The following is a 72,089-nucleotide window of genomic DNA, read 5'->3' on the forward strand; positions in this document are numbered from 1 at the left end:
GAGGGCTTAATTGGCTCATTTTTACAAGTTTATGAACCCGATTGAGACCGGAAAAAAAAAATGATGACCCACTTGAGATTGACACACAAATACAAGGACCAAATGAGGGTTTAAACCAAATATGAACTAAGTCCAAAATACAAATAAGAAATAATAACAAAATAAATAAAAATAAAAGATATAAAAAGGATAAGATAATATATCTAACATAAATAATTCAAAAGTTTAATCAATTCTTTATTTAAATTATAAATTTAGATAAATTATTTAAAAAAATTATTCAAATGATTTTATCTCATAACAAATCATATTCTAAATATAAAATGCAGGTTAAGAAAAGAAATACGAAAGGTTTGTTAAAAAAAGATATTTTCTATGATTACAATTTTTTTAATTATTTTTAAATATATTGAGAGAAATAAATTCTTTAGTTAACAGTTTGCTATTTATAAGTTCATATTTAAATTTATTTTCCTTTTTGCGAATAATAAAAACAATTGAAATAAAAAAACTAGAATTGAAACCTAATGAAAGTTAAATAAAAGAGTAGAATGATAGTGATAGGAGATCTCTGATAAAAGAATTCAAAAAAAAAATGAAATTTGAGCGGAATTTTATAAAGAGAAGGAAATTTTGAAGCAACAACAGAAGACTAAAATGGGAAGAGATTTTGGCTTCTCACCGGAAGTGAGAAAAAGTTTTTTACTTTTACTTTTAAAAAACTAATTTGAAGTTGACGCCTCAAAATAGGTTTATTTTCTCTTTTAGATATTTGAAACAATGTCTTTTCTAAACTTCTTTTTGAGAAAACATAAGAGAACGTCATATGTTAAAAAAAAAGGGTGTTATTTGTGTTTTCTAATTTGTTACATTTATGTGTGTTTCAAAAAGTTGTTATTTATGCTTGCTATAATTTGTTATATTCATAGATGTAAAAGATTTGATAACAGACCAAAGTGATCAACACAACTCATATAAACTTAGTTATTTTTTGGTTTTTGTTTTAATGGTATCTTCTATGTTTTTTTATTTGCTCATTTTACTACAACTTTGTTACGTGTTAATAATTAATATTTTGTTAGGTTTTACTTAGAGGAAAACGAAACACATTAGGTTTTTTAAAAATAATGTTTTAAAAACGAAAAAAAAAAACTATTAGATCTATCATTCAATTTTTTATGGTAATGTAATATTTTTTTATTTAAATAAAGAATATTTTTAAATGTAAAAACAAATTTTTAATTATATTAATTTTGTTGGTATTTTATATGTGATACAATTAGATGCAACATTGGATTTCTTCTTTAAAATTTTTGTTTATTTAGTTTTTTTAAGCAAGATTTACTTGGATCTATGAACTTTTGAATGCAAATATATATATATATATTTGTACAGACACTCTTGATTATTAGTGCTCCAATTTGCATTGCTTTCCCATCCTTCCTTCTTTCTCCAAGTTTTCTTCTTCAATTTTATCACACTATTTGGTATTTTCCAATCTTACATTCATATTCATGTTTGTTGCTATTTCAATAGCAAACTCATTCTATGATAATGTCATGGTGTAACCAATTTTGTACTATATTGTCATCAAAATATATTTTTGAACCTAAACTATTTGTACTTTGTATTAGGTTATGCAGATGTTAGTGGCGAAGAAGGAAGAGTCAATAGACAAAATCAGTGACTTACCTTTAAGCATTTTGTTCCACATAATGGAATCCATGGACGCAAGGTATGCAGTGCAGACTTGTGTCTTGTCAAAACAATGGAAAGAACTTTGGAAGCGTATGGCTAGTTTTTCTATTAAGTCCAACTTTAGAAGAGTCATTGATTTTAACAACTTTGTGTCTCAATTTCTTTCTAGTCGAGATGGTTCAATTTCTTTCTCCAGAGTTGATATTGTTCTACACCGTTCCTCTCAGGTCAAGAAGCTGAACAGGATCATCACATATGCTGCATTGCATCATGTTCAGCAGATGGCACTGCATTTTTGTTTCTACATGTTAGATTCTAAATTTCCTTCCTTCAACCTCCCATGTTCATCTTTGGTTTATCTTCATCTTACCCATAAGCACTTTTGTCATCCTGTGTTGAAATTTCCAAACTCTCTCCTTTTGCCAGCTTTAAAAGTGTTGCACCTTGAAAATCTTTGTTTCAGTGCAAGTTATGGTGATTATGCTGAACCCTTTTCATGTTATAACTTGCTGCATACTTTGATCCTGAAAGATTGTTCTTTATTTGATACCGAAGAACTGTTGATATCTAATTCTAATCTTTCCACTCTGAGTCTTCACCATATGAACAGAAAACCTTACAAATTTTTTCTTTCCACTCCAATTCTTAGTTTTCTAACTATGACTGGTCAAAGCTATTTCTGCAATCTTTCAGCAGAAAATATTAAAGTTGGATCTTGGTTGAAGCAGTTTTCTAATGTAAAAGAACTAACTCTCCCTGATGCTGCAGTTACATTTATTTTAGAGGTGTTACATTTGTTTATGTTTTTTTGGTTCTAATAATGCTTCTAGATATCCATTGTAATATGAATTCAATGTATGATTTGTAGGTTCTGTCAAAGCATAATTTAGTGGAAACTCAAATTGCTTTTTTTCCAAAGTTAGAGTCATTAAAAGTGATAAAGGATAGTGTAACGTCTGATGAAGCTGTAAACACGATGGTACAGTATTTACATAAGAACTCTCCATTAGTTAGAGTTGATGTTATAAACAGATGAATTAGATGTTATATATATGCTTTTAGTTAGTTTTGTGTTTCTTTTTTAATCTAATTTTTTCTCATTAAAATTGATGTTGTATTTTGGAGAATTTGCCTTTCAAGTATTATTTGAACATCTTTTTCAGTTTTTAATTTCATTTTAAAGGATTCTTGTTAGTAAATACGATTTATTAAGTTATATTTTTTTAATATTTTCTTATGAATAAGAGTAAGTGGAAATATTAATTTTTTTATAACCGATAATAACTTGCTGGAGGAGATAATCTATAAGTTTATGTATATATCTAAGGTTGAATGACCTAAAAATTTAGTTTGCAAATGCTTTTTACTTTTTTTTTCTTATAAACTAGTTAATTTTATCAATAAATTTATTTTCAATTTTAATCTATTAAAAGTGAAATACTCATATTATAGAAAATATATTTTTTTGCCACTTACCATCGTTCCAAGATTAACATATACTCGTTCAAAACAAATTTGACAAATTTTAATATAATTTTTTTTAATGTCTTCAAATATGTCTTCTAAGTACTAGGAAAACACATGCAATTTTTTATTGGTGAGTTTTCACAAGAAATTATGTCTTATTTCATATCCAACTTTCTCTAACTCTTTTCATCTCATTTATACCTCTCCTTATAGAACTCAAAATATTTTATGATTATTTAATTTAAATACGTAAAATTTTAAAATTTCAAAATAAAAATAAAAATAAAAATATTAATTATTTTGAATATTCAAAATATTTACACATTTTTTAATTATTATTTTAATAAGAAGTGATAGGCAAACTAACCTCTTCAACAAAATTTGATTAATTTGATATTTACTTATTCTGTTTTTTTTAATTTCACCTTTCAATATTAAACTATAAATTTTGTAAGACCCTTGATTTTTAGCAAAAGATAATTTCTGACATCCTCACCATTAATGCACGCCACATCATTTCTCAGCCAGTAAAACCCACTACCTAATCTGATCCCCTCCCTCTCTGTCGTACACGAAAAAGCCGCGCCCATCATTTTTTCTGAAACATTAAAAACGTACCAAACCCTGCATGCACACACGCAACCTGTCGCGGGAGAAGCTTCCCATTTCAGAGTTGGTGTGCAGGTGTCAACTTGGGAGACGTTCGAACGAACGTGAGTTTAACACAACTAGAATTTTTGAAAACTCTCTCTCTCACCTGCATCATTCATCTTCTTCCTCAGAACCCAACCTTTCGTTCTCTCCAACTTCTCTCTAGAAACCCTCACCTTCTCTTTACTGTAACTCATCACCTTCTTCTCCGATCACGTTTCAGAACCGTAGGAACGTTCCTGGCACCGTGAGCTTCAATCCGACCCGAACAGATTCTAGTTCTGTAACCGGTAAGTCACTCGACTCTGGACGTCGATCTGAACGTTTGTTCTGTAGTACATGCAAACTAAGATTCAGTTGCATGCATGGGTTATAGGTCTGAGTTGTTTCTGATTTCTGGTGTTTTAGATTAAGTGAAAGTTGTCGAGCGAAACCTGAGGGTAGGACGCTGTTAGAGGTCGGACAAAACCTTACTTTTCGGGAGTACACTGCTATCCAGGTAAGGGAAGCTTATTAAATTTAATTCGTGTGTTTGTCTTGTACTGTATGAACATTATGTGTGTCGCATGAAGTATGAACTGTGTTATCTGATTGTTGGTATATGATCATAAGTATGAAGTGTATATTGGTTGAGTATGCATGGTCGAACGTTGTTGTACTGCATGAACATGGTATAGGTTGGTTGAAATGTATGATATGAGTGATACGTGTGAATATGAAATATACCTGCTTAGAAGTAGTGAACGTAAGTGAAACTTGAATATCAAATTCCCTATGATATCGTGTGTCCGACATTAAACGGTTCTCGACCGTTTGGTGTTCCAGTAAACTTCTTTGAAATGGAATACTTTCCTTTGGGAAGGATTCTGGTCGAGCATGAGTTATGTAAGTCTTTTACTTAGAGCTCAAAATGAGCAGTGTCGATCTTACACATAGTAATCGTATTGGGTAGTGCTCGGTCTTACACCAAGCACTCTTACTCTTTTCTTGAAAAATCCTTGAAATACAGATCCTTCATCTGTGTCGACCGTCAATGTCGAGCATCCTCGTAATACAGATCATTCATCTGTGTCGACCGTCAATGTCGAGCATCCTCGTAATACAGATCATTCATCTGTGTCGACCGTCAATGTCGAGCATCCTCGTAATACAGATCATTCATCTGTGTCGACCGTCAATGTCGAGCATCCTCGTAATACAGATCATTCATCTGTGTCGACCGTCAATGTCGAGCATCCTCGTAATACAGATCCTTCATCTGTGTCGACCGACAGTGTCGAGCCCCTTGATAATACCGATCATCCATCTGTATCGACGACAGTGTCGAGCACCCTTCGTAATACGGATCATTCATCTGTGTCGACCGACAGTGTCGAGCACCCTCCTTAATACAGATCATTCATCTGTGTCGACCGACAGTGTCGAGCACCCGTTCTCGGTCGTCCTCGTTATAAAAAGGGTTGAAAGTTCAATATTTACGTACTCGGACTGAAAGACAAAAAAATGAGAATAAAAGTGAAAGGTTTTGAATGACGAACATAATATGAGATGATTAAATGGTTATGATTGTTGTACGAGCGTTCCAGGGAGGAACGACTCACACATGTTGAATGTGGAATTTGGTAAAGTATGACTGTGGGCATGCTAATGCTGGCTTGGTCCATCCTGATATTCCGTGACACTCATCTTCACGTAGAGGAGAGTGGTTCATGTGTGGGAATGGCAGGAGGTCCTTAGTCCATAAGTTAACATGGGCGACGTAAGAAACGGACTAACCTCGAGTGGCAGCTATCGAGTGTAATACAGTTACTACACCACTCGGGTGCAAGGACGCCTGTAGCTACACAGATCATACAGTCCGGACGGTCCGTCTAGAAATAGTTGTTGGATATTTGTTTATTTATTTATGTTGAATCATTCTGGTATGTTTGACTGGATTGAATTGATACTTTAATGTATGAATTAAATTACATAAGCTTACCCTGTGTTCTCTTCTTTGTGTTGTCGATTGTCTTTGTACGTCCGTCTTGTCCTTGCGATGATCATCCATGTGGATGGGAGCAGATGGAAGTGAGCTGCTAGAAGAGGCGCTGGCAGAAGAAATTTCGGAAGATGTTGAACCGGTTGAAGTAGGGATTAAGGTCGAGCCCTAGAGTGCTCGACATGTGGTAGCTGTTAGTATTTTTGTTTAGTCTTAGAATTTGTATACCGTCGGCTACATTACATTTTGTATCTTAAGCCGTTCGACGTTTTGGACCTCGTATCTTTTTGTAAAGACTGCACTGTTTTAATGATTAATGTAATTAATTCTGATTATGGTTATCACTATATTTTGGGATGTTACATTAGTGGTATCAGAGCAGTTTTGTTCTTTTAAAGGACACTGTAGGGTTATGAGTGCACTGTGTTTTGCTGTGTGCTTTTATATGTTTAATGAGTTATTATCATTTTAACTCTTGGACAGAACTAACGCTCGTTTTTCTCTGTGTCCAGAGAACAAATGGCGCCTAGACTTCCTCCTCCTCCACCACCCAATGGATCGGATACGACCGACAGTGCCAGATTGTTGGAAACCGTGATCGAACGGTTGCAACAACAAAATGCTACACTAATGGAGCAGAACGCAGCTGCTTTAAGAAGTCTTGAGGCCGCACGCGATAACTCCGAAGCTACTCAGCGACAATTAATGGAACTCATTGCCGCCACCAGAGGCACGCCGGGAGCGTCCTCTTCCAACGCTGCCCAACCTGCTGCTGAGTGGAGCTTGGAGAGTTTTCTCCAACATCATCCGGCTAAATTCAGTGGGAAGTGCCTCCCTGACGAGGCAGATCAGTGGCTGAGGGATATAGAGAGGATTTTTAACGCCAAGAGATGTCCAGATGAGAACAGGTTGGCGTACGCGGAGTATTTATTTACTGGAGAAGCGAGCCACTGGTGGGCAAGCGCGAGAGCCATTCTGACGGACACTCAACAACCAATCACTTGGGAAGTGTTTAGAAGTAAATTTTATGAAGAATACTTCCCTGACAGCGTTCGGTTTGCAAAAGAGGTGGAATTTCTACAGCTGGTCCAAGGGGGTATGTTAGTTTCAGAATATACAAATAAGTTCAAGCACTTGGTGAGGTTCAATACTATGGCGACAAGTGAGGAGTGGCAGTGCCGAAAGTTTGAAAACGGGCTAAGAAGTGATCTTAAGGTGTTGATATCCAGTTTGTGCATTCGGTCGTTCCCAGCCATGGTTGAGAGAGCCAAGGTGTTAGAGAAAAATATGGCTGAGGTGGAACGACATAAGAAACAACAAGCGTCAAGGGGGCCAGTTCTGTCGAGGCCCAATCTGAACCGGAACAGGACTCCGTACGCTCGTCCTAGTCAACCATCTCATGCAAGTGGATCACAGGCAATCGTTCCTGTCGGACAGTCTGGGCAAGTGAACGTTACTTGTTTCCAGTGTGGAGGACCACACTACCGTTCTTCCTGCCCACAGCTGATGGGAGGTAAATTCTGCACCCGATGTAGAAGAAATGGGCATCTGGAGAGTGAATGCAATATGGGCGGACGCGCTATAATGAGGCCGTCGAACGCTGGAAGGAACCAGCAAGGGAGAGGTGGTCGAGCCCAAGCTGTTGGGCGTGTGTATGCCATTACCGGAGCGGAAGCAGCGAGTTCAGGTACGCTCATCACCAGTACCTGCTTGATTTATGGAAAGCAATGTTGTGTGTTGTTTGATTTGGGGGCGACACACTCCTTCATCTCGAAGGCGTGCGTTGATAATTTGGGAATAGCTGAGAGCGAGATGCAGTTTGATCTGGTGGTGTCGACCCCAGCAGCTGGTGAGATCAGGACATCTACTGTGTGTATTAGATGTCCTATTGAGGTAGAAGGGCATAGATACAAGGTGAACCTCATATGTTTGCCTCTAAAAGACTTAGAGGTAATTTTGGGAATGGATTGGCTGAATACCAATCGCATTCTCATAGATTGTGGAGCTAAGGAGTTAATTTTTCCTGAAGAAGACGAAGAAGATTTGGGTGTGACGCTCGGTCAGCTGAAGGAGGATATAGTAGAGGGCGCCTACTGTTTCCTGATAATGACGCACTCAGATGAGGAAATGGAAGGAGTGAAGTGGGGACGATCGTCACAAGATGAGCCGTATGGAGTACGATCGGTCATAGAAGAGTTTCCTGAAGTTTTTCCAGACGAGATACCGGGACTGCCTCCGGTTCGTGAAATTGAATTCACTATTGACTTGGTGACGACAGCAGCACCCATCTCTGTTCAACCATACCGAATGGCGCCTGCAGAGCTGGTTGAACTCAAAAAGCAGATTGAAGAGCTGATGGAGAAGAATTTTATCAGGCCGAGCGTATCACCATGGGGAGCGCCTATGCTCTTGGTGAAGAAGAAGGATGGCAGCTCTCGGTTATGTATAGACTACAGGCAATTGAACAAGCTGACCATCAAGAATAAGTACCCGCTGCCTAGGATAGATGATTTATTGGATCAACTGCATGGGGCGACGGTGTTTTCTAAGATTGATTTGCGTTCGGGATATCATCAGATCAGGGTGAAGGAGAGCGACATCCAGAAGACTGCTTTCAGGTCTCGTTACGGACACTACGAGTATGTAGTGATGCCGTTTGGTGTGACGAACGCGCCAGCAATCTTCATGGACTACATGAACAGGATATTCCGACCATATCTGGACAAGTTCGTAGTGATCTTCATTGATGATATCCTGATTTACTCCAAGAGCCATGAAGAGCATGAAGAACACTTGCGGGTTGTACTTGGCGTATTGAGGGAGAAGGAACTGTACGCCAAGTTATCAAAGTGTGAATTTTGGATGAAGAGCGTGCAGTTCTTGGGGCACGTTGTGTCAGCTGAAGGGATCTCTGTGGACCCGACAAAGGTACGAGCAGTTACGGAATGGGAAAGTCCGCGTTCGGTCATGAAAGTAAGGAGTTTTGTTGGTCTCGCGGGCTACTATCGACGCTTCATTGAAGGATTTTCTAAGATAGTAGCGCCACTGACACAGCTTACCAGGAAGGACCAACCGTTCGCGTGGACTGATTTGTGTGAAGAGCGTTTTCAAGAGTTGAAGAATAAGTTGACGAGCGCTCCAGTACTAATCATTCCGGACACGTCCAAGCCCTTTGAAGTATACTGTGACGCGTCCCATCAAGGGTTGGGCTGTGTGCTTATGCAAGAAAGGCGAGCGGTGGCGTACGCCTCTCGACAACTGAAAATTCACGAGAAGAATTACCCCACCCACGACTTAGAGTTGGCAGCAGTCGTGTTTGCACTGAAGATTTGGAGGCATTTCTTGTATGGATCCACGTTCCAAGTTTTCAGTGATCACAAGAGTCTCAAGTACCTCTTTGATCAGAAGGAGTTGAATATGAGGCAGAGGAGGTGGCTTGAGTTCTTAAAGGATTATGATTTCGAGCTACTCTACCATCCAGGAAAGGCGAACGTGGTAGCAGACGCTCTAAGCAGAAAAGTGGTGCATGTGTCGTCCATGATGGTGCGCGAGCTGAGTTTGGTGGAAAGCTTTAGAGATCTAAGGTTACAATTTGAGTTGGAGTCGAACAGTATCAAGTGTTGTAACCTTAGAATATCCAGCGACGTGTTTGAGCGGATTAGAACGAAGCAACGAGAGGATGAAGAGTTAGTGAAGATATTTAATGCCCTCGGTACGGATCAGGCCAAAGAGTTTAACACTGGAACGGACGGTTTCTTACGTTATAAGGGTCGGACGTGCATTCCGAATGATGGAGATCTGAAGAGAATTATTCTGGAGGAAGGTCATCACAGCCGTCTTAGCATGCATCCTAGCATGACCAAGATGTATCAAGACCTCCGGAAATCATTTTGGTGGCCTGGAATGAAGAGTGATGTCGCTCGTTTTGTGGCATCATGTTTAACTTGCCAGCGTGCAAAGGCTGAACACCAACGACCAGGCGGCTTACTTCAGCAGCTGGAGATTCCCGAATGGAAGTGGGATAGCATATCCATGGACTTCGTGACTCACCTACCACGTACGATCAGAAATCATGACTCAATTTGGGTGATCGTGGATCGACTGACGAAGAGCGCCCATTTCCTGGCAGTAAATTTGAAGATGTCGATGACCAATCTGGCCAAGCTCTACATTCAGGAAATTGTTCGTCTGCATGGAGTGTCGTCGAACATAATTTCTGACCGAGACACGAGATTCACATCTCGGTTTTGGCAATCGTTACAAGGCGAGTTGGGAAGCAAACTGCAGATGAGTTCAGCTTATCACCCTCAGACGGACGGCCAGTCTGAACGGACCATCCAGACACTTGAAGACTTACTGAGGACGTGTGTTCTAGATCACTTAGGCGCCTGGGATGAGGTCCTGCCGCTAGTGGAGTTCACGTACAACAAGAGTTTTCAGGCGAGCATTGGAATGGCACCGTTTGAAGCTCTTTATGGGAGAAAATGTCGAACGCCACTTTGTTGGTTCAAGGAAGGAGAGAACGTGCTAACTGGACCCGAACTTATCCAGCAGACGACAGAAAAAGTGAAGTTAATCCAAGAGAGGTTGAAAACGTCGAGGAGCAGGCAGAAGTCCTATGCCGACAAGAGAAGAAGACCGTTAGAGTTCCAAGCTGGCGATCACGTATTCCTTAGACTGAATCCAACCACGGGAGTCGGCAGAGCTATGCGACCAAAGAAATTATCCCCGAAGTTCGTCGGACCCTATCAAATACTAAGGAAGATTGGACCAGTAGCCTACGAACTTGCCTTGCCTCCTCGGTTGTCAAACCTTCATCCTGTCTTCCACGTTTCCCAACTCCGGAAGTATATAGCTAATCCTTCTCATGTGTTGGAGTTGGAAGACGTCCAATTGCGTCCAGATCGAACGTTGGAGTTGCAGCCTGTGCGAATTGAAGAAAGCAATACTAGATATTACAAGAAGAAAGCTGTTCGAATGGTGAAAGTGTTATGGGACGCAAGTACTGGTGACTCAACGTGGGAAGTGGAGAGCGCCATGAAGGGCTTGTACCCACACTTGTTTACGGGTAAGTTTTTAATTTTCGAGGACGAAAATTTTTGTAGTTAGGGAGAATGTAAGACCCTTGATTTTTAGCAAAAGATAATTTCTGACATCCTCACCATTAATGCACGCCACATCATTTCTCAGCCAGTAAAACCCACTACCTAATCTGATCCCCTCCCTCTCTGTCGTACACGGAAAAGCCGCACCCATCACTTTTTCTGAAACATTAAAAACGTACCAAACCCTGCATGCACACACGCAACCTGTCGCGGGAGAAGCTTCCCATTTCAGAGTTGGTGTGCAGGTGTCAACTTGGGAGACGTTCGTTCGAACGAACGTGAGTTTAACACAACTAGAATTTTTGAAAACTCTCTCTCTCACCTGCATCATTCATCTTCTTCCTCAGAACCCAACCTTTCGTTCTCTCCAACTTCTCTCTAGAAACCCTCACCTTCTCTTTACTGTAACTCATCACCTTCTTCTCCGATCACGTTTCAGAACCGTAGGAACGTTCCTGGCACCGTGAGCTTCAATCCGACCCGAACAGATTCTAGTTCTGTAACCGGTAAGTCACTCGACTCTGGACGTCGATCTGAACGTTTGTTCTGTAGTACATGCAAACTAAGATTCAGTTGCATGCATGGGTTATAGGTCTGAGTTGTTTCTGATTTCTGGTGTTTTAGATTAAGTGAAAGTTGTCGAGCGAAACCTGAGGGTAGGACGCTGTTAGAGGTCGGACAAAACCTTACTTTTCGGGAGTACACTGCTATCCAGGTAAGGGAAGCTTATTAAATTTAATTCGTGTGTTTGTCTTGTACTGTATGAACATTATGTGTGTCGCATGAAGTATGAACTGTGTTATCTGATTGTTGGTATATGATCATAAGTATGAAGTGTATATTGGTTGAGTATGCATGGTCGAACGTTGTTGTACTGCATGAACATGGTATAGGTTGGTTGAAATGTATGATATGAGTGATACGTGTGAATATGAAATATACCTGCTTAGAAGTAGTGAACGTAAGTGAAACTTGAATATCAAATTCCCTATGATATCGTGTGTCCGACATTAAACGGTTCTCGACCGTTTGGTGTTCCAGTAAACTTCTTTGAAATGGAATACTTTCCTTTGGGAAGGATTCTGGTCGAGCATGAGTTATGTAAGTCTTTTACTTAGAGCTCAAAATGAGCAGTGTCGATCTTACACATAGTAATCGTATTGGGTAGTGCTCGGTCTTACACCAAGCACTCTTACTCTTTTCTTGAAAAATCCTTGAAATACAGATCCTTCATCTGTGTCGACCGTCAATGTCGAGCATCCTCGTAATACAGATCATTCATCTGTGTCGACCGTCAATGTCGAGCATCCTCGTAATACAGATCATTCATCTGTGTCGACCGTCAATGTCGAGCATCCTCGTAATACAGATCATTCATCTGTGTCGACCGTCAATGTCGAGCATCCTCGTAATACAGATCATTCATCTGTGTCGACCGTCAATGTCGAGCATCCTCGTAATACAGATCCTTCATCTGTGTCGACCGACAGTGTCGAGCCCCTTGATAATACCGATCATCCATCTGTATCGACGACAGTGTCGAGCACCCTTCGTAATACGGATCATTCATCTGTGTCGACCGACAGTGTCGAGCACCCTCCTTAATACAGATCATTCATCTGTGTCGACCGACAGTGTCGAGCACCCGTTCTCGGTCGTCCTCGTTATAAAAAGGGCTGAAAGTTCAATATTTACGTACTCGGACTGAAAGACAAAAAAATGAGAATAAAAGTGAAAGGTTTTGAATGACGAACATAATATGAGATGATTAAATGGTTATGATTGTTGTACGAGCGTTCCAGGGAGGAACGACTCACACATGTTGAATGTGGAATTTGGTAAAGTATGACTGTGGGCATGCTAATGCTGGCTTGGTCCATCCTGATATTCCGTGACACTCGTCTTCACGTAGAGGAGAGTGGTTCATGTGTGGGAATGGCAGGAGGTCCTTAGTCCATAAGTTAACATGGGCGACGTAAGAAACGGACTAACCTCGAGTGGCAGCTGTCGAGTGTAATACAGTTACTACACCACTCGGGTGCAAGGACGCCTGTAGCTACACAGATCATACAGTCCGGACGGTCCGTCTAGAAATAGTTGTTGGATATTTGTTTATTTATTTATGTTGAATCATTCTGGTATGTTTGACTGGATTGAATTGATACTTTAATGTATGAATTAAATTACATAAGCTTACCCTGTGTTCTCTTCTTTGTGTTGTCGATTGTCTTTGTACGTCCGTCTTGTCCTTGCGATGATCATCCATGTGGATGGGAGCAGATGGAAGTGAGCTGCTGGAAGAGGCGCTGGCAGAAGAAATTTCGGAAGATGTTGAACCGGTTGAAGTAGGGATTAAGGTCGAGCCCTAGAGTGCTCGACATGTGGTAGCTGTTAGTATTTTTGTTTAGTCTTAGAATTTGTATACCGTCGGCTACATTACATTTTGTATCTTACGCCGTTCGACGTTTTGGACCTCGTATCTTTTTGTAAAGACTGCATTGTTTTAATGATTAATGTAATTAATTCTGATTATGGTTATCACTATATTTTGGGATGTTACAAATTTATTTTTAATTTTTTTTTTTGTTTTGAAATAGTAAAAAATATACTTTTTATTAGTTTATTTAAAACTCTTTTTTATTTTATTTAATAGGAAATAAAACCGCTATTATAAGCCTTTATAATAAATGAAAAGAGTTATATGTAATCTCAAGGTTATCAGTACGGTGGGATGGATGTGAATAAAAAAAAATTGAAAGATGGGTACAGCTACAATTTCTTTGCCTAATGATGTATTTCAAAGCGGAATAATGCTTTCATCTCTTTCTTTTTTATATGTTGAATTCCAAATTCCCTATATTCCACATGGTTTATCTTAGCTTTTTTGCATATTGAAATTTGTTTTTCATATTTGCAAAATTGATTTTATAAATGTTAGATATATTACTTTTATATTTTATTTTTAGTTCATTATTAATTTTTGTTTTTATTTTGATTCTAGTCCATATTTTTTTTATTATAAATAGAGTATCATATGTGTATATTTACAGATAAATCCTACACATAGTTTTCGCTATATTCAACATGGTATCTAGAGACTAAGATTTTTTTTAGAAAAATATTTTGTTGTCTCTACCACTACACCCGCCAATGGCGTTGTTTATTGTTTTCGGTGACATCGTCGTCTACCGTTACCATTATCGGAGTTTTAGTTTTGATTGACGATCACATGGTTTTGATCGTCTCGGTCAGCCCGTGTCGTCCGATGCCTTGATCGAAGTTCCTATGCATTCTTAGCACCTTTCAAAGTTATGGATTTACTCCTTTTTTTGTCATGCATGTGACACGTCTCGTCTCCTCTTAGACAACGATTCAGAGCGTCAAGGTCGCTCTTTTTCCTCTTTCAAGTTCGTTATGCATTTCCAGTCTCCTCTCAAACAGCTATTCAAAAAGTCGATGTCACTCTTTTTCCTATTTCCAATGTCTTAGATTGGAGAATCTTGGATTTTTATGGTTTCTCTATCATATTCATTAGTAGTTTCTTCTGTTGCTGTCTTTTCTTACCTTCCTTCTGTCACCATTGAATTTGACCTGTCAAAATATGTTTTTTTCCCTCGTGACAAAGATGGTTTTTTTTAGTTTATTTATAGTCGTTATGACTCTCACTACAAGAAGAATCGTAGTTACATACTGTCAAAATTTGTATGTAAACTCCAAAATCCATATCTAAAGTAGTGTTACATACGGATTATATACGAACAAAAATCCATATGTAAAATGGTCGTAAGTAATGTTATTTCAATATATTTGTATGTAATTCCTAAGATTGTCACAATTTATGAGATTAACTTTTTTCAATTTCTTTAATTTCAAAAAAGCAAAAATCCACGTCACAGTTTGCCACATCATTTAAAACACCAACATATGTATCTCACGTCAACGTTTGTCTAACGTCGTTAGCCTAATTTAACGAGAATGATCTAATTTGAGCAATTTTGCAAAAATAAGGACCATTTAGACGGAAAAAAAAAACTAAGGAACTTATATGAGATTCTTAACCCAAATAAAGATATCCAGAATGATTAAACTTTATTTTAATTATCAACTATATTTTTAATTTTAAATTCTTAATTTAAATAAGTAATTTAAAATTTTATTATTATTTTTATTTAAATTAGAAATTTATATAAATGATTTAAAAAATTATTAAAATATTTTATCTCTTAACAAATCATATTATAAATATAAAATGCAAGTTAAGAAAATAATTTTTTTAACTAAAAAATATTCTTTCTTGGTTAAAGGAAAACATTGGAACCGTAGCAAAAACGAATCTTCATATGACAATTGTCACTTTTTATGGACCTAGATAATTTATCCATAACCAAGATGAAGTTTAGGTGAAACTAAGTAAAGATTCAAATTGACTGATATTTAAGAATCAATGAATGAGTTGTGGTTAGGGATGGAATGTCACTCTTAAACCCACAACTAGTTAATTTTCCCCGAAATGCGTTGAGATGCAGCAACTCACTATATATTTAAGAATAAAACACTCTTTTGATTGGAGTTACAAAAACAATATTAAATCGAGGCAAACTCATATTAGATATGATCACATGTTGTAACAACCCAAAATATAGTATAATATTATATCATAAATTAATCACATATAATAATAAGATAGATCAGTTCATACAGAGTTAGTAAAGTATTTAACCTTACAGTTATCCAAAATAACCATAAAACTTAAAAACTTTACAAAGTAACATAAGTCTGATACCAAAATATAACCATAAACTGAACGGTGATACAACAGCCTGTATAAACCGATCGATTTACAAAAGGAAGACTAAACCTATCGATCGAATGGCCCAATCTAAAACTATCCACAACTAATGATCGAGCGGTCTTAACCTAAGCAACAGGATCCTCACCTTCCAAAGCTTGCTCCACCGAACACTTATCGTCTTCTGCTCATATCCACAGGATGATCATTGCAAAAGAAAAGATAGCCGGACGAACAAAACAAAACAAACAAGAAAGTAGGGTAATCTAATGTAATTTAGTTAGAAACACATATACACAATTCCTGCAAGATCAATACGTATGAAACTGAACGGTACATCATGCAATCACTGAATACAATTAGTCACATACAGATCGAACACCACCACTCATATGTGTGTGTGTGTGTGTGTGTGTGTGTATATATATATATATATATATATATATATATATATATATATATATATCGAACACTATGACTTGACCATCTAGATTGTATGAATATGTATCTAAAGTCGTCATTGCACTTGTGGTAGTGTAGCAGCTGACACCAATCAAGCTACTACCCAAGGTTAATCCCATAATACCTACCTCGACACCCTGAGGTGGTAGGACCTCCTGTTATTCTCACAAATGAAATATCTCTCTCTATGTGAAAATGATACTCATAGAATTTCAGGATGAACGCCAACTTAGCATATCCATATTCATACTTTACAATTTCATAACCATACACGAGACATTACGTCTTGGAATTCTCTTCCACACTATACATAAGTCCAAAATTCTCATATTAAACATAATTTGTCATTCATCAATTATATTTTCATTCACAGAATAAAGAGAACATGTGAATGTTGGAGACTGAACACCTTCACACTACCCAACTGAGAGTACTGAACTATTCTGTTTGGCATGGATCGAGAATCTCTTTCTTGTTTCTTGATCCATTTAAGGTTCTAAGGTTGGTTTATAATCATTAATTTGTGTTTTATAAATTCCTTGCATCACAAACAATCAGCGGAGCGTTTTTGAGTTTTGGGCAGTCAAATTAGAGGTAAGGGAAGCTGGTGTTTTAGTTTAATTTGAGTTATAAAGTATTTGTTAGTATGAAAATTGAATGTATGTTAACTTTCATGCTTGATTGGTGTGTTGTTGTGGTATGTATGATTGATTAAAGAAAAATGATAATATGAATTGTGGTTATATGACATTGTTGACTTGTCTGTGTTGTTGAATTGGTGAAGGATGGTGGTATAAAAGTATTATAGTAGAGAGAAATCTGTTTGGAAATGTGAGAGTTGTAGTTTGGTGGTTATTTAAAAGAATTTTAGGTGAAAAATTGTGAACTTGAGTAGTGATATTTTGATGGGAGTGTGTTGAGACTAATCTCAGTGGTTGGGGTCTATAATGAGGTCATTTGTGACTTGTCTTGATCTCTAAATTGCTTACTTTTGAGCTGAAAATGGTTCAATTCATTTTGGGTCCATAAGTTGAAATTTATAAAATTGTTAGAGTGAAATCTTGAACACAATCACTTTAGAATGGGATTATGAGTGTTTAAACATAGTTTCTTAAGTGTAATTAGGTATGTAACACAATCTAGGAGGATTAGAAGTTGAAGAAAATATTTCAAATTGGTAAGTTTTGGTGTAGGTTCATAATTCTACAGTTTTGTGCTACAGAATTATGCAGACTCGTTGAGCGAGTAGAGTCGCTCAGCGAGTGGTTGTAGAGTCTGGCACACTGTTCTGGTATTCGCACAGCAAACAGAGTCGTTGAGTGAGAGGTTAAGGTTTGGGATCATTGAGAGTTTTATTCGCTCGGCGAGCAGGGTCGCTAAGCGAGTTCTATCGCTGAGCGAGAGGTTGGGGTCTGGTATTATTGTGAGTTTTATTCAATCAAAGAACTAGGTCATTGAGCGAGTGGTTTAGAGTCTGGCAGTATTGTTTGTGGATTCGCACAACGAGTATAAGTAGGGTCGCTAAGCTAGGAGGCTCGTTGAGCGACTGGTTCTAGTTGTGATGTATTCTTTTCTTCTTTGTTCTTGATGGGTTTGAGTTATGTATTGATTCAATTTCGGATGATGTGTGAATGTGTATGAGTATCAATGTGAAAGTATGTGTTTCAAGGTTGTGAAAAGAATTCCAAAGAGGAATTTCTTGTTATGATTTCAAGAGAGACTAGTATAAGTTGTAAGAAGCCGATACGATGGTTATCCTGAACCTCTAATGATCATTTGGGCTCAAATAGAGAGTGATGAGTCATGTCGTGAGAGGAGGAGGAGATCCTAGCTTAGAGGCCTTTCTTCACGGTGGCAAAGGGAGTTTTAAGGACTAACCCTGTGTGGTAGCTTTGAGTGGGTCAGTTGTTCCACCACACAGGTGCAGAACTATTCGTGGCTCGACAATTATACTATATGTTAAAAGGTTTGGCCAAGCTTGAGTCAATATGTGGGAAGAGAAAGAATGAGAAATCTATGGTGTGTTTGAACTTGTATATTATGTTTGTATTATTATGAATTATTCTTTTTCAACTAGTTTACCCTTCTTGCATGTTTCTTTGTTGTTTGTTCTTTGTGTATTGTTTTTATTTTTGAATATAAAATTGCAAAAGATATGTTTCGTAACTGCGGAAGATTTTTATGGGTTTTGACCAAACCGTGATATGCATAGTAGCCTTCCGCAAGTCTTGAGCTTCCACATCTTCTGGAAGCCTAGTGTGCTTCCAACGTTTGGTTAAAGATTTTCCCGCAAGGCACGCTGCCAACATTTATATTTTAGTTTAACCGTTCTCTTTATTTTACAGGACATTTTCCTGGTTTAGTGGGCACGTTGGCTCTCTTCCAGCTCTATAAATATAGTCTCTCATCCATTCTGAAAATCATGATCAGAAACTCTTCTCTAATTCTCTCTTCTATTAATCTCATTCTTTCTCTTTTCTTCTTTCCCTACAAATATTCTGGGTTTATTTTATTCTCTTTATAGAGATTCTTTCTAGTTCTGAGATCCTCAGAAATTCTAAGAAGTTCCTGTTGTATCCTAGGGGCTTGCGCAATACATCGCGGATAAATCCTTAAGGACAGTGATTTACACGCCTCAGGAAATCCTTTGTTCGTGATCTTTGTTCTTTATTGTCAGCTTTTACAACAATCTTAAGGACTTATGGCTGACATCAACAACTGAATCCCAGAGGATCAAATCTTTGTTTCCAGAACTCATACGGTATTTGCGAAACCATTTCTGGACGTATCAAAAGTCGAGGTCTTCTCTAGATAGAACTTCCGGAGGCTAGTAAGGTGCTCGTAGCAATGGTGGCTTCTGATCACATTTGTAGATGTCGCGGATGAGGATGAAGAAGAGGGAGATGAGGCGACAACTTAGAGTTCGTTGAAGTTAGGATGATGAACTCTAACGTTTATGTGTCATGGCCTTTGTAATGTTTGAGGAAAGGTGGAAACGATTTTCTCTCCAGATAAAGGAAAAGAAACAAGAAGATGAGGTACTTGAGTAAATTTTCATATACTTTACCTACAAAGAGAAAAGTACAATCACGTATTTTCTCATTTACCAATCTTAAATATTTTAAAATTGTGGGGGTGTAGGTAATTTTACTTAATTACTTGAAGAAATAAATTTGATTTTTCACCTAATGATTTTGATAAATGTATGTACTCTAAATTTGAAAATGGTGATTGTGTCATTATATGTTTGTACGTGGATGACATGTTAATTTTTGGTACATGCAATGAGATTGTTGCTAGAACTAAATTGTTTCTAGGATCAAACATTGAAATGAAAGACATGGGTGAAGCCAATGTAAGTGTAGGTGTTAGAATCATAAGGAAGGGATATAGTATATTACTATCCCAAGAAAAATACATTGAGAAACTTCTTAAGAAGTTTGGGTATTATGATTTCAAACCCGTGAGTACCCCTTATGATGCTAACTCTAAATTAATGAAAAATATAGGAGAACTGTTATCTCAGCCTCAGTATGCCCAGATAATTGGGAGCTTACTACACTTGATGAACTTTTCTAGACCTGATATTGCTTATGTAGTAGGTAGATTGAGTAGGTACACTCAATGTCCAAATCAAGAACATTGGGATGCACTTTCCAGGCTTATGAGATACTTATGAGGTTCAATGGATTATGCCATTGAATATAGTGGATTTCCCACTGTACTAGAAGGATACAGTGATGCTAACTAGATCTCTGATTCAGATGAGACAAAATCCACTAGTGGTTATGTATTCACACTTGGGGGTGGTGTGATTACATGGAGATCAGCTAGACAAACAATTATTACAAGATCAACAATGGAATCTGAGTTTGTGCTCTTGAGATGGCTGATAGTGAGGCTGAGTGGTTGAAAAACTTCTTAGCAAACATTCCACTACGGATGAAACCAACCCCATCGGTGTCAACACACTGTGATTGCCAATCGGCAATATCTATAGCTAAAAACAAGAATTACAATGAAAAGAATACACATATCCAATTGAGACACAATTTGGTGAAGCAACTGCTAAAGAGTGGGACTATTTCCATCGACTATGTGAAGTCAGAACAGAATCTAGCATATCCTCTAACAAAACCCTTGGGAAGAAATATAATTTTAGAAACATCGAGGGGAATGAGACTTAAGCCACTAGCAAACAAACAAGTGATGGTAACCCAACCTTTGTGATTGGAGCTCCCATGAATAAGATTCATATGGGTAAAAACAAGTCACTTGTTAGTTCTGATAGCACTAATTTGATTTTAAATAAAATATGTTCATTCCTATGGTGTGTGTGAAAGTGTTAAAGACTGCATTATTGAGAGGTTAAACTTTGTAATTAAACAAAGTTTTTAATGATCTTCATATCCCTTATGGGTGGTGTATGATTTGCAGCATACACTTGATGAAATCACCTATATGAGTGTCAAGTGGGGCCACTTGCATGAGATCTTGGCATGATATCTAGAGCACTCATGAATATCGGGCACGTGCATGGCCTAGTAAGCGCATCACAGCGATAACAGCAAGAATTGTGGGGTGTATTGTGATTGATAAACCTCTAACACACTCAAGTATTTTTGGTTCATATAGCTTGTTATACCAACTATACTGTGTGTTAAGTTTCTCAATCTAGGACTGGTTCATATAGCTTGCTATACCAGCTCTGATGCATTCATCTTATAAAACCCAAGATTTTTCTTCTTTGTTTCTTTTAATCATTGTTTCTTATCTTTTACAATATGTGGGGGATTGTTATTATTTTTAATATAAAATTGCAAAAGATATGTTTAGTAAAATGCGGAAGATTTTTATGGGCTTTGACCAAACTGTGATATGCACAATAGCCTTCCGAAAGTCTCGAGCTTCCACGTCTTCCGCAAGCCTAGTGTGCTTCTAACGTTTGCTTAATGATTTCCCCACAAGGCACGTTGCATACATTTATATTTTAGTTTCAACGTTCTCTTTATTTTACGGGATATTTTCCTTCTTTAGTGGGCACGTTGGCTCTCTCCCAGCTCTATAAATATAGCCTCCCATCCATTCTGAAAATCATGATCAGAAACTCTTCTCTATTTCTTTCTCTTTTCTTCTTTCCCTACAAATATTATGGGTTTATTTTATTCTTTTTATAGAGATCCTTGCTAGTTCTAAGATCCTCAGAAATTCTAAGAAGTTCATATTGTATCATGGGGAGCTTACGCAATACAATGTGGATAAGTCCTTAAGGACAATGATCTACACGCCTTAGGAAATCTTTTGTTCATGATCTTTGTTCTTTATTGTTAGCTTTTACAACATGTATTTCTTTGGCGATGATCATCTAGTGGGTGTGAGCAGAGCTAGAGGATGTATCCGTTGAGCAAGCTTTAGGCGGAAAGACTTCAGATATGTAGTGTTCTTAGACTGTTTTTGTTTCTTGATGGACTTTAGATACCCTAGTGTTGTATATAGTTTTGATATTATTACTCTTTATGTATAAGGTTATTATTATAGTTTTCTTTGGAAGATGATTTTATACTTCTTATCCATCGTGTCAACTGATCTATCATATTAAATATGTGCTGACTATTATATAGTTACATGCTATATTTTGGAATGTTACACATATTTTCTTATAACTTTATTTTAAAATTTTGATAATCGTTTTTATGTATTAGAATGAATAATAAGTTTATAATATACAAATGAATATCTTTCATTTTAGTTTTTAGTAAAACAACCAAAAATGATTAGATTATATCATTAGAAGATCACCGTAGCTTTTCTAAATGAAAAAAATTGAAGAAGAAAAGTAAAGTAACTAGGAAAAAATTGAATATGATTAATTAGTTCAAGAAGTTTATAAATACAACATACTATTTGCATTAGAAAGAAGTGTTGTGAAATAAGGAAAATGATACATAGGGTGTGTGAGGTTTAGAAATTTTTATTAATGACATCAATGTGTTTTCGAATTACATTATTTGAGTGCATGACTTAAAAATGTGAGTTTTCTGAAAACATGTATATTTTTCGAATACTCTGTACAAATGTGATTGTGATTTGTTCCGTTAGAAAAAAAAAATCAAATATAAATAATAATAAAATAATGAAAGATAGATATGAAATTGATAAAGTCAAACAATTTTTATAATAAAAAATAAAAATATAAAATAAAACTGTAGATGAGGAAAAAAAAAACAGTCTAGATTGATACACAGTCTTATAGAAAATGTTTGAGGACAAGACAAAATATTATATGTTTTTTTCCAAAATATTATAATTAGTCAAATCCATCGAGGTAATTGTTCTCTTGAATTTCATGAACATCAAAACTTTTAAAAGACAATAAAGAATAGAAACTAAAAACAATTTTATATAAATTATTATTTTGTTGCTGCTTTCCTTGATGCAAAATAGGTAATATTTATAAACATAAAATAATAAAATATGAGCAAATTATAATAAATTTTATTAAATAAAATAGTAATTCATAATAAAGTTAAAATATCCATAAAATTAATAGTCCATAAAACATTATGAACTATAGGATAATTTATTTATTCATTTATTTTTAAATTATATTAAATATTTTTAACCATGATTTAAAAAGTAGAATAAAATAAAATATTGTATTTGACGGTAAGGAACTTTATAGAATTTAGTCTTAGTACTTATAAATTTTCATAAAAAAAGTGCAAAGACTTAGTTATCTTAAGTTACATTTTTATAATCATGTTTTATTAAATAACACATATACATAATTGTCATTAAATTTATTAAGAGGTATTTTAAAAAATAAACCTAATATATATAATGACAGTTTTTTCTTTATTCGAATAACTCAGTTCTAGCATCTAATCCTTTTGTCCCGTCTAATTTCGGCAGCTTCCAATTGTATTCCATAACATTATACACTCTATTCTTAATCTTTCTTTTCATTAAAATACTGAGTTACCATAGATTATACATAAATTTTTCGGTAATACTTTGTCTATATTAAGGTTTTATAGTTTGCTTATTTATAAGTATAATTACTCTTCAACTTTTCCGTTTTTTTACTTTTATTACGAATTCATCTTCTTCCTAACAAAACATTGCATATCAAACTTGAAGTGAATGACATTTATTAGTATTAAGCTTTTATTTATTTTTTAATAGTAATTATATATATTATGAATTTTCATTGAATGAAAACTTGTAATCACAAGACAATTTTATCTAATGAAAGCTAACTTATAGTCGACGGAAAATTTTAATTTTTTACTTTTTATAAAACTTAAATTATATTATTTTGAATAAAATATTCTCATAATATATCATATTTTAATTTCTTATTCAAATAATATATTTGATGATTGACAAATGTTATTAAAAATGTAAAAGAAATTTATTTTCTTTTTAAACATAGACCGAATCCGAGTTACCGGAAATCGCAAGCATATTTAAATTCTTATGTGATCAAAGTCTAAAAACTAAGCTATGAAAGAAGCGTGTTGAATTGATTCAAGAACGGAAATAAACTAATTACATAATTAATATATTACATTAATAAATTAACAACTTTTCTCCAACTTACGTCTTTGTTTTATTTACATTTAAATTTGTGCCATCTTATTTTTTAAATTGAATTTTAAAAAAAAAATTGTATGGCTTAATACCTATATCTGTTTATCAATATAAATATATTTTGCAAATAATCTCTAAACATTAACTTATTAATCAAATATTTCAAAACAAAGTATCATTTTTACATATTAAATTATTCAATTACAATCGATAACTACAACTTATAACTATTTACTGATTAAATAATAATTTTATCATATATTTAAATCCCACACAATAAAGAAATTAAAGTACTTTAAATTATAATTTTGTATTTAAATTTTAATTCAACAATTTTAATATTTAATACATATAATATAAAAATAAAAGAAGTCCCTGCATTCATTTGTGACCAAATGGATTAACAATAAAAGACAATACCTATTTTTTCATTCCTACTTACAATCTAACTCAATTTCATTAAATCGAATTGAAAGATGATAACTGAACTTATAAACTATTATTGCTCTTCTTGTCAACAACACTGACAAAACGTACTTTTATGTTACATCTACGTTGCTATTCAATGAATTTCATTCCTAATACTAGCTAAGAACAATCTCAGTTCCTTGGTTTTCTGCTTGTGTTCAACAGACATGTCATTTTCTGAATCACTCAAATTAATCACTTCGATATTTTGGTCACTTGGTAAACTAAAATATCTTACTGCTACTCGTCCTGACATTTCCTTCGCAGTTAGTGTGGTGAGTCAATTTCTAAACTCCCCATGTGAAGACCATTGGGATGCAGTTGTTCGCATACTGAAGTATATTAAAGGATCCCCTGGAAAAGGTTTGCTATATGGCCCTAACAACGATACAAAAATCGTTTGCTATTCAGATGCTGATTGGGCTGGTTCCCCTTCTGATAGGAGGTCTACTTCTGGATATTGTGTCTCTATTGGTGGCAACCTGATATCTTGGAAAAGTAAGAAGCAAAGGGTTGTGGCAAGGTCCAGCGCAGAAGCAGAATATAGAGCTATGGCATCTGCTACTTGCGAGCTTGTGTGGCTTAAACAATTACTTAGTGAATTGAAATCTGGAGATGTCACTCGCATGACACTTATATGTGATAATCAAGCTGCTCTCCATATTAGCTCTAACCCTGTCTTCCATGAGAGAACCAAGCACATTGAAGTTGATTGTCATTTTATTAGAGAAAAAAATCATATCCGGAGATATCAAGACTGAGTTCGTTAACTCAAGCAACCAGTTGACACATATTCACCAAGTCCTTACGAGGACCAAGAATTGACTATCTTTGTAACAAGCTTGGAACATATGATTTATATGCTCCAGCTTGAGGGGGAGTGTTAGATGTTAAGTTGTGTGTTTATGTTAATTGGGCTTAGCCCATTCTGTATTTAGGGTTTAACCCTTATCTTACATTATAAATAAACTACCCTATGTGTATGCTAAACACACAAGGGATATTTTCTCCCAATCTTCTCTATTTCTCATAATTTTAATATAAAAATATATATTTAAATAATTACACTAATATATTCTGCTTTCCTCAGCAAATCTACTATCCTAACGAAATGGTTTTAATTTTCGTGTTTCCAATCTAACTTTATCACTAAAACAGTACATACGTCCATTTCTCCCCTGAAACATAATACACAAGCTTAGTGACGAAACATGGATAAACGATTGTTGCTGGAATAACAAAATAGAAAATCTGTTGCATACTTACATTGCTTAATCAAATGGACTGTGATCTTTAAATAATGAAAAAGTAAAAAGGGGCACTATAAAAAACTGTTATTTAGTGGAGGTTTATTTTTCATTCTTCCGCAAAATAATTTCCAAGGGTTTTTCAAACTTCTGTTACAGTCGTAGCTATTAATTTGCAGAGGTTTTCAATCGCCCATGGTATCCGACTTATATTGTGGAGGATTTTAACATCTTCTTTTATTTTCAACTATTTTACGGTAAAGATTAATCCTGTTTTTCTCAATTTTTTTTGGGTATTTCAATTTGACAATTATAATTTAAAGGTTTTAAGCCGCCTCATTTGTATTATTTATTTTGTAAGTTTAGTAATTTATTTTGCTTGTTTTACATGATAATGTCACCATTGAGATGCTTATATTTTTGTCAACAATATTTATTTATAACAAGATTCAAATACTGTAATGAAGACAAAAAAGCATGAAAAACTTCTTCTACCAAAGTGTTAAATTATATATTATTAAAACATTCAATTCTCAAAAACACCATAGTATATAAAAGTAAATTAAATTGAAACGTAATTACAACAAAATTCATAATTATTCAAAATCCATAAGCTAAATATAGTTTCGTCCTAAAAGAGATCATAAACTCCCTAAATGGTGCTAACACGAGATGATCCTATTGTACCCAACGGAGACTTGGGCTCATTTTGCATCACCACCTTTCTGAATTGATAAAACAAAAATATTAAAAGTAATAAGGATTGCCTATAATTAAAGTTTATGACGCACAATGCTTCAACTATATTAATAACTTACCTGAGATTGACGATCAAAAAATAAGGTCAATTCATCAGAAATCTTTCTTTCTTTCATTATCATGTCTGCTTTAAGTGCACCAAGGATGTTTGAACTTGAGATTCTAAATTGTTATACTTCTGTTGCCACTGATTAAACGATGATGATGGGACAGTTGTTTGTGAAGCAAGACTTAAATCTGAAAGTCGAAGTCTTGTATTTCTAAATGAATTAGTAGAAGTTGCTCCCAAACTCATGCATCGTACTCTCCCAGAATGTTGGGGGCCTACTAACACTTTGCCAACAACATCATTAAGAGAAACCTCTAATTCATTAGTAGTACTTTGAGTTAAATCCACTTCAATTTGTTTTATAAGCATATAACAATTTGTAGTTAAAACTCTAAATATTAAAGAAAATTGTTTGAAAATATAATATTATAGTAGAACTAACCTCTATCTTTTGTCGCGTCATTTACAAATGATTCATCCTTTCTTTTATGAGTTTCAATGTATAGTTTTTCACGACCAGGCATCTATCCAGTTTCCACAAACTAAATAAAAAGATAAGTTAAAATAAACAGTAAAGTTTAAAAAATAGTAAAAGTTGTCATGTTTACTAATATCCCTATCATCTCATGCCTTTTTTCCTTGAGAAAGGTTTAGAACCACCCGTATGAAAAGTTAGTTGTTTGTTGTGATTTTCTCTATTTTTTTACACATTTCCTATGATAGAAACAATTATAAGTTAATATACCAATAAAACAAATTAAGTACACAAACAATTCACACCATTCAAAATAATGAAAATTGTATCAGTGTTTCTGGTTTTAGACGATAAGTAACAAAATGAGCCCATTGAGTTTTTTCTATATCAGTTGGCACATTACTTATGATTTGATCTTTGATTTTCGTTGGATCATAAAACTCATTCCGCAAATTCTGCCTATGTGCAACCTACTTTTTACCAAGAGTTAATTTGCAATAACGGTTTGCATTAGCTTCAACGATCATGAAATAAAATCGAGGCTTTTGAAAAAAGAAAACAAAATTAGTGTGTTAATATTTATAAGAAAATGTAACATTTTTCAAAAGATAAAAAGTCATACATACATAATGATATATATACCTGCAACATTTCTTTAAAGCAATCCAAAAAGTAAGTGTTAGGCATGCTTGTTTTCCAATACCGCCTTTCAAAATTAATTGGAAACAAATTGTCATCAATTGCCAATATACCACAATATCCTGCAAGCACGCCTTGTCCTTTACCAATAGACATGCCTATCTCATCAAACTTCACAATGTTGCGTTCCCCGAAAGGTAAGTTATTTACTTCTTTGATCTTGACTTTAATTTTCTTGATAACTCCTTCTAAGTCTGACAACAAAATAACTTAATCAACCATAACTACAATTTAAAAAAAAAAGGTATGCATTCAGAAAAAATAAATGACATATACTTATTGCATCAACAGTCCAATACGATAACGATTGACGTTCAACTTGTTGTATGGATACTTCAGTTTGTTCTATGTTTTTAGTGGGTAATGAGGATTCACATTTAACATGTGTGGATGTTTCAGTTTGAATGTGAATCCTCATTACCCACTGAAAATACACAACAAATTAAAACATCCACACATGTTGAATGTGAATCCTCATACCCACTGAAAACACAAAACAAACTGAGGCATACACACAACAAGTTGGACGTCAATCTTTATCGTATTGGACTGTTGATGCAATAGGTATATCTCATTAATTTTTTCTGAATGCATACCTTTTTTTTTTAAATTGTAGTTATGGTTGACAAAGTTGTTTTGTTGTTAAAGACTTACGAAGAGTTATCAAGAAAATTAAGGTCAAGGTCAAAGAAGTAAATAACTTACCTTTCGGAGAACGCAACATTGTGAAGTTTGATGAGATAGGTCTGTCTATTGATAAAGAACAAGGCGTGCTTGCAGGATATTGTGGTATATTGGCAACTGATGACAATTTATTTCCAATTAATTTTGAAAGATGGTCTGGAAAAACAGGCATGCCTAACACTTACTTTTTGAAATAATTTAAAGAAATGTTGCAAGTATATATATCATTATACATGTTTGACTTTTTATCTTTTGAAATGTTACATTTTCTTATAAATGTTAACACACTAACTATGTTTTCTTTTTTCAAAAACCTCGATTTTGTTTTAGGATCACTGGAGCTAATGCACAACAATATTGCAAATTAACTCTTGGTAGAAAGTAGGTTGTACATAGGCAAAATTTGTGGAATAAGTTTAAGATCCAATGAAAACCAAATATTAAATCATAAGTAATGTTTCAACTAGTATAGAAAGAACCCAATAGGTTTATTTTGTTACTTATCGTCTAAAACCAAAAACACTAGAGCAATTTCCATTATTTTGAATGGTGTGAATTGTTTGTGTACTTAATTTATTTTATTTGTATATTAACTTACAATTATTTCTCTCATAAGAGATGTGTAAAAAAAATAGAGAAAATCACAACAAGCAACTAACACCTCATACTGGTGGTTCTAAACTTTTCTCAATATAAAGGCATGAGATGGTAGGGATATCAGTAAACATGACAGTTTTTACTATTTTTTAATGTTTACTATTTTTTTTAACTTCTCTTTTTATTTAGTTTGTGGAAACGGGACAGTTGTCTCGTCATGGAAAGCTATACATTGAAACTCATAAAAGAAATGACAGATCATTTGTAAATGACGCTACAAAAGATTTGGCAGTTAATTTTACTATAATATTATATTTTCAAACATTTTTTCTTAATATTTAGAGTTTTATCTCCTAATGATTTTATTGGTAAAGTGTTAGGCCCACATCATTTTGAAAGAGTACAATGCATGGGTTTAGGAGCAACTCCTACTAATTCATTTTAAAATACAAGACTTCGACTTTCAGATTTAAGTCTTGCTTCACATACCATTGTCCTATCATCATCTTCTAATCAATGGCAACAAAAATACAACAATTTGGAATCTCATGTTCAAACAACCTTGGGTGTACTTAAAGCATATATGATAATGAAAGAAGGAAAGATTCCTGATGAATTGACCTCATTCTTAGATCGTCAACCTCAAGTACTAATATAATTGAAGCAATGTGTTTGATATACTTTAATTATAGGCAATCGTTACTACTTTTAACATTTTTGTTTTATCATTTCAGGAAGGTGGTGATGCAAATGAGCCTGAGTGTCCTTTGGGTAAAATAGGATCATCTCGTGCTAGTAACATTTAGGGAGTTTATGATGTCTTTTAGGATGAAACTATATTTAGCTTATGGATTTTGAATAATTATGAATTTTGTTATAATTACGTTTCAATTTAACTTACTTTTATATACTATGGTGTTTTGGAGAATTGAATGTTTTAATGATATATAATTTAACACTTTGGTAAAAGAAGTATGTCATGTGTTTTGTCTTCATTAGAATATTTGAATCTTGTTACAAATAAATATTGTTAACAAAAATATAAGCATCTCAATGGTGACATTGTCATGAGGCGAGTTAAAACTCACAAACTAAATAATACAAATGAGGCGAGTTAAAACCTTTAAATTATAATTGTCAACCTATTAATTTTTTCCAACAATAAGCATATCAACATACAATAACAAGATAATAAATTCATCATCAGAAAACTTTTTAACAAACACATAATGATTAAATAGTAGTCTTCTTATTGTCTCGCTCACACATCAAAGACTCAAACTTCTTGTGCCACTAACCCAAAGCCTGCTTCAAACCATATAGACTCTCAGGCCTTCAACAAGAAAACCATCAGGTCCTTCATGTATATCTCTTCCTCCAAATTACCATGAAAGAAAGATCTCTTCACATCTATCTGTTCAACCTCTAAATCAAGAGTATAAGTTAAATTTAATGGATGACATTTTCACCACATGTGAGAAAATCTCATTAAAACCAACACCATTTTCATGTCTAAAGCCTTTCACCACTAATCTGGCCATGTACCTTGAAGATGTAGAATTAGCATCTTGCTTCAACCTAAAAATTCACCTGTTCTCTAAAGCCCTTTCGTCGAAAGGAAATCTCATTAAGCCATAAGTGAGATTATGGTGCAAAGATTTCATCTCATCTTACATTGCATCCAACCATTGTTGTGTTTCTTTACTCTCCAAAACCTCTTCAAAACACTCAAGTTCACCTCCATCAGTCAAGGTTATATATTCATCATAAGAATACCTTACAAAAGGTTGTCTTCGTTTGTAGAGCTCTTGAGTTCGACTTGAGGTGGTTCAGGTATCTCTATCATGTTCCTATTGAGTATCATCAATTGGAATCTCTACTCCATCTCCAACCTATACATCACTATTTTTCTCACCATCTTTGTTTGTACAAGCTAACAAAAACCCAATACAGGTTGAACTCTCTTGAATGTGTCACTACCCTTTTAGAGTGTTACAAGGAATTTTGGGCTTAATGCAAGGCCCCATATGATTTCAGCTTAATAGATTCTACTTAAGGGTTTAGTATGAGAGATTGATTGATGGACCTAAGCTAAACTTATATATGAGTTAACCTAAACCAAAGTCTGTGAATTAGAAGAGCGGAGGTTTAATCCAAAACCATGAAAGCAAGCTTTATCAAAACTTAATGCAAAGTTAAGCCCTAGACTAAAAGTGAAGAAATAAGTCCTGACACACGATAGGACCCTATTAAGTAGGATAGTTTGCTTTAATAAGTTAAAGAGGTATAGTCTGCTTCCAAAGGTTCATTATTTTGTCATGAAGCCTTCAATAACCCATGGATCTTACAAGCTGCATTACAACAGTAATAAGTCTCATGCTTTCATTGAGCAAGTTGTCTATGTGAGAGAACTAAATAGAGAGCATTACTTCCTCCAACACCATATCTTTCTTATCCCTTCCTTCTTTGTTGATCATTTCAGAGCCATTATCCACTTCTTTGTCAAAATTTTCAATGAGAGGGGGATCTTCTTCCTTAGTTATTATCTTAACCTTCTTTGTCGGTCCATTGTTCTCAAAATGTGGCAGAGGTTCTTCTTTTTCACAAAGCTCAACTGTAATAGTGCACTCCATTTTCAAAGATAGACTTGTCTTGAAACAGCTTTTACAATCCTACACTTGCCTTATCTTACCCTTGACTCTCTCTCTCGATAGAGACTAAAAACTTGATCAATAAGAGCAAATCATTGTTGTAGTCAATTGCTTTAGAATTGGATACCTTCCTCCAACATCCCATAACTACATATCATGATGGCATAGACAAAAGAAGTTTGGGTGCAGTTCACTCCTCGCTTTTGTTCAAGTACAAATAACGACCAATTTGATAGAGATTTGTAGCATCATTCAAGTACAGTACATGTAGATTGAGATCGTAGAAACATAAGCGTGAGTGATATAGGTACACCTAATTTCGGACTAGTTATTGCAAGAACTATAAATAAAAGACAAAGATCTCTTATGAAACAGAAAAAATCATTCATACATAGCATAGTCCAAGTGGACCCACTTAAAATCTTTATTGAACTATGACTGGCCATCATATTAGGAAATGTATATTCTAAGCATGAGCAGTTGCTATTTAAGTTTAAAATAATGTTTAAACTTTTAGATCTTCTTCATATGAACTCAAACAGTAATGAAATATTGATTTGGTAGTGCAAAGGGCTAGTAGTACCTCATGTAAAGGAAGGTCCAGTCCAACTTTAGATGAAGTTAAACGCAAATTGGCAAATCGTCGTAAATCTCTTTCAGCTATACTTGGAAGTATATACCCATCTATTTAATGAAATGTCAATCAGCATCACAAAATAACTTCCAAACGTCCAGTCCAGATAAAGCACAGTTCAAGTTTTATATTTCCAAATGTCTGGGAATTTCAGGTTAAATGTAAGGATTAAATGTTAACCCTATTCATTACATGAACAACAAACACTTGACTGTAAACCCAAACCACAAAATAAATTAGATGTTAAGATGTTTTACCATTATTAATCATTCCATTGTAGATATGAATTGGAAATCTATAAGAATAAGTGTGTCAAAGTAGATGGAGAACCTGTTTTCTCCGAAGGCCACAGAAAGAATTCAGCACATAGCTGCTGGAGTTTAGTACGTTGAAACGTATATTGAGCAAAAGCCCTACATAGAGATGAGTAAAACATTTAAACTATAAATTGTTATACAATTTATACTCCAGATCTAATTTTCAGATTACATAAAAAAACTCCATTTAAGAATCACAAAAATTTGATTGCTTGATATTCGTAACTGTTTCAAATGAACTTCATTTCAGTTTTCAGAAATTGATGTTTATACCTGTTGAATAATTAATACTGAGAATCATAACAGAAGAAGTATGAGATGCACTAAAAATCCCAGGTCAATTGTCTACGTTTTCACATTCCCTAATTGGTTTGTTTACTGAATATATTTCAATCTGTACAGAGAATCAATCTTTAGGAGTTGCAAACAATCCACTAAAAAAGGTAGACCTACTTGAGCACAATATCTGAATCAGCTGAGTGACATTTTGGCTTCATATAAGCATTAATTACTTCTAAAATGTTATCATCCAGCCCAAAATCGTTCCTGCCTCCTGTATATACAAAAGATAGAAACCGAGATCCAAAGTTAAATGGCAAATCCTCCATTTGACAAATGATTGAAAGTCATCTCTGTATACAAGTTGATGCAGACGAGAGAATGCATTCTAGACGACATAAAATAAGCGCATAGGTACTGGGTATATACATTACATCACATGGTTTATAATCTATATTACATTAGGCCTAACTGTAGCGTCCTATTCCTTTACAATTTACGTTTATATGGACAGTAAACAGTTAGTGTTAATTTAGGCTTTGTATAATATACTAATTTAGCTAATATCTTATTCAGATATCAAGTTATTTTACTACTCTAGTTTAACTTGTTTATATTTATTATGGTACTTTTGTTATTCAGAACTTTACTTATCTTATCAGACAATGGTAATTTAACCTTGTATGGTTCCCATTTTGACAAGTGCTATATAAGTCATTTTCCAGCTATGACGAACTAGGAACTAGGCAGTAAATGAAAAAATTGCTTTCAGGGAGTTATTCTTTTGATAGTTCTGTCCTTTCATCTTCTTCTCAGATTTGTAACCACACAGCCTTTAAATGTTCACTCTATCAAATCCCAAACAATTTCTTACCTGAAGTTTTTATAAACCCCTATCAAACACAAAACAGGCCCTAATAGCCATTGTGTGATCCTTTAGGCCCTGTTCTCTTGAGTGGATTTGAGGGAATGGATTTGAGGGGATTTGAGAGGATTTGAAGATAATTTTTTTTATCGTTTTTTTGAGCAAATTTGGAGGTAAATGAGAGTGAATTTAAAAATAATTTTTTTTTAATATGTCATGTCAATACAATTCTATACTAATTCTCACAAATTTTATTTTCAAATTCACTCTCATTTACCTCCAAATTCGCTCAAAAAAACGATAAAAAAAATTATTTTCAAATCCTCTCAAATCCCCTCAAATCCATTCCCTCAAATCCACTCAAGAGAACAGGGCCTTAATCCTGGTTCTTTTCCTTGCATACCGACCCTTTTCCTGCACACCCTATATTAGTATTTAAATCTCATAATTCTCTCAAAGAACCCTTAATTTTGAATTTTTTTTATCCATTGAATCATAAACTTTCCACTGTCTAGCATCAGTGCCCAGTATTTTAAGGAACAATATAGCAATAAATAAGAAACTCGTTCAATAATATTTTTCTTAAACAATCAAAAGTAAGAGATAATTGGTTCATGAGATGGTAGGTGGTCATTTACCTTATCCAGGGCTTCAACCCAAAAGATTTTGCTAGTGGAAAGGAAAGGACGTGCAATTTACAAAAATATCAAACCATGTCCATTCAACAATTTAAGCTGTTCAAATAGTTGGTTTATGTTCAAATAGTTGGTCATTTCACATAAACATATCCAAGATATCAAATTTGAAAACCAAACTGTCAAACTAATATGCACACTATAACACAATTTCGGACACTTTACTAGTCCATAATTCTGAACTTTAAAGTTTACATATATTATTTACAATTAATAACATGCAAACAAAATCTCTCTTCTTTGTCAGAAATATTAAGTGCACAATCACATAACTAGTACACATAATGTCTCTAATTCTCTGGATAGTATACATATAATATCAATTTTGAGTTACGTTCAAAATAATTACAACTAAATTTATTGCAAAAAAACCTTTTTTCAAGTAACAATTGTATAACATTAAGATTAAGCGTATCAAATTAGAATGCGACGTATTAGAAGGTATACCTCTTCTTTTCTTCACCCATCCAAGTCCTTCAGAAGCAATTTTTTGAAGAACATTTTTGTCCCCAATTGATTTGACTATCTGACAAGCCGACTCCTACAGCCATCAAAAAAATTAAGCATAAGCATAGGCATATGTAAACACATGTAACCACGAGCTCGGTTGTACAACAAAGCGTGAAAATACGAGAAGGTAAACTCATGAAAGAAAGATTTCAAGACTTACTGGACCCAGACCATGAACTCCTTGATAGTAATCACTGCCAAGAAGCAAGGAGAGAGCAATCTGAAGATCACAACTCAGTCATAAAAAAATAACACAATATCCTTGAAGAAACATATTTATCTATCTATCTATATATCTATATCTATCTTGTTAGAATATTTACGCTATTTATCATTGTTAGAGTATTTATCCCATTTATCATTGTTATACTATTTACCCTATTTAGCATTATTGTATTGTGTCAAGGGTTACTAATAGGATATAATGTGATAGGTTATAATGGATAATGGGTGCAGGACAGAGGAAACAGTTTAGGAATTAGTGGTTAGTTGGTTGGGGGGGCCTTTATAAGGAGGCAGGGAGCTCTTGTGTCAAGGGACTTTTTGGATAATCTTGTAGATTGAGCTTTGGATCTTTGTGAAGGGGAAACCCTTGGAGGAGAGAGTGCTCTCCTATTCTTTGTGATCTATCCCGTCTATGGAATAAAAAATATTACTCTTTTGTCTCTTTTCAATTCTGGGTTCCTATCACTGGTCCAACCTGTCGGATCAAAGGTTGCAGATCAAGAAGTGATCAAGAAAGGGTGGAAGCATGGAAAGAAGAGACAATACCTTGGAGAGGAGGACCAGCAAACAGAAAATGAGCAGGGCAGAACCGAAAATGAGCATGGCAGAATGGAGAAGAAATATGCAAAAAATCAGGATTCTCATAAAGGGCTTAGAAAGAAGTGAGAAATCAGTCATGAAAGGAAAGAATGAAGGAAACATGGGTAGGTATGTTGTGAAAGATAGTCTGCTAGACATCAAGAAAGCCAAGAAACTGTCATATGGAGGAGAAAATTCAACCAATAAGGAGAAGAAAAGAGAAACGGAAGCTATTGTTTTGACTGTTGATGGTTTTGCAGGAATTAGAGGGCAAGATATGAGAGAAGAAAACATGTCTGAAGAGGAAGGCAATGACGAAGTTTCACGGTTCCAACCTTGAGGACAAGGTTGTTTTACAGCAAGGTGTAATGATAGAATATAATGTGATAAGTTATAACAGGTAATCGGTGTACAACAGAGGAAACAGTTTAGGAATTAGTTGTTAGTTTGGTTAGTTGGTTGGGGGGGCCTTTATAAGGAGGTAGGGAGCTCTTGTGTCAAGGGACTTTATGGATAATCTTGTAGATTGAGCTTTGGCTCTTTGTGAAGGGGAAACCCTTGGAGGAGAGAGTGCTCTCCTATTCTTTGTGTTCTATACAGTCTATGCAATAAAGAATATTACTCTTTTGTCTCTTTTCAATTTTGGGATCCTATCAGTTATCTTATTTATCATGATTATATTGTGTTTAGGATTATCCTAATTATCATGTATTCTTATATTAATTTATTCTTATAAATAGAAGATTATGAGAGGGATCAATTAATCCCTCGAGAATTATTTTACAGCTTCAATATCAAGTTATCTATTATTATTAGATCATCAAAACATCTAAGGAAGAGAGGGGTAGGAGTAAACACAACAAAAATAATCACAAAAAAGCATGTAAAAATTCTATATTCAACGCGAGGCACTAGCAACCATTTCCAAATTTCAAATTCAAACAATTGAATGTCAATTATGCTTCACAGGGTAACCTCAGTTTTAGCAGGCTTTTCAATTACCGTTGCCTTGATGGTGTTAACCATAAGATATATTAAGTATTGTACGTGGACCTATTTTTCTTGTGTGGACCTTCACATGCATAAAATCGAACTGAATTGTATTGAACAGTGGTCAAAGAAAGATCATCTATTAAAAAACAAAATAAGAAAAAGAACGCAAGTAAACATTGTGGTTCATAAGCCTGTCAAAAAGTCAATGATCAGTTACCAATGAGTCCCTTCCAAGTCCAAGTTTTCTTTCGATATCTGTCATCTCATAACAAACAACATACCCACCGTCTCCTAAAACATCAAGAAATGACTACTCATTAATCATATGAAAAAATAATTAATACAAAAAATTCACCAGTAATAAAACAAGATGACCTACTCACCAAGGCAGATATCCCTATACACTGTCCTTGCACCAAAAAGGAATATGTCTGAATCTAGACTAAAACATCCATCCTGCCATAATTATTATGAATCACAGACAACAATGATTATAGGTTAGCTGAAAGCAATAGCATAAGCATCCAATTAAATCAGAAATTACAATGTGGACAGAAAGGGGATATGAAGATAGATAAGTATACACCAGTGCTTACACATAATGATTCAAAATTCAACAAAGCACATTGAGCTTCAGCTTCTTCAATCCTGAATTTAGAAAAGATCAAGATAATATTAGTTCAACTGAACAGCAACTTCTTTATTATCCAGCAGTGCAATTTTTCAATCAACTATTAAATGAAAAACAGAGAGCAGAAACATCCATTTATAAACATGAGCCTAGATTGCTTAGTACCGCTACGAGAAGACATCAAGCACATTTTCAAATTTTTATTCAAGCACATTGCCTACCATAAAAAATGTTCAGCACCTTGTTTCTCTTTTAATGAATCAGTGCCCTCATATATACCAGGACTAAATTAAAGGAAAACTTATTAGTTCAATTCACATTGACCAATCAACACAGTAAGAGCAAAAGACTTTCTTCTTGAACTATTATTACTATTATACAATAATAAATTAATGTTCAGTTTTTATTGAATTTAAGTAAACTATATTTAATACTAACATTTACCAGACACAATATGAGAGCATCCATGAAAACAAAACACTGAACCTTAACATCAATTCTATTGTATATTACCCATTCAAACAAGAAATTCCAAGAGCCATCCCCAACATTTTAGCCTCTCTAATCATGCAAGAAAACTCAGACCCCATGTTTCTCTGTAACGAAGTCACTTTCTGTAGCTTTGTTTCGTTTAGTGCTACCTGCAGTATTATTATAAACTAACTAAAGTTAGTGCAAAGAGAGTTAGAAAAGTATAAACAATACGTAAAGGTATGGAAATGTATAAATTATATAAGGGAAACCACATCAGAAAAGAAAGATGAGAGGTCCACCAACCTCCTTTCCAACATTTAAACGACGCCTATAGGTTGATAATTTTATGGCAGGAATTGATCCATCTACCAGACATCAAAGCTTAGTCATTGGGAAGAAATATGCATGAATAATGTAAATGCAAACACATTCAAATATTCAGTTCCACAGTCACAGAACACCCACCTCTTTCAACATACTTTAATTAAAAGAAAAAGTGAGGATATCACACTCTTTGGTTGCCAAATGTGTAAATCTTCGTCGCATTGGTCGGTGAAACTAAGAATCCAAAATAACTCCAAGATTTTTAAGCTCAAGAACTTGCTCGGCAAGTTTAGCATAAACATGTTAATATTATTACTTAAATCAAAGTTTTTTTTTCAAATTTTGAGCTAAAGTGATTAAAAAAAGTAATCGTACAATGACACACTTTTCCATTCCTTTGTACAAGTATAAATTTTTGTATTTTTCGAAAAAAGAAGAAAGTAAAAAATAAAGAAGGTAATGTCAAATGAAAAATAAAGAAGAGTAGTGTGAAATGTTAGTAAAAAATTGTAGGTGTGTAAAAAAATATTTTTCTAAACAAAATTTGGACTTTTTTCTCAAAATTTTTACTTTCAGCATGTGATACTGTATATTTCAAATACTAAATGGTGTTTTACCCTTCAACAAATGAAACCCCCCAACTCTGAAATTACAAAAATTGATAAACCTGTGACGAAGACGAGGCTGCAATTGAGCGCAATGAGTGCTCTGAGTCGGTGAAAGAGCCCTTTAAGATACACTTTCTCCTTTACGCAAGCGTGGGACTTGCTCACGCTGTGAAGCTGCACCATCCAGCACGAGAGGTCCACGCACACCCTCTTGTTCCTGACCAACAAAACAAAGATCGGCGTCAACGGCGAACACCGTTCAGAGGGAAAAAACGGAGTTTTGAGGAAATTGAACACACTGTAGATGGTGAAGGGGAACCCTTTTCTTGCACGATTCCAACACGTCCCACAAGTTCTTCACGCCCATTGCAATGGAGAGCGAGACTGAACGTTGGTGAGAGGGAGAAAGAAAGAAACTTTTTCAACGAGAGGGAAAACAAAAGAAGGGTTTACTCATTTAAAATTTTGAAATCAAAAAATAACTCAAGTTGATAAGGGTTTCATATGTATGTTCTGTACCATCATCATATCATGCTTTCTCCCACTCTTAAAATATATTTTCTCTATGTCCAAACCACGTAAGTCATCGTTACATCAAAATATATACAATTTTATAATTTTTAGAAGTAATTAACCAAAAGATAAAAAATAAAATGCAATTAAAAAATATATAATTTTGTGAACATAATATTAAAAAACTACATAGTCACTATTTAAAAATATATATTTAAAATAAGAAAAATTATTTAACTATTTATCTTATTAAATAAATCTAATTAAAAGAAGAGATAAATAGTTCAGTATAATTTTGTTTTTAATATCGTAAAAATAAAATTAATTTTAACATACAGATTTTAATTTAATTAATTTTATTTAATCTAATTAAATATATAATGACTTATTTAATAACCTAAAGTATTGAATGAATAGGTGTTTTAAAATAATGAAATTTAATTTTAAAATAATTAAATAATATAAATATAATTTTTTAAATTCATTTCATTCACTAAAACACTAATTATCTTTCTAAAAATTTCCTTCGAGTCTTCGTTGAGAAGGTTAAGTTAGGTTGTAAGACAATTTTGATCTAAAAATGATGTTTCACTAGGTGACTTGTTGAAATAATGGTATAGATGAAGATATTGAGTTTTAGAAATTGTTTTGTTGTTATTTGAAATTTGTTTGATTGATGAATGTGTAAAGAACTGGTTTAGGAATGTAACGTAAACAATTAATGATGTCTTGAAATGGATTTTTGTTGTATTTTAGAGGTTTTTGATAGTGAGATTGAAAATTAGAGGTTTTGTGTCAAGATGGAAGTTTGGGAGAGTATTGGTAAGTTATTTCTAACTGTTAAAGTCCCTAAGTTGGTAAAAAAGAGCTAGAATTTGTGGAATTGAATTTTGGTCTCTAAGATGGGGATTTAGTTGTTTTTTAGTTAATACCTTGTTGTAAACAATTGATAATTAGTTTAAGACAAGTTATACAAATTTGTTTAGGTCTATAATAGCTTAGAATTCAATTTAAGAGTGTTAGAAGTTGGTAAAAATGATTAAAATAGATCATGGGTGATTTAGGGGTGTTATTTGTGCAGTTTTCATGCTGCATAATTATGTAGCAAGGCTATGTGAGCAAGAGAGGTTCGCTGGATGAGTTTAAGTGAGTTATGGCAATAAGTTCCATTAGTTAGGCAAGCTAGTTCGTTAGGCTCATGGAGCTTGTTGTTCTGGCTCTCACTAGGCGTGTAGGGATTGCTCATTGGGCGAGCTTATGGAGTTTTTTGCAGTGAAGTTTAGGGGTTGGAGGGGCTCCCTCGCTAGACTTGGGAAGCCCTCTATTTAGGCTTTCGCTGGGCGAACTGTTTGTGCTTATTGGGCGAGTGAGTTCGAGTTGTTGTAGATATTTCGAATTCCCTTCTCTTTTATGTTTGGTTTTTAATGATGGAATGATATGTCAATTGCTTAGTAATGTGATTTAAAATGAAATGATGATATGAACAGTGTCATTGAACTCCATTTGGTTTGAAAAGAATTTATGGGATGAAATTCTTAGTGGTGATTTCAAATGATTGATCTATTGATGTAGGGACTTGGAAGTTATCTTGACGCTCCAATAATAGCGTCATCTTATATAGAGAAGGAGATTATGTGGTGAGGAGTAACGAGGGATCCTAGCCTATGATCTGTTGTTCTTTATTCATGGGTGGTAGACAGATTAACCTTGTGTGGTAGCTTGGGGACAATTGTTTCACCACTACAAGTGCTAAACTTGTCATAGTCTAACATCAATACATTTATATAGACGAGTTTACCTATGTCAATAACATGATTAGGATGTGATAGACGCTACTCCAGAATGTGCAGAGGAAGCTCCACAACTCAGAGAATTGGCAGCGGATGAAAGGAAACAGTGGAGGTTCGGAGCGCACTCAAGGTGTTTGTGAAATTTTCTGGCGGTGTTTGAATGGATGTTTTGGTAGATCTTTAACTCAGTAGGCTTTCCAAAGGGGAAAGAAGCTAGAGGAGGTGCTAGATAACAAAGCACAGAGGTGAACTTGAGAGTAATAGCTGGAAATTGGCAGCATTTCTTTACTTCAATTCAAGTTATTCTTACAATGGATTGAGGTTCTCTTTTATAGATGAAGAGAGGCCTTCAAACGTGCCTAGCAAGCTACTGGAAATGTAAGAGAGACGTGCTGGAGAAGCTATACGGACTAAGTTGCATGTTCCATGTGCACAATATTGAAAACGTGCTCAAAAGAGATGAAACTACATAGTTGCTTTATGTTTCATATATAACATGTGCTTCAAACTTGGACATTGGTGAGTGGCAGCGGCTGCAAGCTTCTTTGGCTGCTTGGTTATGGTTCCAAGCCTTATTATTGTCCTACAAAACAATGTAGATATATTTAGTAAAGTAAACATTCTAAGACTTAGAAAGAAAAGAACTTTTGTTTATTCAACTTCCCTTTCTTAGTCTTAAGTTGATACTTCTTAGGATGGAAAGTCCTTAAAGGGGTTGCCATCAGGATGTTTGTTTTGTTTTGAATGAAATGGAATGTATAATGTGAATCTTAATGCGTAATAATTGTTTGCTCTTTTTATTATTAGCTCACCCTTCTTTTGTAATTTTTGTTGTTTGATTGAATGCGTTGATTTTATGTGACGATGATCATCTGGTGGGTGTAAGCATAGATTGGTGGCGTGTCTCTAGAATAAGCCTTTGGTGGAGATAGTACCAATGTGTAGACAATATAATACTTATGTGTTTTCTTTTTCTTCCTTTAGTTGTATTTGAGGATCCTTTTTAGTATAGTTTTAGAATTATAAATTTTGTATATAAATTTTAATTTATAGTTATGTTTATATAATTGTATTTATACTTTATATGTCGTGTTTGTTAACTATTCTATTTAATGTGATAATTCCTTAATAGTATTTTAGACTATTTATTTAAAATGTCACATTTTCTATTCAATTTAATCTGCATATTAAATGATGTTGTCTAATAAGATCCTTTAAAAAAATTTATAATAAAATAGTCCAATCTATACATATTTATATCATATTTACATATTATTTATTATATAGTTATTATTAGGTCCAAATGAGTATTATTTTAATAAAAGCATCTATATTAATATTATAAATACAACTTAAGAAATATTAATTTCATAATCTCTTTTATTTATAAATTATAGGTTTAAACCCTCGGATGATCCTCATATTTGTATGAGAATCTCAAGTGGGTCCTCATTTTTGCAACTGTCTCAATTAGGTCATAGTATTTGTAAAATTGAGTCAATTTTTCCCTATCCGTTAAGTTGTCATAGACGGTGTTAAACTTTGATGACGTGATGCACACTTAAAATGCTGACTAGCAATATTATGTGAACACTTTATGACATGGCACAAAATTTAATTGGAAATGTTAAGGGATTGGGATTCCTCCATCGTCTTCATCACCCTCCATTGTCTTCATCATCCTCCATCATCTTCATCATCCTCTACCATCAATTCCGGATTGGGATTCCGGCCTAGGGCGGTGGCTCCATCGAATTCCGCCACCGGTCGGAACTTGTATATGAACCCGCGTCTGCAATAGCGATTTTACTCTGATAAATTAAATTTATAAATCAATTGGACCAAAAATCACAAACAAAGATGAAAAAAAATCACCATAAACGAAAGGGCAGAAGAATAAAAGAGAACCCTACTTCAATAAAATCAAGCATCAACACTGAAAAGGATCAGATAACTTTGCCAAAAGAAATTTAAAAGGAAGAAAAGAAAACATTTTTTCAAAACATAATCTTAGGATCACACATTCAAAGAAATACCCAGGAACATTCGCACATTAATAGCAACAGGGGTCACGAGAAAGTTAAGAAAAGTCTTCATCTGCAATTTTGACCACAAAATCAAGGTTTTTAAAATCACTGTAGACACAATTGTGTCACCTTTACGGGCAATCCCCCCACAACATCAAGAATATCGGATTTAAAATTTTGGACACAAAAACAGAGAAAAACAACCTATGAACACAACTTCTGAAGAAAAACAAAACTTGCCATGGTCCGTGAAAGTGGTCGTTGACCACTTGAAATCCCCATTTTGGGGCTCTCCCTTAATTGGGAGATGGAGCTTTCTCGAATGCTTACGTGATTCATTTGGAGAAGGAGCTTCCTTCTGATAAAGCGCAGATACCTACAAGATTGAAGGAGTTGGGGGATTTGATTGAAGCAGTTACTCTCCTAATTCACTTGCGATAGTTCACCAGCATCAACCTTCCTTCGTCGGCATTGTCCTGAAGCTCCTCCATTTCCAAATCCATGTCCATGGTTTCAAACCGGGTCATACGAGATCCGACTTTGGATCCACGCCGGCGCCGCTGATATACTTTGGCTAGACTGTTACTTCGCCAACGATGAATGTTTTTCCCACCGGGAACATCTGCCCCTCTAGAAAGATCTTGAAGACGGGATGGGGATGGTGGCCAATAAGAGTAATAGAAGCGATGTTTTGGGGTACGACATGGGGAACTACAACCACAGGAGCATAATGCGCGGCGGCGGGAAGGCGGAGCTAGTGAGCTCACGCGGCAGTGGCGCCACTACCAAACCTGTACCCAGAAAAACCAGAAATAACAGGAACCCCAAATCAATTCCATCATCGTCTTCGTCCTCCATGGTCGTTGTGATTCGCAAATCTCTACGAGCCTCCTCCATGGCAATAACAAGAATCCCGAACTCTAGGGGAACCCTTCCGCCATGAAATCAATCTCTTTCACTCCTCCACTACGTGTGTGACGATACAACCTTTTCCTCCCCTCTGCAGAATGAAAAACCCTAATTTGCCATGTCATAATTCTTTAATTTAAATAAAAATTTCACCTAATCAAACAATGCATGTTAGCATAAACACGTCATCAAAGTTTAACGCCGTTTGTGACAACTTAATGGATATGGCAAAATTGACTCAATTTTACAAATATTATAACCTAATTGAGACAGTTAGAAAAATGAGAATCCACTTGAGATTCCCATACAAATATGAGGAACATGCGAGGGTTTAAAGTTAAATTATATTCTTTAGAATCTTGCCATTTAATCCAAGATAAAAAAAAGTATTACCACGTTGCTTTTATTCTTCTTTTTATCCTCTTGCGACTCCATAGTCACCTCCACCTTCACCTCCTTCATCTTCATCCCCAGCTCCGCTCCTCCGCCGACGACACCTTCTCTACATATGTTGTTGGAAGAAGAAGAGAAGACGCGAGTAGAAAGACAAAAAGGTTCCCAAGTAGCAAGTTGAAAAAGAAAACAGAAGCAAAGAAAACCTAAAACTTGCCTTTGAGCTCGCCATAGCATTGACCTGATCTAGTTCTTTCAAAGTTATTCATCTATTTAAATTGTCGCCACCCAGATGCTGCTTTTCCTTTGTCAGATACACTTGATGAGCCAGCACTACTAGTGTCCTGGGGAAGTCAAAGAAATACAATTTTTGAAATCTTCAAGATTCTGGTAAGCATATTAAGTTATGTAAGAATTCATTCAGCGCCACTAGCTACAAATAACAAAAGCCGAGACAAATTCTATGGAGTTTCAGTCATGGATGCATTTAAAAAGGATACGCAATTCAAAACCTGAACAAAATTCTAAACTCAAGATTCAATCAGAATATCATAATAATTTCAGGAAGCTTAGAACAAAAACTGTGGGGTTGGGAACAAAATGCGAGTGGACTCGTCCTGACAAAATGAATGATGTATATGAATGTGAGATAAGAAATGTTATTGGGATGATCGAGCAGGGAAGAGAAGAAAAGATACTGCCAAAACTCAAAATCCTAACTACCACCGCTCGGTCTTAGTCATGCACCGCTCGGTCTCGTTCATGTCTCCGCTCGGTTGCCAGGACTCAATCCACCCACCGCTTCACCGACCGCTCGGTCTCGGTCATGCCTCACTGGAAATGCATCCTAAGAGTAAAAGCTCCATTCAGGATGCACAACTCAATGCAATTGAAGTTTTCAAAATCAACAACACAACAAGTAGTCTCGTTGAACCAAATCCAGACCATCTTCCACAAACCCCTAATAAACAAATCTCAAAGAAGAAAAATAGCGGCACCAAGAGACCCCTAACTACTGAAGTTGCTGGTGCAATTTCCGGTGTCGTTTTCCTCTCCCTTATCACCGTTTTGTTCCTCATTAAACGTAGAAAAAACTTTCTGTCAGCAAGAGTCCTAATAAAAAATACGGAACTTCTCTGGGCAATGGCTCATCGTCGCTACCCACCCACCTCTACCGCCACCTCTCAATCGCGGAAATCAGAGCAGCAACCAACAACTTCGATAAACTCTTAGTCGTTGGCATGAGAGGTTTCAGTAACGTGTGAGCAGAGACTCTTCTGTAGTGAACGGAGACTCTCGAGAAATTACACCTCCAGCGGTGCAGAAGCCGCAAGCAGAGAGCTTTGGAGAGGGAGGGTCGATCACCGACGAGACCTTTCCCATGTTGTAGGCGCCGTGGAGCGGGTTCTCAACAGTAACGACAACCTTTGGGTAACCGTTAAAGATTGACTGGATTGACACGTTTCATAAAAAAATAAAAGTGACGTGGCTCGTTGTTTGCCACATCAAAGAAAACTTAACGTCGTTCAATTTTAAGACTAAAAATAAAAGTTTTAAAATTAAGAGGATGAAAATGAATAAGCCTTTCGAAGAGGGATAAAACCCAAAATTGTTTGATAGTTTAGGGACTAAAAACGTATTTAATATTTTTTTAATATAAATATTTATTTTAAAGGTATATCAAATCATATATCTTTTTAGATAGTAGTGTAAATATTTATTTTAAATGTTATATTTATAATTACTTTTCATTAATTGTAAGGAAATATTTTACAAAAGAAGAATTTTTTTTAGAAATATGAAATCAGTGTTTATTTCTATTTTCTTTCTGAAAATAACTCTGCATGAATAATATTTTTAAAAATAATTTTTTCTAATTTTTTCTTCGATTTAGTAATCATATTAAAAAAAATACTATCTAATAATTTTTTTAAAATCTTTTTACTATAAAACGGTTCAACTTATATTTATTTAAACTATATTTTTATATTATAATGAATTATTATAATATAAATATCGATAGTTGATAAATTAATTATTATTTATTATTTTTTTTATCATGTTATTATATTTTTATTATTTTAATAGAAATATAATTTCATATTAATTTTATAAATATAATTATTATTTTTTTAGAAAACATTATCTTGGTAATACATATACCTCTTGCACACTTTTAAATCTAACCTTTTTACTAAAGTACTGAGAAGTGATTGGTAACAAATATTCCATTCTTCTTAAAAGTAAAAATAATTCTTATAAGAATAATTAAACTTTGACCACAGTTTTTATAATATTTTAACACAATTTAAGTGTTATAAAAATAGTGAAATTTTGACAATATTTTTTATATTTTTTAACATTATTTATATATATATTATCGTATTATTGATTTAAAATTATTTCATAATTAATAATAATAATCGTTACGTAAATAATATTAAAATATTATAAAAATAAGGGTTAAATATGTTTTTAGTCCCTAAATTATTTGCCGTTTCTGGTTTTCGTCCCTCTTTCAAAGTAAGATACAATTTGGATTCTTTTCGTTCGTTTTAGTCCTCGGAACTTTGGTTTTAATTCTCATTTTGTTGCTAAATGAGGACCAAATTTTTAAACCGTGTTAGTTTTCGAGGATTAAAACGAACGTTTTCGAAAAGAATGAGAATCAAATTGTAACTTACTTTGAAAGAGGGACGAAAACCAAAAACGACCAATAATTTAGAAACTAAAAATATATTTAATCCTAAAAATAATAATCATCATGTAAATAATAGATATAGTGAAAAAGAAAAATGTTCTTTAAAGTATTATTTTATATAAATTATTACACACTTTTATAACATATATAAAAGAAAAACAGTGTGGGGAAGGACAATTGACAGTGAGTAGAATACTGCAGTCACTCGGTCTGCATCATCAAAATCTCATCCTTTCTCTATCTCTCTCTCCTATTTATTCTCCCTCACACCTCAACACTTATACACACAGTGTGCAGCAGCAGCAGCAGCAACCAGAGAAGATGGCTCTGCAACTATGGGAGACACTGAAGGAAGCCATAATTGTCTACACCGGCCTTTCTCCGGCCACCTTCTTCACCCTCCTCGCCCTCATTCTCGCCATCTACTATGTAATTACGGGCCTCTTCCCCTCCTCCGATCACCGCCACGAAGCCCCCCGCGACTTCGAGCCCCAGATGGAGCCTCTGCGACCTCCCGTTCAGATCGGCGAGGTCACCGAGGAGGAACTCAAGGTCTACGACGGCTCTGACCCGGAGAAGCCCCTCCTCATGGCTATCAAGGGTCAGATCTATGATGTTTCGCAAAGCAGGTACAGGGATGAAAGATCACTTTTTTATTTATTTATTTATTTTATTTTTGCCCTTTTTGTTTTTTGTGATTTTGGATTCTGGGTTATCGTTTGTTTGGTTAATATTGACTGATGACCCCCACTCAGCTTAACAAAAAGATCCCTTTAGTAATTTTTATGTTTTCCGCTCTTACCCTTTTTGTTTCCTGTCTTTTGGGGTTATGGGTTTTTGTTTATTTGGTCAACGGATGCATTTTTGTGTTCTGGGTTTTTTATTTCTTTCTTAGATGTGCATTTCAGGAATGGGCAAAACTTACATGCAGTTCTACATATGCTTTATAGTTTTGTTCCATTTCTTGTTAAAATTTGTGTTTGTCTTAATAATTGGCGTAATAAACGTCTGAAATTATATGTCAATATAGATTATAGAGGCTTCTAGTGTTGCTTTCTAGTGACAATTTGAGTTTGTTTTTGCTCATGTCAACAATTTAAAAGACTTTACCAAGGTATAACTGTACTTCCAATTTGAGAACACAGTCAAACATACCTGAGCAAATTGTATGTAAGTTTTTGTCGGAGAAGCACGAGTATCAAGGTTTCTTTCTTTTTGTTTGGATTACTTTTGTGAAAAATTGTCCCCTTTTCTGGTATGCTTTGGGTGCATTTCTTTTGTGCACATTAGTTGAATGGTGTTAGTGTTGACAGTTTGAAGAATTATGTGATCTTTTAGTTTCTATTTCGAACTTGGAGGTCTTGATTCTGTTTTATGGAGAGGAGTGAGTTAGCAACTAAAACTTGCTGTTGTCTACTATAACTTACTGTTATTTATAATGATGCTGTTATCTATATTTGTGGTCATTTTGTATGGTAAATTTTGGTTGCAAACGGGGAGGATACGAGTCTGCTCTGTTTTGAAATCACACGTTATGCTTGGTAGGAGTGGGAAGGTGGGAAATGGGAGGGTTGAATATTGGGAATGTGTATGGATTTGAATAATATTGTATTAAACACGTTGTTGAGCCTTCACTTTTCAACTCTTGGTCGACACTTCTGTTAACCTAGCCTAAGGATCTGCGTTTTATTAGGAGGAAAAGTGGGTGGATGGAAAAAGTATTGTCGACTGAAAATGACATTTGACCTAAGTTATGACCTTGAGAAAAAGTAACTTTGTCAAATTTTCCATCTTTCTCAACTGAAAGTCAAATATGCACTAAATGTAAAGTGACATTCATTTAAAGTTTTCCTCCTCCCAACACTGCTAGTTGGTGGGTATGTGTATATTGAAGGAAATGGATGAAATTGAGTGAAGAAGAAGTGAATTGAATGATACTTGGTTCCATTCATTGGGTTGTTTAAAATCTGATGGAATGTATTATGTTCCGTTTCATCTAGTATTAATATTGTTCCAGCAAAAAAATATCCTATCATTATAATGGTAACTTTTTTCTGTTCCATCCCATTTCATTTTATTCACCGTTGAAGTCAACAGTTGCTTTCACTTTGTCAGTTTGTTGAGAAAGTTGTCTGTCTTTCTGTCTATGCAGTGTTTATCTTCCAACGACTTTAACTGTAGTTTTCATGCATGTTAACTGGAACTTGCAAAAATATAGTATTCATATGTTCCTTAGTTTTAAGTGGTCTGAAATATTGATCAAGGTGGTTTCTATGTCAAGGGTTATCAATCATATTTTTCACTGTAGTGTTTCTGTCTCTAGAAATAGTGAACGTTTACATATTTAGTTTCATCAGGAAATTATGATTTTTGGGTTCCTAGGCCTGATAGAAATACTGATTTATCAAATTATGTACTTGATACATCTAACTCGTTCTATAAGGTAAAATTTCATTTTTTTCAGTTTGATTTGTCAAAGTTTCTGATTGAGGACTGGGTGGGTGTGACAGGGAGGGAGAACATATGCGTCTTGTTTGTCAATTTTCATTTAATTCTGATCACGCTAATTATCATTAAGTTGTTTGCTTTAACTTTTGGCTGCTCCATTTAGTCTGTTCTAATTGCCATAAAAGTTTTCAAGTCTTTAGTGGGAAATTGTGTCCTTAAATAACTTCACTTTGGCAATTTCTTTCATACTTGAAATTCTGATTTTCCTTTTCTACTCATCATCCATCACAGTTGAACCCAGTGAAGTCTTAAACCTTATTTCACCCAAAATTCATTAACAAAAATATTGAACTCCACCCAGAATAAAACAGTAGAAATTTTCTTCTGCAAACCGTAATTTCAAATCCAACTTCCTTCAAATTTGATTACATTTCCACAAAATTTTTTAACTTCAACTTTTATAACTTTTTCATATCTCAAATTAATCATATATTAAAACTATTTAAACAGAAAATAAGATTTGAGGGTTTTAGTATAGGTCTAAGAAAATTAAAAAGAGGACCAGATTTGTTAAAGATAAAATAAGTTTTGGTCATTGAAAAGCTGAAATACCAAGTAACTATCCCAAACCACATGTTTTAGAAATCAAACTGTGTAAGCTATGAAAGTAAATTAAGATTCTTGACCTATAGTCAAATAAAAATTTAGATGTAAATGAACCACAGTTGTTAAACTAAAGGAGGAATATTAGGTTTCAATAGAGTGATGCAACAATCCGGAAAAAAGGTAAACTAGGAAGTAGGTTAATCTGGATTAGAAGATTCAAAACTCGTTTTTCATCCCTTTCCCTTTCCTTTTGTCCTGAACAAATACAGGGAAATTGGGCCAATTTTCTATTTGGATGACGTGTTGGATACTACTGTGTTTTTTGCTTGGATGATTGGTTAGAAAGGGCTTGAATTCCACAAGAACTGCCGTTCAAACTCTACGAAAAGGAGTCACCTACAAACTTTGTCCTACGTATATCTTTTGTTAGTCAAAACAAAAAATGGTATTATGGTCAAAAAATCCAAAGCATACCTGATTTTATTGGTAGCTATGAAGAATATTATATTGATTTTTCTTTTGAAATCCACCAGGATGTTTTATGGACCCAATGGACCGTATGCTCTATTTGCTGGGAAGGATGCTAGCAGAGCTTTGGCAAAAATGTCTTTTGAGGAGAAAGATCTAACAGGAGATATCTCTGGGCTTGGCCCTTTTGAGCTTGAGGCCTTGCAAGACTGGGAATACAAGTTTATGGGCAAGTATGTAAAAGTTGGAACTGTTAAACCGAAAGTTCCAGTCACTGAACCGTCAGAATCAACACCCCGTGGTGCTGAATCTTCCAAGCCTACTGAAGATGGTCCATCAGAATCAGCTGATATTAAAAATGACCCGTCAGAATCAGCTGATATTAAAAATGACGAACCCCTCCCAAAGGTTGATGCTGATAAAGAGTAATAATAGTTGGATGAAGAAAGAGTAATTGTCTAGCAAAAACTTGTGAAAAAGACTCATCCTTGCCAAATGAATTCAGCAAATATAAGACAAGTTGTTAGTTTAGGCCAGCCCCTCTGTCTAAGTATTCTGTTTGATAAATAAGAAATTCTTGGTATTTATTTTCAGTTTTCCTGTGTTTAAGCTTCTTCATGTAATGTATGAGATCAAATCTGATATGGCATGGTACAAGGTAGAATCGTTTATTGTGATTGTACTTTGTCTCTCTTTTTCTTGGCATAATTTGATTGATTTCTCGTCTTATTAACCCTATGAATTAGCATGTAATTGATGCATTCATTTGATTGGACTATTACTATTGTGAAAGATCATAACTTCCAGAGATCATCAACTTCATAGCACGGTGAAGCGGTGAAGCACAAGATCTGATGTATATAAACTGGATCGTATTGATTAGAACTTCCTCAAACAAATTTTGCAATTGCCATGACTACATATTGCAATCAGGGTCACAGCCGATAACGAAAATCGTTGAGAAAAACGATAAAAGAGAGTCATAGTTAATCAAGAAAGTTACCAAAAGACTTCAAAACAAAGAAATGAAACTAAATTTGAGTTCACGAAATGAAACTTCAAACCTTCCGTTAAGTCTAGTTATATTTAATTAAATATACAAATTAAGGTAATCTTAAAAATATTTGATTTTTTCTTAAATTAAAAAAAAAAGATTGAACTTTGTCAAATAGTTATAAATATATTTTATTTAGATCTGACAAATTTTGTTTATTTATTTGTAGAAAATTTCTTTGTTGGTTCACTTTTATTTTTACTAACTTTTTATTGATCTAACATATATAGGATATTAACACATCTTGATATTTAAAAAATATTTGTATAAAAATATTGAAAACTTCAATATTAATACTTAATACAATAATTAATAGTTTTGTTACTAAATTAAAATTTGAATTATTAAACAAGTCTTAAATTCAACATATAATTAATAATTTATAAATTATTATAATTATTAAATATGAAATTAAAGTTTTAATAACCTTGTATATTTATCTTTAGTAATTGTTGCACACATAATGTTGTATGTTATCTAACATCCCATTTTAATAGTATAAAAATTATTAAAATGAAACGTTACATAGATGCTAATAAAATAACTATAAAACAAACTTATCACAAAAAAGAGATATACTTCTATATATCCATCTAACTACGCCTCTGCTTTACCCTCATCTCTCGTTGACCAATTGAAAAGACGTCTTTCTAAGCTCACACCATTTAAGTGATCATTGCAAAAAGAGAAGACAACACACAACATACAACACAAAAACAAGGGTAAACTAGTGATACAAAACAAATCAAAATATACATTAATATTTCACACATGAATCATATTTATCATAAAACAATCCATACATCTTAAACATGCCAAGACCTAGACTGTACCATCCGGATATAGTATGAATGTCGAGTTATGGCAGTTCGTGCACTTGTAGTGGTGAAACAACTAACACACCCCAAGCTATCACACAAGGTTAGTCCGTTAACCAATGCCTTAGGCCAAGGTAAAGTCTCTGAACTAGGACCTCATGCTACTTTCTCCACATGCTTCACCCCTCTATATGTGAGAATGAATGACCATTAAAGTCTGTAACGCCCCAATTTCAGGGTATCACAAATCATATTTAAAGTAAAATGAATAAAAAATATCTTAATACGAAAAAAAGGTACTAAATAAAATTTTGATATTTTAAATGTGAGGAATTAAAACAATGTTCTAACTCTACCAAAAATATAGTCTAATTACAAACTTCTGAAATTACTAAAATAACCAATAAATAAAATTAGCCCATTTACATTATTTCTAAAATGCATAACTCAAAAACTTTAAATAACCAAAGTTGTTTCCCCAGTCTCGCATATCTATCATGCCTCTAGAGCATTTGCAACATCCCTTGCTACTGTGAAACCAAGGGTCATACGATCATTGCAAAACACACACACAACCACAACACAAACAAATATGGGTAAACTACCATAGCACGACCAATAACAACACAATAATGTTATTCTTACTAACTTAATCATTCCCACATCATGATCGTCGCCAACATCATCATCAGTTATACCATAATCATACCATTAATGTTATCCTTATCAACAATGTGTCCAAACACATTGTTATCACGAATCATCAACACATGTACTTCCATAAGGACTATCCTCGTCCTCATCATGAGCATCATCAATCCATGAACCTCATCATGAAAGGATACGTCACACTCTTGTACACTACCTCACCACACTTGTAGCCTCCCTTATAGGCCACCTGTAGCCTCCCCTACAGGCCCGCTCGAGCCGTCTCGCCATCCTTGCTAAAGACATGTTTCCTTGCTACACAAGGACTAGGCGAAACATCGTCCCCCATACAAAGAAGGTTCAACACTCGAACATCTCTCTTTTCGCACACAAGGACAAAAAGAGTCGATATCACGTATCACACGAAACGTAGTCTCAAGATTTACTAGGCACAACAAGTAAACACATTCCCTCATGTCTCTTGCTCATTGATCAACCACACATTCTAGTACAACTCCAACACTCACTCACCCATTCCAATCATCACTCAAAGTTCATCATATTCCTAAACACAACAACTATTCTTATTCTCTGCCTAACATTATTCATTCATCATTATCTAAAGTCTCATTCAAAATCCAATGTGCTCAATATGGACCTTTAATGAGTTCACTCCAAATATAAGTTACAAAATAAATAAATAAATATCATTCAATATCTAACCAATATTAATAAATCATTTATTAGTCTAATTAATCATAAAAATCTCATTACTTTCCTTTTTAAACCAAATTATCTATTTCCAATTTTATTTTTAATTAATTTACTTTTCTATTAATTTAAAATTTCATTACTTTCCTTTTTGAACCAAATTAATTTCTATTTCCAATTTTATATTTTAATTAAATTGATTCCCAAATAATTAAAAAAAATCTCATTACTTAATATGAGTCTCACAAAGTCCAACTTTGGGCATGTGCAGGCCAATTGTGTTCAACCCGCAGCAACCCAAGGGCTCAATGCCATCCAATCTGAACCTATGCTCGTTGTTACTAGCTACCTCGAAGGTGGAAACCACCACGATCAGACCCAAACGCCGAACGAAACCAAGCTCTGAAAGGTGTAAGCTCGAGAAACCCAAACTCAGATCAACACGAAGAACCAAAACCCTAGACCCAAATTCAAAAACGAAAACCTTACCTTCTCAAATCGCAAAATCAAAAAACAAGATCAGAAGCTCCAATTCACGCCTTGAGTCAAGGTAGAAATAATGAAATCCCAACTCAAACGAGAAATCATGAAAGAAACCCAATATTTGAAAGCCCGAGTCCCCAAATTCCCAATTTCAAAAACCCTAATTTCAATCCCAAATCGAAATCCCCATTTCAAACCTTGGTCCAAAAATGTGAGACCAAAACCTTCAAGGAATAAACAACAACCCAAATTTTCCCTAATCAGAAACAAGATCAGGAGCCCTAAATTGCAAGATTGAGACCGTGATTCACTCTACTTCCATCGTCGATACCCCTCGCAACGGGTCGTTGCCGCCTTTGCCAGCCACCGTCAAGTAGAGACCCTTGTCATGAAATGCAGAAACCCTCTCCCTCTGCAAAATGAAAAGGAAAAGGAGGAAAGGAAGGAAACCTCCCTCCTTGCGTCGCAAACTAGAACAGAGGGGAGAAGAATAAGAACGGTCAATGCGCCCTCGCGCCATTGCCGCGTCGCAATTGGGGAAAGAAACTCTTAACAAAGTTTATGAGAAAAATCAACAATTGAGCAATTAGGAATTCTAATTAAAGTTATGTAATTTTAATTGAAAAGACTCCATTTTTTTTAAGAGTAATAAAGAGAAAACCCTAAGCCACTGTTATTAAAATTTCTCTTCCCAGATTAATTAAAGATGTAATGTATCCATGGCTACCTTAAGAACAACCATATGTTCCAATTTATTTAAATTTGAGAACCCATAATTATTTATAATTTTAATTAATAGGAAACCTAAATTCTCAATTTATTTCTATATATAATTAAAAGAAAACCTAATCACTAATTCATAGTTTCCAATTTCCACTTTCATTTAATTAACTTTTCAAGGCATTAAAAGAATTGCATGTATACACAAGAAAGAGAACCAACATTTATGAATTCAAAAGCAGAGCATATTTATGGTATAGAAACTTTCAAATCACCCAAATATATCACCAATATTCTAACAAATAATTCAAGGTATTCATAATTAAATTAACAACTACGGAAACAATTAATTGAATAAGGATAATTTCCTATAACTTGGTCAATTATAGAGCTTTATCGATAAAGATCAATCAACCATTATGCACCTCAAAACACAAAGGGTAAAAGATATTCTTACCCTCAAACAAAAATATAATTCCACTAAACAAAGGTATCTCATAAACCTCTTTAATATGATTTGAACTCACAACCATTTAATCCTAGACAACCATCTCAACCAACAAACCAACACATCACATTGAGAATATTACACATCACAATTTAGCAACCATACAATAACATGTGTTGCACTTATATCAACAAAATAAATTAATAACATAAAAATTTACGTTCAAGTCAAGACTTGAACACGTGACCACTTTGCCCATCAAAGAGCTCTAACCAACTGAGTTACACAACACCTTATGAACTCTTGTACATCTAATTAAACATACTCAAGTCTTATTTATAAGCTCTACATTTTCTTAGATCTTACAGAGTGTCAGGATGAACCCTAAGGTTGAGTTTCCTATATTCATACTTACAATACTTGGAACTACAAACAAGAAGTTCCACCTTGGAACTCTTTTCCATAACTTTCCACTAAATATCTATATAGATACACATTCAAACTTCATGTATCACAACACAATCCATATGAAACCATTAGATATACATCAAAAGATACAAAACAGTGCATAAAAAAAATCACAGAACACTCTAAAACTGGAAAACCCAAAAACATGACAAAGGGCGGCCAACGCATGGAAAAGGGGCGCCGAGGCACTAAAAGCCACTGGAAAGGGTGCTCAGGAGGCGCTCAAGCCCAAGGCTTGCGCAAACAAGGCGCTTAGAGGATGCTCAACATCACACTAGAAATAGATATACCTCTAATATGACCTTTTCTACCCTCTATACAAGTTTAGTTGGTTTTTAAGACCTTCTAGACACTGAGAGACATCTCAAACCACATCTTTAACTCCAAATAACTACCTCAAACCCAACTTGACTACTCTAAACTTACCCAAACTCAAATATACTACTTATAACACCAATATAGCAAACTAGAAGTTAAAACAAGTCATAAATGACTTAAACATAGACCCCAAACTCCCCTTTTCAGATCAAATCTCCTACTTCAAAATCTCACTACTCAAAACCCCCAAATTGCACTTAAAACCATCCAAAACACTACTAAAAGACTACCCTTGGCTTTAGATTAGATTCCAATAAGTTCATCACTCCAATAAGTCTCAACAAACACTACCACATACCTGAAATATAAGACTTCTCAAACCAACCCTTATCTAACAAACTTGCTTATTAAAACCTCCCTTTTCTAAAAGCTTTGATAACTCCTTACTCCGTAAACCTTGCCGCCAATTCCAATTATCAATATCACTTCACAACATACTATTCATGTATACAATAACATCAAATTCACATCATATCATAAATCCCTCATCAAATAATCAAATTCACATCATATCATAAATCCCTCATCAAATAATCAAACATACACATTTAAAGGAAATAATACTAGCATAAATAGTGTGATCGTAATTACATCAACTTAACATACATATAAGCACCATTCTTACACAACAAACATAATTTAAAGTTAAACATCTAGCTTCCCTTACCTTTTAGAAGACCTACCGCTTCAGAGACCCTACTCCGCTTACACAACTCTAGGAGCTCTATCTGTAACTACAGACAATAGAAACACGATCAGGGTATACTGTTAGTATCACTTATCAACAACATGTCTTATAGAAAACTCAGATGTTACATGCAAAATGAGCAGGACCCACATGCAACAAAAGAAAGAAAGGATCAGAAAAAAAGGGTCAAAACTTAACTTACTCAGATGGAGAAGTTGATAGGTCTAAATTGAAGAGCTCACCGCCAGGATCACTCCTACGGTTTCGGTTCTTCAATCAGATGAGCAGAGAAGAAGAACTCTTAGAGAGAAGTCAGAGAACTCTAGAAAAATGATTTCAAGAAAGATGGTGTGTTTTAAAATAATGAAACTCGTTTATAACAAAATTATTTATAATAAAACTATTTAATATTAAAATAATCGAGTCTCACTATTTTTACATCATCACCACTTCTAAATGTCATTTTTGTGACTTACATTTTTTTTAATAGATATATTTTATAACTTTTGGCCATGTTTATACATTTTCAAGATTGAAATCGTAAAGTTGTAGAGTTATCTCATGCCATTTATTAATAACATAATGATAAATAAATAATAAAAGATAATACGTAGTTGGGTTAGAGAATAATGATTTTTTAAGGATTAATTAAGTTTTGAGTAGTTGATAAATTCAGAAATTTTCAATTTAATTTTATTAAATTTTTGTGGTCTATTGAGTTTTTAATATTTTAAAACTTCTTATTTGAGTTATTATGTTAACTTTTTTTGTTAACTATATGAGATGACAATTATCTTACACATTAAAATTATAAAATTATTATATTATAAAATTATGAAATTAAAAAATTAAAAAATTAAAAAATTCAAAATTTAAAAATTATATATTTTTTATTTTTTATTTCATGATTTTATAAATTTATAAATTATTTTTTTGTATTTTAAAAATTTATATATTTTTTAAAATTATATTTTATAAATTTAGAAGTTTAACTAGTTTTTAAGAATAATTTTAATTAAATATAACAAAATATATCCACTAATTATAGCTTCTTTTACAAATTATTATAAAAAAAATAATAGCAAAAACATAACTAAAAAATTTTAAAATTTCAAATACTTAATGTACGACTAAAATTTAGTATAAACTCAACTAAATTTTCATTCGATATCCAAATATCTAATTAAGCGTTACTCTTACAATAAATTTGGGATCATAAAAGTATGCATAAGAATGGTAAAAATAGATATAGTAAAACCCGGATAGATATATGTATAAACATATATTTTAATATCTACTTATATATGAGTTAAGCGCAAATATTATACTACTCGGGTATTTTTTACTCACAAAAAAGATTTATATTTTATAAAATTAAATTTAATTAAAATTAAAATTAATTTATATTTTATCTGGTTAATTTTAATTAAAATTAAATTTTAATTTATATTATATTATATATATTTTTAATTTTATTTTAAAATTTATAAAATATATGTTTTAAACATTTTCGGATATATATGCATCACAAAAATTAATTTATATTTTATCTAATTAAATTTAATTAAAATTAAATTTTAATTTATATTATATATATATATATATTTAATTTTATTTCAAAAGTTTATAAAATATATATTTTAAACATTTATCGATATCTATGATACCCATAACATATTTTTAAATGAATATCTGTGTGAATAACAAACAAATCATGAATAGATTCTTTATTGCGAATTAGATAATAAGTAGACATTATTCATACTGATCTGACCTCTTGCCATCTTTAATTATGTATATTGAGTTTTGTGTCAAAGTTTGATAAAAGGTGGCAAACTTGCTTTTCTTTTTCTTTATTAGATGTGCATACATGATTATTTTTTGGTAGCTATGAATTATTTTACATTGATTTTTCTTTTCAAATCCACCCGGATGTTTATGGATCCGGTATGCTGTATTTGGTCTTGGCCTTTTGAGCTTTAGGCCTTGCAATACAGGGATTACAGGTTTATGGGCAAGTACGTAAAAGTCGAAACTGTTAAAAGCAAAAGTTCCAATGATTGAACCGCATAACCAACACCCCATGACGTTAAAAGGTTTATTTCAATTTTAAGAAGCAGATAAGAGGACTCATATGCTGACTCATAGTTGGTTAATTAGAAGTTATGTTTTTTAGGTTTTTTGAGGATGTTATGTTTTTCTATTTTGTGTTTTAATATTCCAATGATTGAACCGCATAATCAACACCCCATGACGTTGAATCTTTCGAAAGGTTGATTCTGATAAAGTATTATTTCAGTTTTAAGAAGCAGATAAGAGGACTCGTATGCTGACTCATAGTTGGTTAATTAGAAGTTATGTTTTTTAGTTTTTTTGGGATGTTATCTTTTTTTTTATTTTGTGTTTTAATATTGCAATTGTATGTTGCAAGAGATTATTGTAATATTGTTTAATTATTGAAAGTCGTGATTGCTGAAAGGGCATAAACTTGTATAATTTGTTTATGTTTATGTGTCAATTTTTTATATATTTTGTTTACTTCCAATTAATTATAATTCATATATTATTATTTTTAAGATTAAATATGTTTCTATCACTTAATTTTTAATAAAAATAAAAATTAATTTCTTTTTAAAATTTTGATTTAATTTAATTTTTAACTTAAAATGTATGAATTTAATTATTATTAAATTCGTTTAAATTTAATATTTTAAATGTAATTTATAATAATATTTGAATTGTTTATATAATTTAATATATTTATGTTTTATTGTTAACGGAAATATATTTGAAATATTATATAAACTTAATAAAATTTAATTGAAAAATTAAATATATATATTTTTAAAATTAAGAGATTAAATTAGGTCAAATTTAGAATAAAAAACTAATTCAAATTTTAATTAAAGTTAAGAAAAAAATCATATTTAACTGTTATTTCTTATTTTTATGTAAAAACTAGTTAGAAGCATGTCATTATTTTTATGTAAAAACTAGTTAGAAGCATGTCATTGGGATGTTTTTATCTCAAATAACCAAAGAGATTTTTGGGATGAATTGTTAATGGAATATGGGTCATGGTCCGTGTAAAACTGTTTTCCATGTATTTTTTTCATTGATTAATTAATTTTATTTATTAAGTTAGTGACTTTTTCTTGGTTTCTAATAAATTATGATTAGTATATATGTATTTTTTTAATTTTTTGCTGATTTAGTTTTCTTAATTATACTCTTGAACTTGTTAAATGTTATTTATATATTTTTTAATTTTGAAAAAACTTATACAATAATTTAAATTATAGAAAAAAAATTATTTTACAGTGAATTCATTATTTAAATATTTTTGAATGCATAAGCTTCGCGATATCATATAAAAAATACCATTTGATTATTTATTCTTTTAAATATAAATGTTTCTCATGATGTTTCGTTTAGAAAATGGTATGGATATTCAAAATTTCTAAAAAAATATTAATGGAAAAGTTATGACATTTTTGAAATAATATTTTGAAAATTATCAACAAAAATTAGAGGTAACAAAAGAGTCTAATATGATTCCTTTAAGTTTGGTCAACATTGATTCATCAAAACGGATTGGATCAGATTATCCTGTCAGTTGAAAACGAATTAAACTTTATAACTTGACCCAGCCCATTGTTGGATTGCCGCATTAGCGGGTTGACTCGTCTATATCTTTTTTTCTGTCATCGAAAGTGTAATATCAAATGAAAACAAACTAATTTTTTTTACACGAAAATAACTAATGAAAGACATTAGGGTTAGTTATGGACGAAAGAGATTATTATCCGGATTGTTTCAGATCTTGGTCAAACTATATCAGATTTCGATCGGACTATCAGATTGTATTATTATGAACTGCAACCAACTCCTCCAGATTTTTATAATTTCCTTTTAGAAAAATATCAAAGCGATTAATCCAACGCCACAAATTTTCTATAATAGCAACCTGTGATAACTTCTCTTTTGTACTTTCTCCTTTGGTTTCAGTTTTATAATCCCCTCTAAGATCATTGGGTTTCTATTTCTAAGATCATTCACTCCATACTGTTAGGCAAGTATAGCGACCATGTTGTTTTGATATATAGGGTAACTATTAAAGTGTGGAGAGAAGGGATAAGATGGGTTTTAATGGAGGTAAAGTTTGAAGAAGATGAAAGTGACTAGGTGATGGGAAAACCCTTCTCTTCTTCCTTAAAGCTTAAATCTTGGTGAAGGATGGAAGGTGTGAGTTAAGATGAACTAATTAACTTTGGTCATTAATTGGGTTTTGAAAGAGATTGATCATCAAGTTATTTGGTAATGGTATATGAGTTGGTGAGAAAGGAAGCAAAAGAGGATGGAGATTAAGGTAATTTAGTTGCTGCTAAAAATTAATTTTACAGAGAGATAAACATGACATTAAAAAAATATATATTAAGACTAAATTGAAAAAAAATAATTTAATGATACACCTAAACCTTAAAGAAAGTTATGTTAAATGATTGAGATATTAATTTCACCCTAAGTAACATATGATGAAACTTTAAATCTTAAAATAATAAATTTATAATTTTTTTTATATATTTTTCAATTTTATTTATTTATTTAATATAATATTTATATTTATATTTAAATATTTCAATCATACGTTGAATTATTAATATAAAACTTAAATTTATACTTGAATTTCTTAATATATATGTTAAAAATAAATTATTAATATTTTCATAAAAATTGATTTTTATTTGAATTGTGTAGTACACACGTGTCACTAATATATTAACATTGACATGTAGTATTTATATTGTCATAGGACAATGTTGATTTGACACAAAAACTATTTTTTAAATATTAAAAAATAAAAAATAAAAAACAATTAAAAAAAACAAAATTGAATAAAATTAATGAGAAAAAATATCATACATTACATATATTGTTTACATATAGTTAACTATTTAAATGATGTTAAAAAAAACTAAATTAAATAAAATGAACCAAAATTAAAAAAAACTAGGATCACGTTAACAAAACTCAACATTAAACAATATTAGCGTTCATTGATCTTAATTTCAACTGTGTTAAGCATATTTGAATCTATAATCTCTTGACACGTGGTGGAATTTATGAGGAAAGGTAGTGTGGTGTAAAATCAAATCTCCTAGGATACCTAACCTAAGCTCCATGCTCATACTACAAACTTCAAATTAAGATTTCTTAGTCCCATGATGTACGTTCTGATATTGAGAGGTTATTAATCAACCAACTACTTCACTTTTTATTCTAAACATTCAAAATTACATGCATGGGAAATATGGCCAAATCCATGAAAATGTACCATTTTTTTATTAGGAGTAGTGATTGATATGATGGACATAGCACAATTATCGTCGCATTACGGGACACAAAGAAAAGGATACCATAACTTTCAAATTTCAGGAGTTGGTGTGATTATAATGTAAAGTTTACAATTAATATAAAATAATATTGCTCACAAAAAATAAAAATGTTTTGTTTTAATTGTTTAAATTCTGAATTTTATTACGTTTTAATGTTTGGAGGTGATTTGTAAAAATGAAATTAATAAATTATTGAGATTAAAATAGGTTATATAACAGTTATTGTTATTTTTTTGTTACTAATTTATCTTCTATTTAATGCAAGACACTATAAACATGAAAAATATTAAGGATTAATTTAAATAAATTGGAAATTTGGAATATAAGAGATAATTAAGGCGTGATTGAAATGAAATTAAAGTTTAAATTATTTTTTGTTAAATATAAAACTTGGGATCATGGGATGAGACTATGTTTAAGATATCTCTTTTCAACAAAGTCTTGGAAGACTAAATACATTTTTTTCCTATTAGAAACGAGTACGAGTATTTTACATACAATAAATTGTTATCATTCCTTTATTTTTTATTAGGAAAAAAATTAAGAGTGAGTTATAGAGTTCATTTGATTTCCACATTATCTACTTTTTTATAACAAAATTACTACATGAAACAATTTCCAATTTAATTATATAAAACTTTTCATCTAGATGGTACACATAATTAAACTCAGTTTAAAAAACGAAAGTAAAGATGTGAAGTAAAATATAGTTAAAAGTATCTGAAATGTCAACATAAATGCATGTAAACATAGCTATTATTTAGAAAGAGTGTGCATGCTTATGGTGTAAGGACCTAAAAATTTAGACCCAGGGTTATTGGGCCTTAATTGTGGCAGCCAAACCTTTAGCAATTTGGGCTCATGACCTTGGTAAGGGGCTCTCTTAAAAAGAAAAAGCTGAAGTTCATTTGCCAATTCTCCTTTCTCTCTCTAAAACCCATTTTCCCAAATTCTTTTCTGCCTTCTCTCTAGCCTCCACACTGATTTAGCCATTGCATGTTCTGTTAGGTAGTACCCTAGCGACCGTCTTGTAGAGAGCTTCAAAACCATCCGATTGGTTTTACGTTCTTCAGCCGGTAAGTGGCTTCATCTTTTCTCCGCTATTTTCGAAATCTAGGGCTTATGGTTCTACTGCTTTTGCGCAATTAGAACTGTCCTCTTTCCAATTCCTGTCAAGTTTGAGCTCTAAGGATTGTTCTCATCACCAATGTGATGGTTGTAGGGCACTGCTTAAGTTTTTCCGGGGGTAGGATACTGTTGAAAGTTGTGTTGTGTGCTAGACTGCTCAACTTTAAGGTAAGGGGAGCTGGTTATGTTTATTTGATTTAATATTATATGCTTTTTATGTATGATAATTTGATTGGCATGTTGTTTGGAATTTTATCTTACGATTAAGAAATATTGGGTGTTATGTGTTGAAATTATGAAACTGTGATTGATGGCTTGTGGAATGTTTGATGAACTTATAATTGGAACTGTTTGATGTAAGGGGAGCTAATTATTTTTGTATGAATTATTTTATAAAAATATATGCATATGAATGTTGAACTGGTGTGCTATTGTAAAACTGTTTTATGACTTTTATTGTATTGGGTGTTATAATTGAAACTGTGAAATTGTGCATGTTGTGATGTGATGAATTTAATTTGTTTTGAATGAGTTGTTAGCTGAAATTGATCTTGTTAAAAGGTCGGGAGTAAGGGTTCTGTAATAGCATGTATATGGGTATTAAATAGATGTATAGGTATTGTTTGAGGTTGCTATGAGAGGAAGTGAAAATATTAAAATTAGGCATTTCAGATTTAGACCATAAGAGAACAGGTTAGATAAATTAATTAAATAAATTAATTGTTAATTATTGAGAGCCTTTCTTTGTTGGTAGGATAGAGGAACCTTAAAAACCTGAGTTGGCACATCCCTGATCATAGAGCAGCCCTGGCCTGGTCCAGTCAGTTGTGACTAGTCATATGTGCTGGCGTCGAAGGTGAGTTTGATGCGTTCAGACATCTGGGTCCTCTCCGGTGACCAATTGGGGGTAAAGAAAGATCTCTACTAGGATGAAAATAAAATAAAACAAGTTGATTCTAGATGCATAAAGTTATCATGTGTTAATTTCTAGTAAATTATAATTTTAGAAAATCAGTCACTGTGTATTTGGAATTCAAAGTAAGGATCCATATATAAATATATAAATATATAAATATATATATATATATATATATATATATATATATATATTATATGTAACATATTAATATATATATTATATATACGTAAGATAGTATATATATTAAATATATGTAACATATTATGTATTATATATTATATTATATATGTAAATTGGTGCATGCAGTGGCTATATATATACATATTATATATACGTAATATTAAATTAATTTTTGGTGTTTTATAAATGCTTGAAGGGTATTACGTCATTTAATATTATTATAACATATATTGTATAGGAGTTATAACGGACTAACCTAGGGTGGCAGCTGATGGTTTTCCAGTTACTACATCACCCGGGTGCACAAACCCCTGAAACTTGACATTTCATACTAGTTCGGATGGTCAAATCACATGGTTGGTCATTGGTATCAGGATAATGCATTCGGTCCTAGTTTGTATTGTGTTATGATCCTTGCATGCTTGAAATACTTGATTGTTACATGCTTATATAAATGTTAAATTAATATGGGTTGTATGATTTTTATATAACTAGCTCACCCTTGCTTGTTTGTGTTTGTGCCTTCTTTGTCTGTGTTTTCTTTTGCGATGATCATCCACTTGGATGTGAGCAGAGGGAGATGAGGCATCTGTGGAGTAGGAGCTGGAGGGTGCCAATGTTGTTGAGTAGCCTAGGAGCTTATAGATTTACCTACTTCTATTCTTTTGAAATACTCTACTCTTTTGTAATTCAAGTTTTAATTTCCTAGCTCTTTTGGAAGGATAAATGTAATCCTATTGCCCTAATCACTTGTCCTAACTGCTTTATCGTATTATACTTGATGACGTCTTATATTATATAATTCCTATATAATTGGGATGTTACATCTGGAATTGGATTTTACAGTCAAATATGTCACACATTAAAAAAATAATCAAGAATTCATTTTTGTATTTAAAAATATGTCTCAGGCTGAAACTAATTTCCTTAAATATGAAATTATTTGAAAGCTCAGTATCATCTCTCATATAAAAACAATTTAAACTATATATATAATATAAATTCAGATATAAATCTATTTTATGAGTTTTATTTTATGAGTTTGGTAAAGATTGAATTAATTTTAAAATTTATTTATAAGATTCTATTTTAACAAAATTTATATTTATAATGTATTTAAGTCTTACATTAACTAAAAATAAAAATAATTTAAAATATATATATATATATATATAGAAATCTCAATTTTACATAATTAAATTATATTTAAAATTTAATTCTTAACCTTAGTTATCCATAAAATGTACCACTTGGATTTCTCACAGACAGAAACATATGTATACAAAAGTAAGAGCTAAGAAGAGTTACCTTTGTGTTGTTTCTTGAACTTTTCCTTCTCTTAAATGTGTTGGCCCCCCTCAACTGTGATTCGTATCAGTAACGTTACACAGACTGGTTGACAAAGAACAACTCAGAGCTTACAGTATCTCAGCTATAAAGTTTGGAATAACGATTATTTAACGCATTTAAACTTTTTATATTCATTTGATATTATTTTTATTTATTTTTTACTTTTTTTTCTTTAAAAAATATAAAAATTTTCACTTTTATAACTATTTTATTTTTATATTCTAAATGTCAAAGTATATCATTGTACCACTGCTCATAAAGTTTGTTTGTGTACCACACACATTTACAACCTAGGCACATTAACACATAAATGTAGGGCTACTAAGTTGTCTGATCAGACCCCTGTGCAATAAACACCCCATTATGATTCAAGCTTCTTCCATCCTTGTTTCTTTATTATTTCAGGTAGAACAATATCACTGGGACCACATCAACACACCATGAAAGTTTTCGTCATGTAAATAAATCTTCTCTCTTTTAAAGTTACCTTACTTTAAAAATAAGATAGGTTAAATTACAATTTTAATGATTTTCTTTCAATTTTTATTTCTTGGGTTTTCATAACACGTTTGAAGATTCCATCATGAATGTTTTATATAAGAAAACAAAGTTTCAATTTTGAAGCTTTAAAGTGAGATTTATTTTATCAATAAAAAAATATTTAAATATGAACTACTTACTTTCAAATTAAAATTTGATGAATGTTTTTATCAATAAAAAAATATTTACATAATACTTCAACCCATATACTATTATTTAAATATTTACAAATGTATCGTATTATCATCCAGTCGGTTTAAGATTGAACAGTCTACACAATCAAGATTATCTATTAAACCACCCAGAAATTAAATAGCTGGACTCCATGGACCAAACAATTATTTTTAAACAACAAATAAGCTTGATAGTGATTACATTACATCAAAATATAATCATTACTTGTTGGACCATGATTAGATGGTTAATTATTTAAAGTATATTCTAAAATTTATAAATATAAATTTAAAATAATAAAGTAGGTGATTGAATTTATTACTCCTGAACTTACTGAATCTTTATTGAATTTGACATCGAAATAATTTAACCAAAATAAGTAAAAAAAATGGTGATGGTGACAAATATTCAAACACTTAGGACTTAGCGAATTTGTAAAAGAACAAAAATGACTAATATATCTACTGAATAAAACCATGGATATAGTTTCATAGTTTTATTTAAGAATAATCCAAAAAAGTCACTTCCCTCCAACGTTGAATTGCTTGTATGATTATGTTATTGAATTTGAGTTTGAGTTTTTTTTTATATTGTTCTTTTAAAATATAATGATGTATATTAATTTTAATGTTTTAAAATTTATTAAAGTTCATTTTAATATATCAAAAGGAATATATTTTAAAGTACAACGAATAATAAAAAAAAAACTCAACGAAATAAACTAGATTCATAATAATTTAATTGCTTATATATGTTGATCACGTTATTCTGTAATGTTATTCTGCAATAATAGTTGATAAGTCAGAATCACTTCACAGAATTCAGATTCTTTTTCATGTTTGTCTTTTCTTTGTATAATGTTTTTCAGACTTATTCGTACTCAGTATGAGATGAAACCTGTCCATAAAATAGTAACACTATTTGTGATCTGTATTTTATTTTAATTTAATATAACAAAAATATTATTTTTGTAATCATTGCTTGTATGATAATGATTAAGAATATATATCTAAATCAACATAGAATGTTACGTGGTTTTACTGTTTTAATAAAAGCTTTTAATTTTAATTTCTTAACAAAAACCAAATTAAGAAACAGTAGAACAGCGATAATTGCTCCCCGTGTGTGAGATTCAGTGCAGAAATCATTAAAAAAGTTGCATGTAACATAAATGTTAAATTGTGTACAGTAACTTATTGAGTGAGGAGTGGGAGAAGAACAGATAAGTCCATGTAACATTACTCCTAATCTTTTCGGCATCTGTGACCAATTACCATCAATTATTCACGTAGCAAGGCCAATGCATGATTGAGATATAATTTCGTTCACATGTCAACACTAGGACCACAAGTTGATATTGCAATTTACAAGTAAGATCTGTAAAATTAAATTAAATTTAAAGTGAATTTCTTATCTTAAAATTAAAATTCTAACATGTATGTGGAGTTGAGATCAATTCATTTTTTTAATCTGTTTCTTCAATTTCTAAGTTCAAATCAACATTTTTCTTTTACTTTATATTTATTATTGTTCCGAACACTTCATTGTAAAGATTCAATAATAATAATAAATACATGTTAAATGTAATTAATTTACTATAATATCTCAAATTTGTATTCATAAATTTTAGAAAAGACTGATTTTGGAATAGACTTCTGTCTAACATTTGATCTAATTACAATCTAATGGATAATAATCATATTTGATTTAACATAATTGTCTTTAATATTTTTCGAATTAATAATCACTTGATTTTCTAAACATTACAAACTGACAGAACCGTCATACTATACATACCATAATTTATGGTTTGCTAATCTTTTTTTTCATTCATTATTAATATTTAATTTTATGTTATATATATATATATATATATATATATATATATAAATGAGTTAAGAAAATTATATAATTAAAAATAATGATTTCAGTAAATATAAATCTCACTCTAACAAACTAATTTTATGATATTGATATAGATTTAAAATTATATTTTTAATATATATATATATATATATATATATATATATATATATATATATATATATATATATATATATATATATATATATATATATATATATATATATATATATATATAGGTTTGCAAAAATACACTAAATGGGACTCACCAGCTAACCACCTACATGCAAGTATTTAATTTCTGACTGTTTATGTGAACAGGGAACTCATGTCTTTTCAAATATATTATTATTAAATCAAGTTTTCATCCTAATAACCTTTCTCCTTTTTTTCCTCCTGTCATATAGAAATCATGGCAGTTCATAAATCTAGATTCTTAACCATTGTGTTCCTTCTTTTCATGCTAGCCATACTGCTCCATCTTTCAAGTTGCAGGCACATTTCATGGGAGTTGAAGGAAGAGATCAAGAAGCCAAGAACAAGAACCAGGTTCCCCTTTTCTTCATTCCCACATAGTTTCAATTCTGCTGAAATCAAACAAAACAAGGTCAGTGGATTTCATACTGTGTCCCATACAGCCACTCCTGGTGGACCAAACCCACTTCATAACTGAGTGAAACAAAAATAGGCATCATGAAGAAGCCTCTATAGGGAAAAAGCAGATCTGTGGTAACTAGAAATGGTAGCATTATTTTACTCAGAAGCAAGACATAGTTTGATTTTATTTTCCTTAACTACCTTCTCAGAATCCAAAAGGGTCCCTTGTATGCCCTTTTTCTTTCATATATGTATAATAGAAAACGCATATTTTACATGTATAACTTAAAGTTGCTCGGTGAAGAACTTGTAATGTATTTGTCAATAACCTATGTTGATTAATTATCTCACTAGCAATTACTGTTCTTATCAATATTTTCATATTTCTCATCTGCGTTTTGCCAAATTATTGTTCTTACCAAAAACTGGATTTTAGGTAAGAGATTATCTTTCCACTCCAAACTCTCCTTGGTTTAACATGTGGTAGAAAAAGTCATTTTAAAAAAGGTATGTCAACCAAGTTATAATGAGTGATTAAATAAAGTTCTAATATGTTTCTTCAAGAGAAAGTCTATGGTACTGTCTATTTAAAATTTAATGTTTTGATTGTTCTTGAACTGTTAAAACAATGATACTTTTAAGCTGAACTATGGGTTAGTGAGATAGTTTAATGAGTTTGTGACATTGTATGTTATGTTTTAAGGAGAAGTTTAATTAATTTATATGTTTTGTTTATTTTCTGCTTGAAACTGTGCAAGCTAAAAGCACTTTTGAGAGGGTCGTTCTGAGTGCTTTTCACATCTAAAAAGTTTTATCTTTTATTACTTTTTATTCTTTCTTCTTTTTTATAAATACAAAATAGACAATAATATTGTGACAAAAAATGTTCGTACTCCCATTTAATATTATTATTCACTATTTTTCATTCGATTTTTTTCTTTATAAATACAAAAATTCATTTTTATTAAGACTATTTTATTTTATAATAAATTGTCAAATGATAATTATTAATGTAAAAAAAAGTGTACAATTTTTTTTATGATTATTTTATTTATATAGGTGGGTGTGAAATAGTACTTGAATCTTTATCCTTAGAATAAAGGAATAGTTGAATGATGGCCATGAGTTTGACTCAAAAGTTTAAGATAAAAAGTTAAAGACAAACGTGCATATCTAAGTTCTAACCATGTTGTTTTCATCTTGTTTATATTGTACCAAACAACTTTTTCTTTCCGCACCTTATATACTCGTACAAAAGTTTATCGTTTCTTTATCTGATCAATCATCAATAACATAAAGCATCTTCCGAACGAGGAACGGATTATTAAAAATAAATGAGCTAAAAGGGGTACGTGTAGGCTCACGAGTGATGTTGGTTTGCAAAAAGAAACGAATAGAAAATATTCATTGACAATGTAAAATTGCCACAAAATTCCAGATGAAAACAATAGAAAGGGACAAATATATAGAAATCTATACAAGAAGACATGTTTTTGAAAATAATTAGGAAAACAACGTTGGGTTTAGTCAGACAATGTTACCCATGACCAACTTTTATGAATATTTTTTGAACTTGAACAGCAAGATACAGTGACGAAGAAAATAATACATTAGAATTAACCTAAAAAACGTTCTCAGTTAGCTAAAATTATATACACTATGCGTATTATTTGCATTGTTCTTCTCCAAAATCTTATATTCTAATAGTCTACTAATACTTTTTGTGTGAAAAAGTGAGAAGAGCTTATTATTAATACATCGATTTAACTATTGTTGGGTATTTATTATAATAAAATAATATTTATTTTCGTCTAAACTATTATCATGACAAATTATAAGTTTTGTTCTGATATGGATAGTTATTGAGTGTGAATTTTTGGATAGGTGATAAGATTTTATCAAGTTTCATTATTTTTCTGTGTGGGAAGGAATTCCTTGGTTGTTGAGAGGAGAAAAGTTCACTGCAAAGATTCTTCGACGCTCAACTCAGTGAGATATAATCTATAAGTGAAAGTGAGAATGATTATAAAGTGATTATTTCTTGAAAAATACTAATTGTATTTATAGGATCAACATGGATCGATGACCTATGCTCTTATTAGAATAATATTACATGGAGAGAATATTAACGATATAATAAATAACAACAAAATAATAAATAATAACCAAGATACCAAATTACCAAAATTTAGCTACAAATGTAAATGTGACCCAAATAGGTGTGAGTTGGACTACTCCATAATGAAGAGGCTTAAATGACCTTATTGAGATGCGCTCTTTAATATAAATATTGGACCAAGTAGGAGCATAGGCCCCCTAGTCTTGGGAGTTTGGTTTGATTTATGAGGTCGTATCGGGCATTGAGAACATTCATGTATTTTGTAGATGGATGTGCCGTGTTCGAGGTGAAATGGCCTTGAGGTCGTGTTTGCAAGTGGATTAGCCCTGAGTTCGTGTTTGTTCAAGTTGTATTGGCCATTGAGGCCAAACTTGTTAGGAGTGCATTGGTCGTGGAGGCCAATCTTATTCAATCTAGGCCTTTGAGGCCGAGCTTATCCAACATGGATTTGACCTTAGAGGCTGAGATCATTCAATGTGTGTTGGCCGTGGAGGTCGATCTTGTTCAATTAGGCCTTTGATGTCGAGTTCATCCAACATGGATTTGACCATGGAGGCCGAGATCATTCAACGTGTGTTTGGCCATTTAAGCCAAGCCATAAGCTCTTTAGACAAGTTGGCCCTTCGGCTAAGCTCTTTGAGTGGCCTATGAGGTTGAGCTTCTTGAGTGACTCTTGAGGTCGAGCTCCTTGAGTGGCTTATGAGGCTGAGCTATTTAAATGTGATGAATATGGAGGTTAAGCTGCTTGATGGCCTATGAGGCTGAGCTTTTATATAGATGTGACAGTCATGGAGACCGGGCCCCTTAGGTGTGATGTCCATGGGGTCGAGCTCTTTGATGGCCATTCGACCAAGTTCCTTAGGTGTGATCGTCATGGGGCCTAGCTCATTAATGGCCATTCAATCAAGCACTTTGGGTGTGATAACCATGGGGTTAAGTTTCTCGATGGTCATTTTGGTTGAGCTCCTTAGGCGTGATGACCATTGGGGTCGAGCTCCTTAATGGTCATTAACTAAGCTATATGGAGGTGATGGCCATGGAGA

At 32.9% G+C, this 72,089-nt stretch overlaps 3 protein-coding genes across 3 annotated transcripts; 2 read left to right on the forward strand and 1 right to left on the reverse strand.

Annotated features, from left to right (window-relative positions):
- Positions 1-1,643: 1,643 nt before the first annotated feature.
- Positions 1,644-5,969, forward strand: LOC124822139 (F-box/LRR-repeat protein At3g26922-like). The gene is made up of 6 exons (XM_088112755.1): positions 1,644-2,483; positions 2,567-2,677; positions 4,040-4,143; positions 4,225-4,315; positions 4,436-4,493; positions 5,881-5,969. Exons 1-6 carry the CDS (start codon positions 1,644-1,646, stop codon positions 5,967-5,969), a joined length of 1,293 nt encoding a protein of 430 aa, XP_087968881.1.
- A 23,442-nt stretch (positions 5,970-29,411) lies between these two features.
- LOC124840259 (single-stranded DNA endonuclease family protein) lies at positions 29,412-39,038 on the reverse strand. The gene is made up of 12 exons (XM_088111480.1): positions 38,809-39,038; positions 38,569-38,726; positions 37,881-37,942; positions 37,617-37,744; positions 37,069-37,120; positions 36,856-36,928; positions 36,690-36,763; positions 34,836-34,895; positions 34,613-34,706; positions 32,780-32,879; positions 32,340-32,422; positions 29,412-32,059 (listed from the first exon to the last, which is right to left on the reverse strand). The coding sequence occupies exons 1-12, from the start codon at positions 38,874-38,876 to the stop codon at positions 31,881-31,883; spliced, it is 1,131 nt and encodes a 376-aa protein (XP_087967606.1). The 5' UTR covers positions 38,877-39,038; the 3' UTR covers positions 29,412-31,880.
- Positions 39,039-47,026: 7,988 nt separating this feature from the next.
- LOC124840258 (membrane steroid-binding protein 2-like) lies at positions 47,027-51,046 on the forward strand. The gene is made up of 2 exons (XM_047316278.2): positions 47,027-47,471; positions 50,430-51,046. Exons 1-2 carry the CDS (start codon positions 47,164-47,166, stop codon positions 50,791-50,793), a joined length of 672 nt encoding a protein of 223 aa, XP_047172234.1. The 5' UTR covers positions 47,027-47,163; the 3' UTR covers positions 50,794-51,046.
- The last annotated feature ends 21,043 nt before the right edge of the window (positions 51,047-72,089 follow it).

Source organism: Vigna umbellata, chromosome 4 (genome assembly GCF_029865625.1).
Source record: "Vigna umbellata cultivar VRB3 chromosome 4, Vumbellata_1.0, whole genome shotgun sequence".
NCBI lineage: Eukaryota > Viridiplantae > Streptophyta > Magnoliopsida > Fabales > Fabaceae > Vigna > Vigna umbellata.

What these genes read in the sequence shown, in the direction of transcription:
- LOC124822139 (XM_088112755.1), top strand. Translation starts at nt 1,644, where the DNA reads ATGTTAGTGGCGAAGAAGGAAGAGTCAATAGACAAAATCAGTGACTTA. An exon ending in CAGTTACATTTATTTTAGAG is followed by an intron (nt 2,484 to 2,566) that starts GTGTTACATTTG and finishes TATGATTTGTAG; the next exon opens with GTTCTGTCAAAGCATAATTT. An exon ending in ACTGCATGAACATGGTATAG is followed by an intron (nt 4,494 to 5,880) that starts GTTGGTTGAAAT and finishes GGATGGGAGCAG; the next exon opens with ATGGAAGTGAGCTGCTAGAA.
- LOC124840258 (XM_047316278.2), top strand. Translation starts at nt 47,164, where the DNA reads ATGGCTCTGCAACTATGGGAGACACTGAAGGAAGCCATAATTGTCTAC. An exon ending in TATGATGTTTCGCAAAGCAG is followed by an intron (nt 47,472 to 50,429) that starts GTACAGGGATGA and finishes GAAATCCACCAG; the next exon opens with GATGTTTTATGGACCCAATG.
- LOC124840259 (XM_088111480.1), bottom strand. Translation starts at nt 38,876, where the DNA reads ATGGGCGTGAAGAACTTGTGGGACGTGTTGGAATCGTGCAAGAAAAGG. An exon ending in GTTTAAATGTTGGAAAGGAG is followed by an intron (nt 37,745 to 37,880) that starts GTTGGTGGACCT and finishes ATAATACTGCAG; the next exon opens with GTAGCACTAAACGAAACAAA. An exon ending in GATTCAGATATTGTGCTCAA is followed by an intron (nt 32,423 to 32,779) that starts GTAGGTCTACCT and finishes ATCTCTATGTAG; the next exon opens with GGCTTTTGCTCAATATACGT.